The sequence below is a fragment of the Amblyomma maculatum genome, chromosome 8, assembly GCF_055883805.1.
Source record: "Amblyomma maculatum isolate TAMU_Amacu chromosome 8, ASM5588380v1, whole genome shotgun sequence".
NCBI classification, from domain to species: domain Eukaryota; kingdom Metazoa; phylum Arthropoda; class Arachnida; order Ixodida; family Ixodidae; genus Amblyomma; species Amblyomma maculatum.
In genome coordinates this window covers 36,162,138-36,234,076 of record NC_139351.1, presented here as the reverse complement: position 1 = coordinate 36,234,076, position 71,939 = coordinate 36,162,138, and the positions used below count along the sequence as shown (strand labels likewise).

The 71,939-nt window shown below is 48.4% G+C and overlaps 1 protein-coding gene and 1 pseudogene across 1 annotated transcript; both read right to left on the bottom strand.

Annotated features, from left to right (window-relative positions):
• Positions 1 to 11,772: 11,772 nt before the first annotated feature.
• On the bottom strand, positions 11,773 to 50,821 carry LOC146180978 (GTPase KRas-like). Its single transcript, XM_084576209.1, has 9 exons — positions 50,507 to 50,821; positions 39,429 to 39,477; positions 38,789 to 38,817; positions 31,066 to 31,150; positions 24,586 to 24,688; positions 17,844 to 17,883; positions 15,180 to 15,340; positions 14,682 to 14,758; positions 11,773 to 13,116 (listed from the first exon to the last, which is right to left on the bottom strand). Exons 1-8 carry the CDS (start codon positions 50,535 to 50,537, stop codon positions 14,687 to 14,689), a joined length of 570 nt encoding a protein of 189 aa, XP_084432335.1. The 5' UTR covers positions 50,538 to 50,821; the 3' UTR covers positions 11,773 to 13,116; positions 14,682 to 14,686.
• On the bottom strand, positions 32,172 to 38,778 carry LOC146180979 (uncharacterized; annotated as a pseudogene).
• Positions 50,822 to 71,939: the final 21,118 nt, after the last annotated feature.

Genomic DNA, 71,939 nt, shown 5'->3' with positions numbered 1-71,939 from the left:
TACAACCTCTGTCAGCAGCAACTCTTGCTGGGCTAGTTGGTCTGACATTGTGTTAATGGATGGATGGACGGACGGACGGACGGACGGACGGACGGACGGATGGATGGATGGATGGATGGATGGATGGATGGATGGATGGATGGATGGATGGATGGATGGATGGATGGGTGTGTGGGTGGGTGGATGGATGGGGGACGATCATCGTGGTCATTACCTCAAAGCATATCAGATGGACGGACGGACGGATGTATGGATGAAAGGATAGATGGATGGATGGATTATAGGAGCGTCTCCTTTGTAACGGGGTGGTAGCAGTGGCTATGATGCTAGTTTTTCTCCCTATATCTTTATTGTTTTAGTTAACTATATACCATCATTCTATTTGCTGAATTTTGATTCCACGTTATTAACATTTCCAATTTCTGCTTTTAAGCCACCAGTCTTCCAGTCGTTTTTTTTTTCAAGCTTCCACCGCCGGTTTATTCACCCGGCCACTGGTATCTCTAAACCCCAGAACTTCAGGAAGAGTGACTGCGTCTGCATCAACTTCCGGACGGATATCATTACATTCGAGTATAATATGGTCATTTGTTTCACTGGAGTTTCCACATACAGCACGTACGTCATCTTCATTGTTAAATTTCTTTTTGTAGCTGCGTGTTCTAAGGCACCCTGATCTAGCTTCAAAAAGTAGGGGACTGCCTCTTGAGTTATCAAAGAAAGTTTCCTTCCTGATCTGCCTTTTCCACTTTCGGTATAATTGCACACTCTATTTCTTTTTCATCGAATTTATCCAATTTTTACGTTCAGTATTTTTCACCTGTTTTTCATATAACTGTCCACGCCAACGCCAACGGAATTTACCGCATCAGAATAACGGCCTGGAGCGAGTTCGTGCATGATGGAATTTTCCGTTTCCGTGTTGCGCCGCCGTTCAATGGTTCAATTCCATCTTAAAGGGGGCATGAAACGGCTAGAAAAGTCACTGACAAACGTATTCAATGTGTAGAACAAATGCTTCCGAGCATTCGTTCAAAGGAAAACTCATCGGAAAAAATCCAGCGATTTATTATTAATTTTTAAAAACAGCGTTTTTTGAAATTCGCGGGCTGCGCCATTTCCGCGTGGCGGCGAGATTTGGGACTATTCTGCCGTGATTTCCTACCTCACCAGTCACAGAGTGACAGGCCACGACAGGCTGCCATTGGCTGCAGCCGCGACGCCCTCTACGTCACTGACACACTTCCGGAGCTGCGAAAGTCGTCTGCTCTAGTGGCTCTAGTGCTGCAATGCATGCGTGAACCCGAGCTTGGCGCTTCGGTTCGCGATGTTAACCGAAAAGGTGGTGGCGTCCGACTGAAAGTGCGCGTCGGTGCAGGAGTGCGAAAAGAGCACTAGCTGGTCCGATTTAACACCGTACCGATTAAATAGGCAGCATCAACATTTATGTACCGACCGACGGCGCAGCACCGTACTGTAGTCCCGTCTCGTCTTTGCCGCATCGTCCATTTGTGCGGCGTGTTAATAATTAAATGGAACGTGCGTCAAAAAAAGGTGTACTCTCAGCTTCATCGCGAAAGTACACAAATTCGCACCGCTTAAGTGCAGCACCCGATGCTGCCAGGCGCGGGCGCTGCGGCCGACGGCACTCCGGTCGTGCGCTGCTCCCTGCTAGTCGCTAGGCCTTGTTTCTTTTTCATCGCAGCCACGGCGGACGGCATTTTAGACTCGTCCGCTTCGCTGCGTCTCTAGTGTAGTTGCTCGCGTGCTCCTGTGCACGATTCTTGCGTGTAGCTTCGGAAAACAGTGACAACCTGCGCTGCCGAACTGCATGTGGCGAGCTGCTTTGCTCATGTTTTGCGCCGTTGTTTCTGGATCGGCCGATGCGTACACATGAGATAAAACACGCGTGCACGTTAAGCATTGGCACTTCCTAAACTATGTGCGTCCGACTGAAAGTGCGCGTCGGTGCAGCAGTGCGAAAAGAGCACGCAGGTCCGATTCAACACCGTACCGATTAAAAAGGCAGGCAGCATCAACCTTCGTGTAAATGAAACGTGCGTCAAAAAAGGTCTGTCCTCAGCTTCATCGCGAAAGTACACAAATGCGCACCGCCTATGTGCAGCACCGGATGTCGCCAGCAGAGATGCCGTCCGCGGGCGCTGCGACCGACGGCACTCCGATCGTGCGCTGCTCACATGTGGTCGTCGCTAGGCCTTATTTGCGTCGAAGCCACGGCGGACGGCGTTTTGGAATCACCCGCTTCGCTGCGTCTCTAGCGTAGCCGCTCGCATGCTCATGTGCGCGATTCTTGCGTGTCGGTCCGAAAATCAGTGACAACCTGCGCTGCCGAACTGAATGTGCCGAGCTGCTTTGATGATGTTTTGCGCCGTCGATTCTGGCTCGGACGATGCGCACACGAGATAAACACGCGTGCACATTGCGCATTGGCACTTCCTAAACGATGTGCGAAAGGACGTCAGAAAAAAACAAAACACTACACTATCATTTTTGTTAATCTCAATTTTAAGATTCGCGGACGAATAATTCGTGCTCACCTGTCATCCGATATCCAAACTCTGTAGCGATCATCAGTCCGTGCTCCCGTCGGTGATACGTACGCGTATACATTCCATTCGTTATGAACAAGGGATGCCTCTCGTCGACCATAATGAAAGCAGCTCCGGACTAAAAGCGACGACGACATATGTTTGCACGCGGGCAACTCGCACGCTCGATCGTCTGCCAGCATCCATGCAGAGTCGATGCTATCGCGTCAACTCCGCGAGGGGTCACCGGCCGCCGTTGGTCAAACCGCAGAAGACGGTACCAAAGAGACTGACCCAGGCAGCGCGAGAGAAGAAAGCGGTCTTGTAGAAAGCCGTGCTCGGCAGGAGTGCACGCTAATTTGCGCTGAATGGGACAGGGATATGAAGGAAAGTGCTCCCTCCGCGGCGGCCGCCGGTATGTGTGGACTCCCACCTGCAGGTATGCGCTCGCGAACGACCCGAGTCGTTCGGGCTGCTGTCGCACACAATTCCGAGAGGTCAAGAAACTGAAGACACCGGCGGCCGAGGAAGACAGCAGACAAGGTTGAAAGCTATGCAAACGCAGACGGGACGGGAAAGGCAGACCGTGAATGCATGGGCGACGCTCGGGGGAAAACAGGCGCGACGACCGGAAGTCTGAGAACCGAGCGTCACCCGATGACGCTTCGTGGGCGGGGCTAGCGGGCCGGAGTTCCCGAGCTGTTTTCTTCGTTTTTTTTTTTCTGGTGTCTCGGAGTGTTGAGTTGAGGGGAGCGAGGAGGAGCGCCATTTTTAATCGCCGATATCTCTGGTGTTAATGAAGCTAGCTAAAGCATTCTTGCGGTGAATTGACCTGTGAGGGAGTACCTATCTCTCGACCGATTTGCTTTACCCCGTTTTAGGCATTGCATGACCCCTTTAACCACATCACGGACGACCAGACGGCTGTCGCTGTTTGAGATCAACCCCACAGTTCTTCGCACATAACCTGCAGGAATCTTTTAAGCAGAGACGAATGACAAAACTTAACATCCACTGAAAAACCTGAAATCCACAAAAGAAAACGGGACATGCCAAATAAATATTCGTAATCAGCTAAAGAAACGCTAGCCGCTAGATGAAAATTTCTCCCACCAAGAGATAAAAAAAGCCGCTAGGTTTAGTGGGAAATCAGCTAAAATTGCAACACTGCCAGAATGTCGGCAGACGGAGCTGGATAGCTGCGACGTAGCGACGTCTAGGGCGCCTCGATACCAGCGCGGAGCGTTACATCGAGGCGACGTGCCGTAGGTGCAAGGTAGCGTCAGGCGGAGGGTCGCCTGAGGGCTGCAGGTTGCTGGGATCGGTCATCTCATAGGCCGGATTCACCACTGTCGAATTTACGGCGTCGCAGCGGAGCACGCAAACAAAACGACCAGTGGCAGGCTTCTCGAACTGAACAGCCCGTGCCGTACGTGCGCACCGCGAACGCGACGTTCAGCTATGTTCTTCTTTCGCCAGCTGGGAAAGCCGATCTTAGCGCCTCCGCTTTACAACGCCGCTGTGCGCTGCAGGTTAAATTCGCCAAAGAAGCGACCACTGTGTGACTGTGGTCCAAGCGACTACAGGGGGCGTCAGTTGGGCGTGTCATTCTCGCGAGCATCTAAAATAGAGCATTGACGCTGTGCGGGCGGCTTGTCGTGAACGTTGTTCGCGAAAGAACGGTCGTCCGCGCGGGGAATACTTGAACTACCACCCAGACTCTTTCGGACACTCGGGCGGTCTAATTTATGACTTCCTGGCCCCTTCGAGGAGGACGCCGCTCGACCCCCTGGGTCGCGTCAGGCGCTCGCTGTTCCTGGAAGGCCCCGCTCAACGCCGGAGCCTCGAGTGGGGAGAAAAGAGGGGTCTTCGGGGCGAGGACGGGGAAAGCGGGGACAATGAAGGCGGGAGTGGGAAGTCGCTAAACGAACTTGGTGCGAAACGGACGCGTTTGAATGTGCTCCCTTTTCTATTACCAGTAAATTCAGTTGTTTGTTCAATCGTTTGCTTTTCTTCCTAACGACAAAGTATCAACGAACGATTAGACATATCAGGCACTGCTGTTTCTGCACCTAAAGCATTTTTTCATCAAGCTACCATACACACGCGCCGCGACTGTGCTGCAGTGGGAGCGTGGCTCGCATTTTGTGGGAACACGGCACGAAATGGGTCTCGTCGACGTCACACCGTCCATGTCATCAAGTACTGGCACATTTTTCAGAGTGTAAGTAGCAACTAGCACCAGACTAATCTTCCGTGAATACCTGCATCAGTTAAAGAACCAGGGTGTCTATCAAGTTGTTTTCAAATTCCCCGAGTTCTCCAGCTTTTCCCCGAGTGCATTTGTAAAATTCCTTGAGCGACACAGTAATTTGTTTTATGACATAATGCAGTCTGATGCAGTTAAGATGTTGGTGGTTCGTACTTCTGATGGTTTCCGAAGTTTCTCGGTTTCCCAACGAAGTGCAGAATAAGTTGCAGCCAGTTCATCAAAGTTAAAGAGATACGCAATTTATTTACATAATCACTAGTCGGGATCCAGATCGAGGATCAGGAGCGAGATCGAGGCTTCCGAATTGCGAGGGAAAATTTGGCTGTTTTTTAATCAACCAATCACATCCTTTGACGAAAGCCCGCCCACTCTCACCGGTCCTCCCACCACGCGGCTGGTCGATTGATGTAACATCACTCCTTGGACAGTCAAGCTCTTCGGAGCCGACGAAGGTGATACATGCTCCTCCGCTGTCAGCCCGTTGTCCAAGTGAACTTCCAGAGCGTTCAAACGGCCGCGTCTCGGTAGACTCGATTTATGGGCCTCCGGCCCCGCGGTCCTGTCGCCCCACTTCTTTTTATGCAACCGCCATTTTCCAAGGCAGTGGTCCGCGTGGTCTCTTGATCGGGTGGCGGCGGTTGCGCTGCTACAAAAAGGGCGCCGGCCGCTTCCGGACCGCAAGAAGGGGGGGGGGGGGGGGGGGGGGGGGCAGCGTCTGATCGAAAAATTCCCGGTAAATATTTTCTACAGCGTTTCTAACAAAACCATTATGGAATCGAACATTTTAGACATCAATCTTTCCACTGCGGCGAAAAAAAATCGAGACCTAAATTCCAGTGTTCTGTCCCTTTAAGCAAACAGATATTGAACGCGCCCACCGCGTAGGTACCTTTAATAGCAATAAAAACAGGCCAGTCATCGTTAACTTTTCTTTCTTCAAAGTTAAAGAACAGATTCTCGCCAATGCAAGAAAACTGAAAGACTCAGGCTACGCCATTTCTGAAGATTATTCTCTGAACACTCGCCAGGCTCGAAATTCCCTGATTGCGTTTGCTAAGTCCTTAAATAAGAAATTCAGGAAGGGAAAGGCGCAGTATCTGTCATACTTGCTCTGTGGACACCTGAACCGCGCCGTAAGGGAGGAAGGTGGGAGTGAAAGTGGAAAGAGAGAAAGGGGAGCCGTAGTGGAGGGCTACGGAGTAATTTCGACCACCTGGGGATCTTTAACGTGCGCTGACATCGCACAGCACCCGGACGCCACTTCGTTTCGATGGAGGCGAAACGAAGTGGCGTTTCTCAAGCGACGACTCCTGTGCATGAACCAGTAGCGATGATCTATGCTGCTGCATTACGTCGTCCTGCACCCCGACGCGACCTCCCGAGCCCTCGTCGCTACCATCCTGCCCCCGCCCGCCAAGTCTACCAACGATCTCCAAGAAATGCGACGCCTGGAGGACATCTAACAACCGACCGCTCTGCTTCCATTGTAGTGAAGCAGGACACATCCTCCGTCACTGCCCGTACAGGTGGATCGGCCTCCGTGGTTTCTCTGTCGGCGTCCCACGACCCCGTCCTGGCGAGCGACCACAGGAAATCAACTTCCTGCGCGGCGGAGAGCATTCGTCGCCAAGGCGTTTGTCACACTCCCCATCGCCGTACAATGCCAGATTTGCGTCGCCGTGCCGCGAGTACTCGGAAGGACGGTGTCCTAGCCCTCGTAGGGGAAACTAAAGGCAGCAACCTTTGGAGGTGAGGTTGCTCAACGGCGAAAAGACGAAGATCCTCCGCCGACGACGCAGCTATTTTATTGCCGCTCCACACGACGACATCGATGAAAACACGACCAGAGTGCAGGCCGACACCGTCGCCCAGTGAAATAATAACGGTATGCCCAGGCCATGGCCTGAAGAAACGACGGAGCCGAGATCGGACACCAAGGCCCACGTGCAATGCGAGGACGCGAATAAGCGACCTTGAAGTTGATGTCGACGGTCGCAGAGTCACTGCCCTAGTAGACACCTGAGCTGACTATCAGTCATCAGTGGACCGTTAGCCTCTCAGCTCAGGAAAGTTAGGACCGCTTGGGATGACCCGCTGATTCGCACCGCAGGTGGCAACCTGATTACTCCATCGGGACTATGCACTGCAATAACCATAAATGGGCGTACTTACCCCACCAGCTTTGTGGTCTTGCGGCCGTGCTCCCGAGACGTGATTTTAGGCATGGACTTTCTAAATGAACATAGGGCTATCATCGACCTCCGATCCAGCTCATCAAGCTTTCTGCAGACAAAGCCATACCTGCTACGACGACTTCGACGCAACAAATCACTCTAAACGTCCTCGACGAAGAATTGACAGTGCCGCCCCGATCAAGCGTCGCAGTCAGCGTAAGTAGCACAGACATCGAAACCGCTGAAGGCATCGTTGAAGGAAATATCCAATTGCTCTTGGAACGAGGTGTCGGCATCGCAAGAGGCATCGCGAAATTCCGAAGAGGACAAGCTCAGGTGCTGGTTACAAACTTCACCGAAAAATACCGGCATCTCAACAAGGACATGACGATCGCTTTTCTCGACGAATTAGCGGACCTCAAAGACGTACAGTCGAACCCGGATATATCGAACTCGAAGGGGATCGCGAAAAAGTTCGATATATCGATAATTCGATATACAGAAATTGGCTTGTGACGGCACTTACGATGCGAAAAAACGATACCGTATTTGCCGCGTAATCAACCCACTCTCCACTTTTGCACCCGAGAATTTGAAAAAAAGAATGCGTTAAGGCCAGCTCGCTCACATGCAAGCGATTGAGCGATCTCAGCGACGAGCGGCAGCGACAGAGCGAAAAATTTCACTTGTTGGAACTTCGTCCCTCTCGCCGCTCGAGCCACCGCCACCGGGACTGTTCAATACAAGGTTTCTGTGTCGCTGTGGCAGAAAATCGCGAGCGTTTTCGCTTCCATGTCGATGGCGCGCGTCACTCCGTTTCGGTCGTCGCATCCACAGCTCATTTCTTGGCAGCGTGCCAAGATGTTGGGCAGCGATAACGTCAGGGCGCGTTTATCTTTTTATGGCTCCTCCGGTGGCAGGAAGCGAACTTGGCAGAGTGCCCGTGATGGCTTGATTGCACAAGCCTGGTTTGATTTATCACGCCGCGCTTGGGGCGGGCGTCATGATCGCAGCAGCTGACGGCGTGCTTCCGTTGATTCATATATGCAAAGATAAACGGCTCCCGCCAAAAAAAAAAAAAAAAGCCTGCCGCTTCTTAACGTCCGCAGCCGCCATATCTTACGCTACGTCGCGAGTACGGCACAACGATAAGAAAGAAAGATTCTCGCAAAAAAGAAAAAAAAAACAGAGCTGCCGCTTTTTAACGTCCGCACTCGCCATAGCCACGTCAGTCGCCGCACGCAGAGGGTTCGCAACACACGCTGGAGAAAGCGTTCCACGTCTGTCTGAAAACGGGTTGAGCTGGTTCGGCGCATGCGTAGCGCGTGCTGAAGGAGAGAGCTCGGCAAAAGAATGGGCACACCCACGCACATGGCTTGCAAACGTCGTGTGTTGGCGCGCGGGAAACGATAACTGCAGATGCGCGCGCCTTTGGGGAATGGGCGCGGCGCTGTCCAGAACTGTCCCCTCTCATTCCTTCCGCGCGTGGCTTGAAAACGTCACGCGGCAAACGGCCAAGGGTGATGCGATCGTCTTTGGGGAAGGCACACTTTCAGTGCGTGGTGCGGAGTTCGATATATCGAACGACCGGCGAAATTGAGTTCGATATATGACGCGGCTTTCCTATACTTTTACATAGGAGTTTCAAGGGGATATTCCGCGAGTTCGATATATCTGGGTTCGATATAACCGGGTTCGACTTATTCGCCCTCCACAACCAACCACTGGAAGACGCATCGGACCAATTCCGACAGCCCACATTTGACATCAACCCGGCATTCACCCACAGCAGGAAAGACCAGACTCGCAGTCTTCTTCGAAGCTACAGGGAGTGCTTCTCGTAATCATCGAAGGTACGACAAACACCACTGGCCAAGCACCGCATTATAACGGACGAACACGCCCGAACTCTGCGCCAAAGCCCCTATCGTGTATCGCCGCGAGAACGCTAGGCTATACGCGATCAAATTGAGGAAATTCTGCGTGATGACTTAATTGAGCCATCGAACAGCCCCTGGCCGGCACCAGTCGTTTTGGTGAAGAAGAAAGACTGCACACTTTGCTTCTGCGTTGATTACCGCCGCTTGAATAGCATAACTAAGAAGGATGTCTACCCGCTTCCACACATCGACACTCGACCGGCTCTGCAATGCAAGGTATGTCTCATCGATGGACCTGAAGAGCGGATATTGGCAAATTGAGGTCGACGAAATAGATCGCAAGAAGACCGCATTCAACACACCGGGCGGTCTTTTTGAGTTCAAGGCGATGCCATTCGGCCTCTGCTCCGCACCAGCCACATTTCAACGAGTAATGGACACAGTCCTGGCAGGCTTGAAGTGGCAAATTTGTTTGGTATATTTGGACGACGTTGTTGTCTTCTCGTCAAACTTTGAAGACCACCTGAAATGGCTGCACAGTGTTGGAAGCCATCAAATCATCGGGACTAACATTAAAACCAGAGAAGTGCCACTTCGCATACGAGGAACTGCGGTTGCTATGTCACATCATTAGCAAGGATGGTGTTCGGCCAGACCCGGAGAAAACAGCTGCAATTGCACAATTTCCACCGCCTGCTGACAAGAAAGCCTTGCGCAGGTTCCTTGGGCTGTGCGCTTATTATTGAAGACTCGTCAGGGACTTTTCGCGCATCGCCGAACCGTTGACACAGCTCACAAAGGCTGACATATCTGTTAAATGGGAAGCGCCGCAAGGAGCAGCCTTCCACGAACTTAAACGCCGTCTGCAATGCCCTCCTGTCCTTGGCCACTTTGATGAAAACGCCGAGACCGAAATTCACACAGACGCAAGCAGTTTGGGCCTAGGAGCCGTTCTCATCCAGAAGAGTGCCGGACTGGAAAAGGTAATCGCCTACAATTACTCGACGACCGAGGAGTGCCTCGTGATCATCTGGGCCATTTCTAAGTTTCGTCCGTACCTATACAGCTGACCATTCAAGGTGGTAAGCGACCATCACGCACTCTGCTGGCTGGCTTATTTGAAAGATCCCTCCGGCCGCCTTGCCAGATGGAGTCTACGACTTCAAGAATATGTCCCCCAGCCCGGAGACTGCGGCTGAAAACTGGAAGCTGCGATGTCCAGCAGCCTCTTGAAGGCGTGACGTCAGCAGTCACCCTCGCTTAGAGAGGGATTTGAGCACTCGTGTGAATGCCGCCTTAACTACATGTGGACGAAATATAGGGAGCGGCGAAGTTCATTATTTGTAAAACTGGCTTGTAGTGAGAACTACATTGTGCACAGTCTCGCCATGCCTGTCCGAAGAGCGAAGAAAAAGAAGACAGATCCGAACAACAGCGAGTTGCAAGGACAGAGGGTTCGTTCCAATGTTGTGACGGCGATGTGCCCTGGAGTTCAACACCCGAATGAGAATGATCGACGAGAAGCAAGGGGTGCTCATACGTGAAGTGATTCCCCTATGGCATAAGTAAAGCTGAAAACACATGTGCAAAAGCCATGTCTTTACTTTCAAGCCGAACTAAAGCGTAGCCATGCAGATTGCTCCCGCGCAACTCCATGTTTAACCACAAGCTAAACCATAACCAAGTTTTCTTTCCGCAGAAAAACTTTTTTTTTTTGCAAGTTCACGATAAGCCGAGAAACTATATCCCATCTCCTAAATCCGCGCCACCTGCATCCACGGCAGCAGAAATGGACGCTTCCATCTAGGTGAAGTGCAGGAGGAAGTTTTTTTTTGTATTTTGCATTGCTCCCGTTGCAATCGGAAGTGTCGCAAAAATCTAGCCAGGTTTTCTCCTGCCTTGTTGGAGCTGTCTACTTGAAAAGAAAAAAAAAGAAAGGGTAGGCAATAGCCGTCAAACAGCTTATGTGCGATCCGTCGGAAGCGCATGCTTTGCGTCAAAATTTGAAATGCCGCTTGCGCCGCAGCACTTTTGCAGCCTTTCTGGGATGGTATACATTTGACAGCACAATGCGGGAGGCCGGCGGTCGCCGAAGAGAGGAAGCGCAATGCCATATTGTACAGCCCGTGCAATGCCAGTCAGTTTGTATCGCTAGTTCCCTTTAAATATCATCCAGACTATACCCACTGCAGGGCGAAGGCCTCTCCCATATTCCTCAAATTAACCTGGTCCTGTGCAAGCTGCATCCACTTGACCCCTGCGAACTTCTTAACCTCATCCGCCCACCGAATTTTCTGCTGCCCCCTGCTACGCTTTCCTTCCCTTGGAATCTAGTTTGTTGCCCAAGCGACCGTCGGTTATCTTTTCTTCGCGCTACATGTCCTGCCCATGCCCATTTCTTCTTGATTTCCATTAGAATGTCAGTGACTTACTTAGTGAGTGTCACCATTAAATATAAGTGCAACTAATTTGAACTGATATGCACACAAATTCCCGGGGTTTTCCATTAGTTCTTCCAGATTACCAAAAATGCCCGAGAATTTCCGGTTGGTAGACACCCCAAGAAATGCACCTCCTATTTTGCTGCAGTGTGGCCTGAACTTTCCTTCAGAATATTTTTATAACAAACCACTACCGTGGCAAATATCTATCTTCAAAAACAGACCATCAGACTTGTTCACAACCCATCATCTACATGACAAACGCTTGGCTGACACTCCTTTGCTTAGGTCGCAAGAAGCAGCCTCACTACAAAGGTCTGTATTTGTTTAAGAAAAAGCGTGACAGCCAGAAATGAGCAATCGCAAAGGAGAGTCTCAAAGGAGACTCCCAAAGGAGCAGGAGCCGAGCATGCAATAGAACCACAAGACACAGCATGGGAAACATGGGGCAGAGGCTGGTGTTAAAAAACAGTTTTTATACAAGTGAGGCTTGCGTTGTACAACTCTTCTTCAATTCCAAGAGCATGAAACAATGAGGGAGTGTCACACCCACATTCAATGGGTCCTAAGAACTTGGCGACTGCCCACCAACAGACAACAGCAATGAATAAGTTGGGCAGCAGTGAAACCAAAGCGTGAGGTAATAAAACCTAGCAACATGCACAGCATGCCTCCGCTTTCCACACACACACGCACACACACACTGCTGGCTATTTTGGCAACACTGCATCCCTCTCGTGACAGCTGTGACAACGTCTACCGCTCATCCTGTATTTGCAAAAAACAGTTCTGCATTGAGAGGTATTGTGAAAATACAATGAGAAATGAGAAGGTGGTGCGCAGGTGGCCGGGGAAAAGCAGACTGCATGGGATGTGGAAGAAGAAGAAAGCTCCATGCACATCTTTCCCAAACTCTTGCCCAGAGAGGCCATCCACAGATGATTTGCTTTGAACCATGAATCAGTTAGGCTTGGCTCGGCCAGAGTAGTAACACGCAACGCTGTCACACCATGGCAAAAGAAAATTACAAGGAGAACCGTAACATTGGGAACAAACAGTAGGCTACATTACTAGGACATAAAACACTAACGCCATTAATGAAGTTGAGGAATCAAAACCAAAGTTTTCACACAGCAGATGTCTGCAAGAAAACACCTGCCAGAGTTCCCACATCCCCTTGTGCACGCAGGTGCGAGAGTTGGCGTCTTGCATCCAGTGTCGTCTCGTTGGTACGTCTTGGCCACAGGAGCAGGGTTTTGCATCGAGAGGAGAGTGTCAGCAGGCAGCTTGGAACATCACGTCACCTGCTCCCAGCCACAACTGTGCGTAGCATGACGACCAGTGAGGCAGAGAAAGCACTGGCACTCAAGCGAGGAACCCTGACATGCATGCCTGTGACGATCCATGCCAACAAAACTTGGGTAAAAAACCTTGTAGACACAACAGGGCAAGAAGGGGGAGCCAAGAAGGTTGCAGCAACATCTTCCAATTAAAAAAACACTCACCAGCCGCCGCTTTTTGTTATTGGACACCCACAATGTGGACAACACATCTACACAAAACACGGCACAAAGAAAACAAGAACAAGGTTGCCGAGAGAGAAACACGGCAAAACACGTTGCACTCGACTGGGCCAGTCCAGCAAGCAGGCAGCTTGTGTCGCACCTTCGATCCCCGCAAAATCCACCGCCGCACTGTCAAGAGTTGTTGGGCACGGCTTTCTTTCGTTCCCCTCTCTGGGCTACCCTCCTCCCCTTGGCATGGCGTGAACAGTCTGACAAAGTCCTCCTAGGTGCCCTCCTGCAACCCGTGAAACACCAAATTCAACTTTGCTGCAGGCTCAGTCACGCAATGCACAATGAAATACAGTAAACTAGCGATAGATCCCAATTTTTCGTTGATTTATACATTTCTCAATGTTTTGGTTGGCTGGTTTATATCTGCAATGCATTTTAACAGAGTGTTTTTGCCACATGGGCACTGTGGCCGCATTCCGTCCCGCAGGGCTTTTGCTGTACGCGTACAGAGTTGAGCATGCATTTGAAATTTCACCCCCTTTTGAAGAGATGCACTTACTGGGAGGTGCTGCCATTTTGTGGAGGGAAGAAAACTGACTGTAACTTGTGTTGTGTGCTGTTTGCAGCATCGCGCCCTCACAGTGTCGGTTTTTTCATGCGATCGCAACAGACGTGCCAAATTCAACCTCTATCTTTGTTGGGGCGTTAGCGGAGGTCCGTGAGCACCGTCAAGGACTTGCAAGAACGGATGCAGAATTGTTTACGCTACCATCTCGCACCAAAAAAAAGAAAACTGATTGTGACCTTCGGCGACACACATGGTTTGTGGTGACTCAGTCATGGTTTTGTTTCCTCTGCAAGATAGCAACAGAAACACGAAGGTCGATCTCTAACTTTGTTAGGACAATAGTCGAGGCTCGTGAAGGCTGATTTTGATCTTTGATGGCAGCCTCTCAGCTTATTGACACTCACTGTGTGTCATTGCTCTCTCATTTATTTTCGTTGATGCTGCGGCTGTAACAATTTCCTTATACATTTTTCGCCTATTTATCTGGAGTTTCACAATTTTGTTTAAGGTAAGCAATTAAAAAATGTGATACTGTGGGTAAATTTTTTTTTCGATGCTAAAAGGGTTAAAAGCTTTAGTTTCAGTTCAATTCAATTTTCTTTATTTTTCCAGAACAAGAGATACATCCTGGAGAGGTTCAAGGGCTAGAAGCTAATAGAAACAGCTTGACCGGGGCCCACGAACCTCTGAAATTGGCAGTCAGCAACAGAACACACATGAACTGGATTAAACGAAAAGTACAAAATATAGAGCACAATGAAATTATCAACAGATGCGAGGAGCACATTTTAATTTTTTAGAGTTGCCTTTGTTTGTTTTCTTATGTCCACGGTGCACAAAACAGCGGCCATCAATGCTGAACAGGTCAGGTCTGCGGCACAGCATCAGCTCTCCCCTCCATCTGGTCAACTCGGATGAGTTCTTTTTTGTTAAATGCAGTAATTGTACCTCAGGACTATTTGGCATTTCAACATGATAGCGTTAAAGGCCCTGTTCTGCAGGAAATCCGGCATCAATGTTAGTGCTGCGGCCGAAACATAGGGGCATGACTCTGGCTGCTGGTAGCAAGCAGGCAACAAGGTAAACGCGCATTATTTGCTTACCCATATACATAGCTTGATATAACGGTTGGGACCATGGCCTTACAGGCTGCTCCTCATGGCAGCTTGGTGGCAGATTTCATGCAGATAAAAACATTCTGAGTGTGACTTCCTTCAGATAAATTTTGTCCAGTGTTCGCTCGTGGCCTCAACTGTAGCAAACAAAACAGGCACGCTCACCTGCCCTATAAAATGAAGCAGCGTTTCTTGCGGCCTTCCTTGCGATGTCGCTTCTTGTCCTTGCCTTTCCACTCGCGCTGCACAAGAAACAGTGCACGCACATGAAGTGGCACCAAGACACAAGAGGTAGGACACCAACTAGGCGCCCATGAGGCACACAGGGAGCGTCCGAGAAATCCCAAGCATACAAGCTTATTTTGCCTTGCTTTTGTTTGCTTATTAGAATGACAATAGCAGTCTTGGCAATCTGGCAGCCTTGACGAGGGCTACTGCACAGCTCTTACCCTGCTTACTATATAATGTCACATGTTTCACAAGAATACACATGAAAACAACATTCATACCTGCTGCTGCAGAAATATCTACATTGCAGCAAGGGCCACATGAAGCGCTCTCCTTCCATAGTGTTACCAACAACTTTGGCCGCCAGATAGCAGCGGAGGACCTAGGCTACACCGATCCACTTGGCCAGAAAGAAGAAGTAGAGCCAGCACTCACATCCTTGCGGATCTCTCGTACCAGGGTGTAGAAGGCGTCGTCCACGCCCATCCTGGTCTTGGCACTGGTCTCGATGAAAGGGATGGCATAGTTGCGTGCAACCTCCCCGGCCTGCTTCATGTCTACCGCTCGGGTGGGTAGGTCACACTTGTTGCCCACCACTGTGAGAGAGGCACATCACCCGCTCTGAGCCAGTACATGACATCACCCCAGAAACTGCCACCACTGTGTGCACTGGTGAGCTAAGTGCAATACAGTCGAACCCGGATAATTCGAATTTTGGTTATATTGAACTCACGAAATGTCCCCTTGAAAATCTCATCTTAACGTATTGGAAAGCTGCGTCGTATTTCGAACTCCATTTCATCGGTCGTTCGATATATGAAACTCTGCATCATGCATTGGACGGTGCGCCTTCCCCAAAGACGATCGCATCACTCTCGGCCGTTTGCTGCGGGACGTTTTCAAGCCACGTGCGGAAGGAATGAGGGCACACATTCGGCGATGGCTGGTCGAGGGCAGCGCCGCACCCTTTCCCGAAACACGCTCGCATCTGCGGTGATCGCTGTCGCACGCCAGCACATGACGCTTGCAAGCCACGTGCGTGAAGGAACAAGAGGAAACCAATGCAGCCGTGGTGTCAGGGGGAGGGGAACAATGCAATAAAGTGAGACGCTAGGGTGTACAGACTTTTCTGCAGAGCTTTCTCTCTCCCCTTCCTCTCTCTTTCCCGGTCTTCGCAGCCGTGGTGTTAGGGGGAGGGGAGCAATGCAATAAAGTTAAACGCTAGGGTGTACCGACTCTTTTCTGCAGAGCTTTCTCTCTCCCCTTCCTCTCTTTCCCGGTCTTTGCTCGCAGCAGCACGCATTAAATGAATGAATGAATGATATCTTTATTAACTCTCACAAGGTTACATGAGTAACAAAGGAGAGAGGGCGCAAGGCAAAAAGCTGCATTGTTGCAGCTTGAGAGCCACCCTGCGACCTCTGCCGGCGTATATAGTCCAGCAGCTGATCACAACAGCAGTGGAAGAGCGCACTCGCAAGCATAAAAGAAATAGATCTACAGAATATATACATTAACATTTGCACAAAGCTATTATCATGCGTGAGCTCAGTCCGTAGCAGGCACTTTCTCCACTGTGTGTTGTGAACGCTTTGCGTGCTGTGGCTGATGTGTGATGAGCGTCTCGTGTCATCGTGCTGAATGTGCATAACCTATGGCGGCTGTGGACCCTAAGAAGTGGCAGTTCTTTTCTTTATTTTGTGGGAGTCGTTCATCCTTGTCGTGCTGACCGTGCGGCGTAGCATATGGGGATGTTAAGAAGCAGCAATCCTTTTTTTTTTCTTTCGCGAAAGTCCTTACTTGTCATGCTGAACGTGCGGCGCAGCGTAAGCTATGGAGGCTGTGGACATTAAAAGGCGACAGGTGTTTTTTTTTTTTTTTTTTTTGCTTTTTTTGCGAGTCGTCCATTCTTACATCTATGAATCAACGAAAGCATGCGGTCAGCATCATGACATCGACTTTTAGTATTGTTCGCTTCAAACGGCATTTGCAGCTATCACGCTTTTCAATGATTTTGTGGCAGTGGACTATGCCCGCCCCAAGCCGCAGCACGATAAATTGAACCAGGCTTGTGCAATCAAGCCATCACGGGCACTCTGCCAAGTTCGCTCCCTGGCACGGCAGGATTTATCAAAAGTACAGTCAAAAGATAAACATGCCCTGATGCGCTGCGTAGTATCTTGCCGTGCTGCCAAAAAATGAGCAGTGGATTCGACGGTCTAAACGGAGGGATGTGCCACCGAATGTTTTTTTTCTTAATAAAAAGTGGGGGGTGGGTTCATAATGTGAGTGGGTTGATTACGCAACAAATACAGTATCATTTTTCACAATCGCACGTGCCGTCTCAAGCCAATTCCTGTATATCTAATTATGTCTCCTTCGAGTTCGATATATCCGGGTTCGACTGTATAGTGCTACAGGAGTCCCCACGAAATCTTGTTCTTTAGCAACTAACTTCTGTTTATTGCCCAAGCCACCATGAAGTATGCAGTGCTCTCCAAAGCATAGCTCCAGAACCAGAAAATGTTGCTCTTTCCATACTGTCGTAAAATTCCTAGCATGCACTCCACTCACAACTTTCCTGCTAATTTCACATTTCCGCATCGTTCCAGGAAAGCATCCCCCTCGCTACCATAATGCACCTCACAGAGACAGCACTGCCAGCTTCCAGTCCCAGAATCCAATCCAATCTCAAATATTACAAACAAGCAGGGTGTGGATGGACGGATAGATATTAGAAGCGCCCCCTTTGAAACGAGATGGCGATAATCATCATCATGCTCAAACTTGCTCTGCCCAACAGGTGCAGCGTGTTCAATTTTATTTTTTTTTTTCAGGAAATTGTCATCTTACATTCCCAGTTCTAGAAAAGTGCCTCTGCCAATTTTTCTGGTAATTTCAGCATGTGAGAGGAGGCGCTTGCTTGAAATTTTACAGTACTCTGCTTCTGAGACGTACGAGAAGCCCTGGTGGAATATGAATCACAAGCGCTGCTTCAAGTGGCACTGCTCCGAATCAAAGCCCCCTGGCGTAAATCCACTCCCGGGCCACCCCTCTTATCCCTCCCTCCAAGAGAGCCACAGTGAAGGTACTACTCACAGACCATGGGCACGTCGTCAGCATCTTTCACTCGCTTGATCTGGATTGAAAGAGAGGCAGGGAGGTGAATTACACAGTAGCATAAACAAGGCACTCACTATGACTGCAAGCAAAGGGACCCCCTTTCATCCACCCTACACAAAGTGATCCTGCTACAGTCAAACCACGTCAGTTCGGTCTTCGAGGAAACTAAAGCACACAGTGTGAAGAATTTAGCACTACACTCGAAGAAAAAAAGAAGGCATACACAGAGTGTTCGTCTACTTTTTCCCTCTCCAATCCCGCTTCAAGTTGTCGCGCTTCCTGTTTACAGCAAAATGCAACACCAAACTGCCGGGGGCAGCATGACCGCAGTGCTTCCCGGAAGCACTGTGGAGTCGACAAGTGGAGCCAATAATAACGAAAAAAAAAGAAAGCATTTTCTTAACTTGATGTGCGTTTTTTGAGAATATTTTTTCTTTTACTGCTCAGTACAGGCTGCACCTATGGGAGCGTTGACAGTATACAGAAAAGCCACTATTCCAAAAGCGGGGACGTTCGCTTTTTGCACGTCAGCCGTAACTGGTCACGCGACACGGTGGGACTGTCGACCACATGCTTCGGCATGAGCTCACCAGTCAGTCCGAAAAGCATTCGGCACTCGTTCACTGCAGCATTCAAGAAAGCGGCTATCATTTATGCTTAAGAAACCGCTAAGCTATTTTCAACTGTGATGCCAAACGAAGAGGCTTCCAAGGGATACAGTAGGGACGTTTCCCAGAGCTGGAGGTCAAGCTTGTAGCGTATATCCCCGAAATATGTGATCTGAAGTGGAGACGAGTACAGTTAAGGGGGGACGCAGGCTTCGAAAGTCGAAAAATCGCGAAAAAGTCGGCTTTTCAAAAAATACATATCTCGGCTGTATACGTTATAAACTACCTTTTCAATAATTATAAACGCCTAATTCATCGTGGAACTGCTTTAAATTAAATATGCAACTGGGCACGGCAGCACCAGAGTCGAACGGCAAAAATTCCCAAACTTCGCGCGCGCGCCATTTCTATGCCGTTGAACCAAGCGCCGCCATCTTGGTCTTGTTTTGTTTGTGAATGCTTGCCCTTTTCCATGTTGCCTTCGCCAGCGGCATCCGCGGCGTAGCAGAAGCATGGCTCGCTTGTGATTGGGGGCCTCACAAAGATTGTTGAGCTTCCCGAGTCTCGAATTCTGGCTGTGATTGGACAAAGCGCGCGCTCCGTGAGAATGCGGGGAATCGCGCGACTGATATTGGCCTCCCGTATAGAGTCTGTCATCGCAAGCAATAACGCGTCGTCAGTGTCATCCACTGTTCGCATGAAAATGCACTTTCCGAGGGAATCGACGAGGTGTAGGCACAACGTGCTGCAGTGAAAAACAAACTGTAGACTTGAAAATGCTGTTTTAAACTTCAAGGGCCATTTTCTCAGAATGAATTTTTTTCATGGTATGGTTGCTTATTCCCGCAGTATCTCTGGAATCGCTAATCAGATTCCCACCGTTCTTTTTTTTATTATGTGCCTGAATAAACTTCTGAGGGCAAGACATGCTCATTTTTTCAAAATATTGAGTCTGGAATTTATAATAAACAATCAAAATTAGGCTAATGCAAGTCCAATTAGTGGCACAAGCCTCAATGCACTGCTAAAATTTTCAGCAGGGAAATTAAAAAGGGCTCTGTCTTGCCCTGTGGTACCTATTCAGGAACCTTCATAATGAATTTCATAGTGACAACATATTTTGCAAGTTCACCAGGAATGGTACAAGGAACCCATGTGAACCATTCTGATACACTTCTGTAACTTGAGTACCAATGTGCGCAGCTCCATGAAACTTTGCAGTTATTCAAATGGATGTGCCATGAGTCTACCCTGAAAATTTCATTCGATTATCTCAAGAAACAAAAAAGTTGGTATTCAAAAGTAGCCTCCCCACTTAAACCCATGTAACGAACCTCCATGTAGCGAATTCCTCTATAGTACGAAGTTTTTCAATTCCCCGACGTCGCCCCCATTAAAGTGCATGTATTTGAAAACTCCACGACGTCGCCCCCATTAAAGTGCATGTATTTGAAAACTCCACGTAGGGAACAAGTCGCGACGGTTGACCTTGATACAGTAAAACCTTGTTTATCCGGATCTCATTAACTCGGAAATTCGGTTAACTTGGACTCACTGCGCAGTCCCGGCAAGACTGCATATAGTTCAATGGCGGCAGACACTTGGAGGCATTTACTGCACATCGGTTAACTCGGAGAACTTCGAGGATGAGGGCTACAGACTTTCCTGCGTTACCGTGCGATACAGCATGGATGTACATCCACGGCGCGCAACGGGAAACTTATGCGAGGCGAGTCGGTTTACGCGCTGCTCAGCAAAAACGAAACACAGCAGCAAAAAGAAAAAAAGAAGAGCTGGAGGGCACGAAATGTGGTGGCGATGATAGCAGATCATGCGAGCAGTGGCTAGGTGACGCCTGTGACTACGTGCTTCAAAGGGAGAGGCTATATCATCATCATTGTCACGGCGGCGAGACTGCTTGTATTTTGCTGTCAAATGACTGCCACTGCTGTCCCGTGGCTGCGATGGCTGCACTGACTCCACGCATGATTTCTTTGTCCCAATTGTTTGTGATGAGACGGTGACAGCATGCGAATCATTAAAATTAGCGCCTGCTGCCCTGTCGACTGTGTTTGAGGCCTGTTGCCGCTGCCGTTCCGTTCCAGAACGATGGCAACCGCCACTTCAGTGAAGAGTGTGGGGATTCACAATCTCCTCCCCCATTATAACAACTGCACGTAATTAACATGCGTGATTACGCGTGCTGTTAAGAAGGTCGGCTGAGGAGAGCACACTGGCCACCAGTCACAACCTCCCAGGCTCCCGCGGCGACACCGTGCGGGTTTCCTTCTCTCCTCCTAGCCTACTCGGGAAGCCTCCTCTCCTGTTCCGAGTTGAGGAGCGTGTCTGCCGCAGCTCGCTCAGGGCTCTTCAGCAGATGAGCGCGCACGTTCGCTGTTAGTGATTTCCGCCGAGGGGACCACCGCCGTCACCAAGAATCGCCCAGTCACCGTAGGCACTTTCTGCAACGGGCTGTGAGCGCGAAGCCGCGCCATGTGAGCACTCTTCCTCTCACCTCCTTGAGTGTGCTCCCCATTAGGTGGTTTATTCCACCCCCGTACGTGAGCGGGACGTTCGCTCGCTACGGCGGTTGTATTTGAGTGTTGTGCCTTACTGTGTACTCGAGCACAATAAACTCTATTGAGTACATAACTCGATATTTGTCTTCTCTGGTCTGAACCCGCCACAGTGGCGACTTCTCGCACCGCGGGTTAGGGGTCTCAGCTCCGTCTGCTAGGGCTGGCACGCCGGGGCTAGATGAAGACTGTAGTGTCTAGCACCCCCGTGGCGCATTCTTGCGAGAATAACTCCCATATTCTTGGTGTGCTAACGTATGGCCTGAGGTGTGACAAATTGAGTGCTTGCATGTATCCGACTACAGACACAGACTAGCCATGGCAGTGAGCAGGACTGAGTTTCAGTACCTTTCAATACTGCAGTGGTGATTGCACAACAGCAACTAAGTAAAACCACCTTAAGTTAATATTGCGAGAGCTCAAGAGCTGACGCTAGCCACTGTGATTTTGTAATTTTCTGCGAGAATCAGAAGTCGCATGACTCCCCCGTTCTACAGCAGAGTGACGGGCAGAGTGACAGCTGGTGTGATGGACATTCTCTCGTAGTGTTTTGATCTTACCATTCTCTATAGGAGGACGGACAGCGTTGTAGCGTATGCATTTTTGTGTGCGCACGTTGATGGCATCAGAAGTAACATTACTATCCGTTATGCCGCGCCCGTTAGCTGGTTCGTTGCGATAGCTCGCAGCAGGCAGCCTCAGAGAAGAGACGGATTACCTGGCTTCACTGGGTGTAAGTGGTGATCGTTTTAATTGCTGGTTGGTTTGTTGATTTGTGGGGTTTAACGTCCCAAAGCAACTCAGGCTATGAGAGACGCCAGTGGAGGACTGCGGAAATTTCGACCACCTGGGGATCTTTAAGGTGCACTGACATCGCACAGCACACAGGCACCTTGCTTTTCGCCTCCATCGAAAAACTGTCGCCGGGGCCGGGATTCGATCCCGCGTCCTTGGGAACAGTAGTCGAGCGCCGTAACCGCTGCGCCACCCCGGCGGGGTCGTTTTAATTGCATCGATCCAGCAGGGAGCCTAGTCAGCCTTAAGGGAGCTTTAGGAAGAAATGGTAGGATCCTTTTTCTTTTTATTTTTGTCGAATAGTGTTCGACGGGCTCTGGGAGCCGAGCAGTGCATATAAGGGCATGCTGGTATTGCTGCCTGTGTGGGAGCTAGAGAGCTTGTATTGCTGTGAGCGCGTTGAATCCCTGCCGACTGTACTCCGATAGCACCTTGCACAGCCCTTTTTCCCCATGCGAAGGATACACACGAGTCCTTCGAGGTTGGTCATACGCCAAGCTGAGACTAGCTATATCACACAATGTGTGCATAGCTAAGCATGCGAGCGGCCTTAAGACTTGCTTCAAGTTGTGTCATTTCGCTACCTAGTGATGTGTACGGTGACGTTGTCGAACGGGTAGAACTTCAAGTTCGCAACAATGCCACGATTGCTGTGTCTGGCACACGCCGAAGGGAGACAGAGCTGCAAGTGAAGATGGCAGAGCTAGACTTTACACAAAGCGCACCGCAATCCGAGCCCCGCTGCATGGCCTGAGGAGGGTGCTCTCCTCAACCAGCGGGCAGCTGCAGCGAGAGGCCAGACTCGGAATTTCGATCATCGCGCCTCGTTACGACTTGCGCCCACGGCAGACGTAATTCTGACCAACGCGTAGAGAGCGATTTCTTGTGTTAAATATGGACGGGACGTCCTATCGATATTCATCGCATTTTGCTTCCAGAGCAAACAGGTGCTTTCTTGTTGGAAAAGATCAAGTGGGGGTAGTGTAAATGAAAAAAAAAAAAGGGTCAAAGGGCAAAAAAAATCCCAATCCTCTGCCTCCATTACAACGACCGCGTGGAATTAACGTGAGTGATTGCGCGGCGCGCAATCACGCGAAAAAACACAGGACAAACAAAGGAGACATATGCAGGACTGGGAGGATGGCGAAGGAGCGCGCACACTGGCCACTGAATGCGTGCGCTGCGCATTCAGTCTGCCCGTGCAAACAGTACAACCGCTAGCGTATGGAGAGGCCTGCCCTCTGGCGCCCCGCGCCCCTGGCACGGCCGCTCAATGGAACAGCCAGGAAACGAAACGACGAAACTTCGAAGACTATGCCGGCGGCCGGCGCCGTGGAGACAGGCGAAGACGAGGGAATGGCGAGAGGAGAGGGGAGCGGAGTTGCGAGGAGGGGCAGCAGCGTGGCCTTGGAGGCCACACCACGCGCTGACACTTGTAGGCAGCGCGCGTCGGCGAGCAAAGGGTAGCTCGCTTGCGAGGAGGATTGCGAAAACAGACCAAAAGGGATGGGAGCCCATCGTTATACGCCGTCCGTTCGCTGTAACCGATCGCAGCGCTCATGGACGTTCGTTATACGTGCGATCTTGTGCCATTGAAGTAATGTATATTTTGGCGGTCGCTCCGGTTTCGTTCGTTATAAGCGAAAGTTCGTCTTAAGTGGGGCCGTTATAAGTGGGCTCGACTGTACTCCTTTAGGCTTTGAAAAAGAAACCTCACAGAGGTTGGCTGGTTCCCTAACAGTGAAAAATGTGCCCACAATTTATTTCACTGAAGGCACCCTTACGATTCCCCTTTCAACAGCAGCAATGTGGCAAGAGACTTTAAAGCTGATTTGCAGCTTTTTATGAACCCACCATTATGCAGCCTTTATTTTTTTCATTCCTTGGATAGCCTAAGAGATCAATGTGGCCTGCATCAGAATTGAATACATGTTAAGGGTGGCCTCGCATGGCAGCACAAAAGTGCGAGGCTTTCCTCTGGGCTAGCTACAGGCCCATTTAGAGCAAGCATTAACGTGCACAAAGCAGCACGTTACAGTGCCCGAGAAACAATTTAACACTGGCCTTTCTGCAGTTGATGAAAAACTGGCGTTACCTGCCAGTGCAATTTGTGTAAAGGGTGGCCAAAACCTCTTGCTGATCAAAGGAGAAGCGACCAACAGCTTGGCTCAATCTGTACACAAGTTCCTTAAATATGCCATTCAAAAAGTCTTCCAGCTAAAGCACCAAATAAAATAGTTAACTCGCCCACTAAGTTGACTCTTTAGTTTCTTCATCCGGCAGCTGTTTGGCTCGTGCCCGAGACGACAGTACTGACAGCCCAAAGCAGTTTGCCTTTCATCCCAGAAAAAAGAAGTAATTGTGTTGCCTGTGAAAGACATGTGGGCTCCATTTAGCCATCAGTTTATGTACAGAAATTGTATGACACCTACCAAATGTGGATGTCCCTGTATGTGACAAGGATGACATCAAACATGTCAAGGTAGCACTGTTTAGGGGCCACAATTTAGAGCAACAAGTTTAGGGCAGCAACAAACTCTAGATTTTCTGGAAACTTTGAATGCCAAAACCACCGTGCGACAGATCCCCCATGTAAACTGATGGAATTCTCAATACCCACTTTATTATGAGAGCACTGTTCAACCATATTTTGGTATGAGTGTGGTCACACACTCACGCAGACGCAAAGAAACAAAGATAAAATTCCCGGGATGTTTCCAAGCAGCAAAGACCACCCACCTGCTCTCTGTACATGCTGATGTCCTCGAACGACTTGCCGTTGTTCACTGCAAAGACGAGAAGGAAGCCCTCACCCGTCCGCATGTACTGGTCCCTCATGGCACTGCAACACACAAAGGGGCCACGCGCGGCATAAACATTCCGGCCGCTGCTGCTGTGAACTCAACCTCAACTTTTGACACAAATCGTAGTTACATGAAAACAACAGTGTGGTCTTGCAATCACGGGAGCATTCCTCCAGTTCCTTCTCTAATCGCTACCCATCCACAAACCTCAAGGGAATTCCTGATCTGGGAGAAAGGTCTCACTTCCTGCCTAAGGCTATCAATTATTTTAAGGTAATCCTTCCCCGCTGCTCCATTCCAGTGGGTGATAGGAGAAACCATTCCTCCAAGGAGTCTGGTCAGGTGCCATGCACACTGACCCGACTCAGTAGTCTCGTGCATCTGCGGAGAAATTTTTGAATGGTAACAAACAACTTTGCGTCATCAGAAAATGCATATTTCAACTTTTTTCACATGTTACTTGCAGAGAACAATGAACAAGGGTCTTTTTAGCTGCAAATTTCTTGCAAGGTTTTATTCACAGCCTTTCTGGTGAACATGATGACAGATGAATGTCTCTTTTTTTTAAACATGTTTTGCAACTGGCTCCCAAATAAAATCAATTATCAACTTCTTTGCAAATATTCCAGCCAAATAGACTGAACATTTTCAGGCCAAGAAAGTATTTCACATTCCAAATCAGTTGGAAGACTTGGACTGATAATCACAACTGACATGCTCCTGGCCATATTTCTTTCTGCCGGTCAGCTTTAACCAGAGAAACGCTTGAAGCTATGGAAATCAGAAAGCATGGTGAATCCTGCATTAGTTTCATTACCCTTCAGTTTCATTATCAGCAAAGGATTTGACACATCCAGGGCCCAGCACACAAATGACAATGGTGCAGTGCATGTCCTTACAATTTGTGTGTGATGTGACTCTTACTCTTGGCCGCAGATAATTGTTTATTTATTTACAGACGCCGAACGATTTTTCGGACGCTCAAGGGGCCAAGATAGCGTCCGGAAAATCGGGCAGTCTGAAAAAACGAATTCACGCAAAAAACGTCAGTTTATTTAGAGAGTCGCTTGAAAAAGTGGTCAATATGCCTCTGCGGGGTGCTAAGTTGCCGTACAAGTAAGTCGGCTTGCAAGTCAGCAAGAGTGACGTTCTCGCTGTACACAGCCAAAAGCACCATCAGAGCTCGGGTTAGTTCACTGCTAGTTGGCAGCACAGCCTCTGGCTCCGACAGTGAGGAGCCAGAGTCATCACTTGCAAGCACCTGGCAAACAATTTCAGCGTCAGTGAGTTCAGCACAGAGCTCGATCTTGCTGTCAGCGTTAGCAAACTGCTCCAGCGTTACTTCCATGAGAACGGCTCCTGCAGCGTGCAAGTGCTAACTGCCTGTAATTGACGTGGCGATGTAAACAGCACCACGCACCACACATGAATGGCGACCGCGGCGAATGAGGACTGTGCATCACGGCAGCACGGCAGAGCTGTGGCGGGATGGTGTGGCAAGCAGTGCCTGCTATCGAGGCTACACCAGGTATGCGAGGTTCCTATGGCATGTCAGCGGACAATATGACATGTGGGTTCGAGGTTGCTGAAAACCAAAATGGCAGCGGCCAGAAAAGCAAAATTGCACGTTTTTGCAATTTCGATACCTCTTGCGTTGCGAATGAAACAAAAAAGTCCGGAAAATCGAACGAGAAGGATTTCAAATGACTGAAATTTTGGCCGGTGTTTTGTGGCAGTGCCATGGCAAGGTCCGGATTTTCAGGCAGGTCCAAAAAATTTGGGCGTCCGAAATATCGGTTGGTGACTGCATTATACCCTCAAGGTACACAGTACATTATAGAGGGGAGGGGCAAAGAACAAGACAAATAACACAAAAACGAATACAAATATAAAGCATAGAGATACAAAAACAACAAAAAGGCATACAGAAAGATCAAAGCTACAAGAAAATATTATATTATTATTGTCCCGAGTTTCACATGGTCAGTTCAGTTCAGTCGTTCACTCGTGTCAGACTCTTCGTGACCCTATGGACCATATCACGTCACGCTTTCCGGTCTCTCATTATCTTCCTAACATCACATAACTTCATCTGCAGCGCCTCGAGGATGCCCCATGGTAGCACGAGCAAAATAGTATAAAATACAATGTAAGTAACCAAACAATGTTACTGCACATAGTAATTCATTTGTTACATTAGTTTACAAAATAAAACCTTGGATGGCCATTTTAAAATTATCAGTGCTGGTAATGCTTGTAAGTGACGCAGGTAAGTTGTTTCCATCATTGCTAGTTTGGGGAAGAAACGAATAAAAATAGCTTACGATGCTACTATGAGGAATATTCACGTTTTGGTGGTGGTTTAGGAGAGATGAAATATAGGGTGGTGGTAGAACCCAAAGGGCACGCAAGTATGAATTGTAATAATATATTTTCTGAAAGAGACATAGGCAAGATATTTTTCTGCAGATGAATAAAAAATAACGGCGAGTGGTGTAGAAATGATTTCATATTAGTAACACTGAAAGTCCTTTGGCAATTGTTTAGGATGAGGTTGACATGCCCTGAGTCCCAAACTGATGACGTATATTCAAGTTGCGGACGAATTTAAGTTGTGTATAATACAATAGTTTTAGTGTGAAATTTCAACAAATATATCCCAGTGTTCGACTAGCATTAGAGGTTATAAGATCAATATGTGTTTTCCCAGGATAGATTTCTAGCAATATGAACCCCCAGATACTGGTAAGAAGTTACGCTTTTTAATGGCATGTTATTAATCAAGTATGTTGGACATGTTATGTTAGTGCGAGATATCCGCATACACTTCAATTTCTTAATGCTTAATTCTATGTGCCATGTGCGACACCACTCATTAATGTTAAGGTCCTTCTGAATGGTCGTAATATCCCAGTGATTAGATTTTTTTGTGATGTAATACACAGTCGTCAGCAAACAGACAAATTTTTCATGAAACATGAGCAGGCAAGTCGCTAATATAAATTAAGAATAATAAGGGGCCAAGCACTGTGCCTTGCAGAACACCGGAGTCAACTGGGGCTGAAAGTGAGTTAGCATCATTAGTAGTTACAAACTGAGCACGTGGTGCCAGAAAAGCACGGATCCAATCAATTACGGCAGGGTATACTTTTTTGAATGCTCAGTTTATGAAGGAGTGCGTGGCTAACTTTGTCAAATGCTTTTGAAAATCTAGGAATATGCAGTCAGTAAAAAAACCAGAGTCCAAATTGGCATGCAAATCATTAGTGAATGAGATGAGCTGGTGTCACGCGAAAAATGTTTACAGAATCCATGCTGCGCAACTGTGAAAAACTCATTTTCAAGAAAATAAACTAGGTTTGTGAATATTATATGTTCCATAATTTTGCATGGTACTGTTGTGAGGAAAATGGGCCTGTAGTTATGGGGTTCGTGTGTTGGTCCAGTTTTGTGAATGGGTATTACTTTGACAATTTTTCAGTCGTGTGGCATAATAGCGGAGTTATACGATTGTGAAAAATACATTGTAGTATCATAGAAAAATATTCCAGAGTATTCTGTAAGAAATTAATTTTGATTTCGTCTACCCCACATGATGCTTTAGGTTTTAGTTTGTTTATTACAGCTTTGATGCTGATTATACCGAATATGATGGGATCCACGAGATGAATCAGGAATCTTAGGCGATGAGAATGATTAAGTGAATATATTGTTAAGCATAATGGCACACAAATGGAAAGGCACTGCTTCCCCTGAGCTTGTGAGTAATGATATTCTAACTTATTAGAATTCCCTCGTACGGTGTTCCAAAATCTCTTGGGGTTCGTTTTCAATAGATTAGGAAGTGTACATTTGAAAAAAGATGATTTGGCTGACTTCAAGGCATCAAAATATATATCTGTAGCTTTATTATACGCAAGCCAATGTGTTAGTTTTGAAGAATGTTTCGCTGCTCAGAATAAGCATTTCTTCTTGTTTGATAACCTATTAAGATAGGTATTATACCACGGTGATTTATCTTGGTGCAGACAGTTCGTAAAGAGGCATATTTGTTCATTAACTCAGATATTTTATTTTTAAAAATGGACCAGTTTCCATGCAGCATTCCAGATGAAGTAGTAGGAAGGTGTCAAAAAAGGAGCAGAGTTCACTGTTGATAGCGGGGTAGTCAGCCTTTGTGTCATTGTCGGTCCGGTAGCACCTGCTGGAAGCGCACACACCTAACTGGGCCAGCTAGTTTCAGTAGCACATGAAGATGGCACTCGCCACATCTAGTTGACTGCCGCGGCACAACATGTAGGCTCCCTAGTAGTTGACTCTTGCGGCAGTAGTGTTGTTGGTACGATGATTATGAGAGGAAAAAAAAATTCCAATTTTCAATAGGCGATGTGGGGGGTGCGAGCATTATGCGATTAAATATGGTAGTTGTTAGTGAGCCTTACGTGTGTGCTCACTATTTTCTCTGCCTTGGCGCTTGCTACTTGAGTTACGATACGTGCTCAGTGTAGGCATTCACACATTTTAATTTTTGTTGTTACTTTCTAGCATGAAAGTCTGACAACCAAACCAACTCTGGCTGCAAGGGTAGTGAAGCGCTCCAAACTATTTCGACCATATAGGGTTGTTTAATGTGCACTGACATTGCGTAGTACAACACCTTGCATTTTGCTTCCACAATATCCAACCGCCGTGGCCACCACTTCATGCGTATCTCCGTTTGCGCTCGTGTTTCTCGATGCATCGCTTTGTGCAGAGTTTTTCTTTGCGACCGAGATGATGGAAAACAGATTATAACCGTGCACGCAACGGGAAGCCGTAAGAAATGGGCGAGGAACAAAAACCAGAAGACGTCAGCCACAAGCGTGCAGTCGGGTCAGTCGAGTTACAGCCAGTGCCAGACTTTTTTTTTTTATAGATGTGCAGAGAACATCAACCATGCTGCCTAATGATGACACCGCAGGTTCAAATTATAGCGTGAATTGCATCCCGGATCACAGTACACAAGCTTCGAGTTGACGCCGCCGCGTACTACTCTATGGTGGAGCTGGCACACAGTGTGGTTGGCGCAAAGTCCGTTCTGTCGGGAAAGTCCACGAACAAACGCGAGTTTCGCCTCCGCGTTAGCGCATAATGCGATGCCGGTACAGAGTTCGTGACTGGACATGAAAGTGCTAAGCAATTTTATCGCGCACACGAAGCGCAGAACCTGCGGCGAGATCGCGAAGACGTGAGCGGTCAACAATGTTACAGTGAACCTCAGCTGTAGCTAAGCTCGCAGATTGCTTTTGCGCTGGCCGCTGCCGGCGCGATTATTCCTGCTTTTTGTAGTGTAATACTCCCACGCAGTGCTTCCGCATATTTTATTGAGTACCTAACACACGTGTGTATTGGTTCTTCTATTGTGGCAGCTCAACCATGCGCTAGCGTCAAACTGATATATCGTGCGTCGGCTCCACGCGCTCAACCGAAAAAAAGAAAAAAAGAAAGAATCTGCACGAATAAGAAGCTTGCTGTGTGCCAGCTTAAAATGAAAATGCACTGCAGAATATATCGTGCCATTTTTCCTGACTTGGCGAAATTTTTGATGGTTTCCCTGACATTTCCTCGATTTTTCCCGGTGCATGAAATTTCCCTGACAATTCCCGGTTTTCCCGGCTGCTAGACACCCTGGAACAGCCTAAAATTTCTAACGCTAATTTCACTAAATAAATCAAGCAGCTGGTAGAACAAGTGAGCAGATAATCTTACCATCGATTGTGGCCTACAGGGCCGCACAGTGAAAAGTAATGCACATATGATTTCACTAGTCCCAGAATTTATCCTCCAGGTTGAGCCACCAGTGCGGCATTTGTGAATGAAATGGTCCAGCCAGATACCTAACACCCCACACAGCACAGTGGGCAGCATATTCCCTTTCCCGGTTTGCCTGCATTTTGCATGACAAGAAGTGTTTCTTGTTAACACAGAAAGACTGGCTAGTTGGTCATGGTACAACGAATGCATATTTTCAGCGTGAAAAAACACAGGACGAAGAAAGGAGACATACGCAGGACTAAGCGCTTCTGTGGCCCTAGCACATCCCAGTCTAGGCCAGCTCAAAACACTGTCATGGAATGTACACTTCCTGAGGCACAAGTTACATAAAAGAAAGTGGCGCTCAGTATTCAAGGTGGGGGGACCACCATCACCGCTAGCGAGGCACTGTTTTTCATCCCCTCACAGCACAAAAGGCGCTGTGTGCCCAGCTGTATGTTAAACCTTTGCTACACTGTAGCTCCAGGCACAGCTGGGCTCCTTGGCAGAACCGGATGTGAAAGGGAACTTAAAATCTTCGCGACGACCTCCCACGAGTGCGGGTGAGAAGCCACATGCTTTCCCTGAGGTTGTTGCCCTTCAAGCGGAGCAATGCACTGACCTGTATTCTTCTTGGCCTGCAGTGTCCAGGATGTCCAGGAGGCACGTCTCCCCATCGATAACCACCTGCTTCCTGTACGAGTCCTCTGTGAAAAGGGAGCACTCACTCAAGCTTACACAGCTACTAGACCAACCTCCTGTCACGCACAACACTGGCCTCCGCACATGCAGCTGATAACATACATTTGTTCCTTGGACCCTTGTGACTGAACACACAGTCTATGAACCTCTGCCCTGGTCAAGGAACTGACTAAAGAAAGCTCCATCAGAAAAAAAATTGAGTCTAGTAACCGAACAAAGCTAGAGCTCATACTTGGTGTCAATATTTGCTAATTTACACTTGTGTTGTGAAAGTGTCAATGATAAATGACTTTGTAGATCATTAAAAAGTTTAATTTTTCAAAATCAGGCACTTCAGATCACATGCTGTCCCGGATAACACATCTCCCCCCGCCCCTCCCATTTTTTAAAGAAACAATTTCATTACAGAAATGCACTGCACGTTATCCCAAGCTGTTTTCCTGCAGTGCCTAGGTGCAATGGGGCAAAGCCTCAAAGAAAGTGAATGAGCCAACATACAAGGCATCCGTTCCCGTGGAAGCACGACTCCATGAGGAGAAACGTGGTGGCTTCTTTGAGATACCTTACAGGCATAGGGGTGAAGTATATGAGAACTAAAACTATTCACTTGCATATGAGTGGGGTCTGGTCTGGAGACACAGCATGAGCAAAAGCGTGGTGACTGTAAGCCATTGCAATCGCTTCTCCGCAAGTCACTGGTGTAAGGGGGCGAAGCATCTGGAAGCATCTAAGGAAATGATCCTGGCTTGCCATTGCCTTCTACGAATCGGATTTGTTACTAAATCACTTCCGCAATTAGGACGACGCAAATACGAACTGAATTCTGTGAAATCTAAAGAAAAAAAGATGCAGTTCATACTTGGTGTCAATACTTGCTAATTCACACTTGTGTTGTGGAAGTGTTGTGAATGATAAATGACTTTGTACGTCATTAATGAATTCAATTTTTCTAAATCAGGCACTTCAGATCACATGTTGTCCAGGATAACACATCCCCTCCCCCCCCCATTTTATTAAGACCGCATCAATGAGGTTTTACTGTATATTAAGCACAGCAAATACTAAACTTTTTTTAAAAAAAAAAAAAAAAAAAACCACAAAGGGGCTTATTCACATAAGAAAAGGTAATTTGTTTCCAAACATGCTATGCTATAGGGTATTCAAATTGCGCACTGTATCTCCGACTCATTCATGCTGGCAGTTGCTCCCTAAAAAGAAGGGTAGGCAGTACAATCGGAACTTCCAATAAGAATCTCGGGGTCACGTATGCACCATGCTATCTGTAGCTATATGGTCGAGCAGATTTGCCACAAGCCATTTCAGCTGCACTCGAATGTGGAAGGCAGGATGCAGCACACTTTTGACATCTGCTGGGCAGCAAAGCAAGTTTATAATTTAGTGCTGCAAGTTTCGTGCTTGCCATGGTACCAGGTCGCAGGAAAATACAGAACTAAGTGTGGTGGCGAAAGAAAGCAGTGGGTATCTGTAGCAATATCTCGGAATAAAATTTTTGCCTAGGCCCCATTTTTAGTGTGAAACCATGAATTACGTGGTAAACCTGAAAACCAGAAGCTATGCAGGCAGCCTTGACCTTTGACCTTCCCAAAAAGAACAAAACAAACCTAACAAAGTGGATTCGAACCCAAATAATTCTTGTGGTATCCGAGCAAGGAGCTTCACTACTTTTGCTGCATCTGATTGCCCCACATTTTTACCTGTCACTATTGCACTGTGCACTGCATGCAGTCTTGATCGGATTCCTTCAGTGTTTAATGACCATCATTGCATTGCCCCCTCAAGGTGTGTCAAGCGGCCCAAAATATTATATTGCGTTACCACCAAGGTCCCCAGTCACCAATTGCGCCGATCTCTGCCCGACCTTAAAACGTTAGCCGCAAACTGAAAGGAAACTTGATTTGCTTGCACAAGCACTCTGCATTTGGCCAGCTTAGCTAAACTGTCTGTGCTGGCTTATTCAACTACTTCTCGCAGTCCCAATGAGTTGGAATTGATAAGATTTTACCCTATTTGGCACAAGGGTGGAACACCATTATGCTAGTTATTAGAGACATGACATTTTGTCAATGTGGTTACTGCCAGCCCTCCTCTACTGCCAAGCAGCAATGGAGTGCAGTGCGTGCAGACTTACACATGTTAATAGAAACTTTCCTGGAAACTGCATGCACAGTGAGAGTACCACATTTGAGGCTTCATATTTGTATTTTCTTTGGGGATTGTGCACACGCGGAATACCTCTCAGTGCAAATAACAGTTGCTGCTCCAGAGCCAGGTGCGCTCAAGTTGGCAAGACCATGGTTTTTGAAACACGAGAGAAAGAGACGTGTCGTTACTTGACAGGCTAAATCTCACAAGGTCAATCAATGTTCAATGTCCACCACTACGCAAAAACCACAGTTTGGTGATCCCTTAAACAAAGAAGCCTCTCTTCCTCTGAGATAACAAGCCCACCTGTTGACATGCATTCTTTGCGGAACACACATTAAGTGGAACGAAGCCAAGACTGGAGCGGCACTGTGCATAAGTAGATGCATACTGCCACTAAAACAAAGACTGCAGCTTCGCACAAGGTTTCTGAAAATTAAAGTGTCTGCTCACCAGCAACACAGCTTGTCTGGGAGGAGCCGCAAACAAAAACATGCACAGTGCAACAAACGGGCCCCCTCCCCAAGCATTTTTGTTAATAGGGCTGAGACTTCAAGAGAGATGGCCTGGCTACTGAGTACAGCACGCCTAAAACACTAACAGCACTGCGTTCATCTTTCTTCCTGTGCATGCTGTTTCATAGCTATTCATGCATGGGGTTCGTGCAGATTCAAAACGGACAAATTCAAGGATATTCAAGGAATTTCAAGGTCCAGTTGGAGTATTTTCAAGGACTCTCACAATGCTACATGTAGCAAGTTTTCAATATCAGGTACCAATTTTACTGAACAAAATCGAAAAAGAAACATTTCAAGGAATAGCTTGTATTGCACTAAGCCAACATAATAAAGCCAGTATTGCACTAAGCCAACATAATTAAAAAATGTTCCGTCTCCAAACCCCCTGCAATGCATTGCACCAATGTCGAAGAGCAATCCACTCTGCAAAACTGCTAATGGCAACTTCAGGGAAGCTCCTGCCGCTTTTCCTGAATCTCCTCGTTGAGGCTATACAGTTCCTCAGTCTTGCTTCGTGCAGCCTTCCTCAGACTATCGGATCTGACACTGTACTTCAGATAATTAGATGCCTCTGCCTTTTCAGCATACGTATCTGCTGAAGCCTGGAGGTCATCCATTGTTGCTTCGAGCTTTTTTTTTCTTCTTTTTTTTTCATCGCATCAATCTCTTTGTCGATGCAGCGCCTCTGATTCCCTGGCGTCACCACACCGCTTCTTTTTTACTGCCTCCAGGTGGGCAGCATACTGCTGCCGGACAGCTGATACAGCAGTCCTTAGGTTTTTCGTAATAGGGACGTTAAGAACGCCCCCTGCCTTGTCTACAGCATCGCATACAATACGTTGCGAAATATACGAGAGGTCCTTCAGGTTTTCTACGGCAACCTGGCGGTTCACTCTAAACCCTCACTCCACAGTGGCCTGCTGTGGCTGAGCACAAACAAAAGCTTGACAACTTTCCAGAGTTCCCCATATGATGAATTAAACTTCATCAGCTCAGACAAGAACTCGTCCAACCTGTTTACGTTCTTCTCAAACATTCGCAGGTTATGCATCTCTTCCTGCAGGAACTCAGTGTACTTCCCCAGTACAGTGTCTTTTTGGTGCTCAGACATTCTGCTTGCTGTAATGAGGGCATCCAACACTCTTCTGAAGTCGGCCAGGCACTCATCTGGGGCCGTATCCAGCAGAGGTTCCTTTCGGGAACCGTTCTCTTTCAAGATGAGGTCAATTTGACGTCAGCAAGGCAGCGGGTGCCACCTCACGGCGAAGACGGGAAAGACAGCGGCCAATCAGCGATGGCCCCAGATCGCAGGCGTGTCCATCACGAGCATGTGGCTTTTTCTGGTACCAAATACTTGTACCAAAGTGGTGTTAAGCACGAAATAAATCTAATTACATAGTAATGCAAACTAGTGAATAATAGACTGAAATATTCTTAGAAGCATCCTGTTAACAACTGCCAAGCAATTATCTTGGCTCATGAGTACCTTTCTTCGCCACTAGATGATGTTGCGCGCGCGGCGTCGTCGTCTGCTTTTTCGCTCGCTGTGAAGCTTTTGTAAGTTCTGCCTTTCGCACAGAGTGGCAAATATCCTAATAACAATGTCTACAACGCCCGTAGTATGCAGTCCGAATCACGCTAGCTCTTTGACGGAGGAGTTGCTGCCGCCGTTGCGAGTACGAACGAGCTGCTTGATACCGGCACCGCGCCGGCGCGTCCGCGCCTGCCTATGTAGCGGGGCAGCGTCCGTAGCCTTATCGGCCGCTCAAGCGTCGTGAGTATGCGCGACCTTTCCATGAATAGCTGTCAATGTAGGATGCAGCCGATGACACATGGAATCACACTGCACTCGACCCAGTCAGCCACCGTCTGCTCCCCTTCCACTGATGTAGAAGAAGGGAAAACTCAGCCCGCACTTACGGACGCGAATTATTTGTCTCTACGACTGCCGGATTGAAATGGTCGCACTGCTGTTGGCCGAGAGCTTCCGATCGCAAAGTAGCGATCGAAGCGCGCAGAGCACCTTTGCTTCTGACGGCAGCCCGGCATACCCCTTCATCCCCACTTCGCTTCGCGATCGGCACGCAGCCTTAGCCAGTGTTGCTGCAAAACCTCCTGAGACATGTAGAAGGCGTTGTCTCGTTTTTCTTTTTTCTTTTACTGCGTCAGTTTACTAAATCCGCAAAGTGCTGCCCCAAAAAAAACACACACACAAAAAAAAAGGATACCACGGCCGTACTCAAGCAGCTGCGCCCGAATACGGCCATGAGGCGCCACAGCGAGCGCAGAGCAGTTCCATCTCGAAGCAGACCAACTCGTCGCGGTTCCTGCGCCGGCCGGCAAAAAGGTTCCTTTCGGAGCGGTGGCCCCGCCTCGTGCCGCTCCGTGACGTAGGCGAAAAACGTGGAGCCGCCTCCGGAAGTTTTGGGGGTCACGCCGGACGTGACACAGCAACCAATTAGGAGCGGCGAAAGGAACCAGTTCCCGAACGGAACCGTCGCAGGATCTGGCCCCTGGTTTAGTACACATTTGTTGTGGGTTCAGAGAGGACGAACTCCTAATGATTGAGAATCTCAGTGGGCCTCTCTCAAGCACCTTCTTTGTCACACTGATCAAGTGTTTGCATATCATGCGGAACTGGAACAAGTTCTTCTGGCTTGCTTTAGTTTTCTTGACAGTCTGTTCAGCGGCATGGCCTACGTCCATCTTTTCAAGCGGAGTGTGGTTTTGGGTGCTTTCGATGTCCACCGACAGCAGTCGACGAGTGACTCCTTTTGCTTAAGACAAGGCCGAGCACTTCAGAAACTTCGTCAGTAGCTTCCTGACTACTAAGAACACCATGGGCTGATCCGTTTGGCACTCAGTGAGAAATGGCTTGAGGGTCATGGCCATACCTAGTGCAAATTGAAGCTTTGCTAGCAGCAAGACATCACTGGCAAACTCACACAAGTTGTGAAATGATCCACATTTTGGGGGGCTTACTTCCTTCTTCCTTGCAGTTGCAATAAACTTCATAACATCACACCACGATAGTAAGGCTCTCTTTATCACAGGGACATTCTCCAGCCACCGGTGAGTAACAGTTCAGGGGAAAAATTTCCTGACCAGTAACTAAGAAGTCTTCCCTCCTTGCAGGATAACCATGGAAAAGTGTGCTCGGACTGGAGAGCAGACAGTCAACTTGCTGTAACAGCTGCCCTGTAGGCATTGTGCATGGTGTGGAGGCCACAGGTCCCAATGTCCAGACATTGAACTTGGTATGCTTGATGCAGGTGCTTCTGGAAATTCTTGAATAACTTAAGGTCAACATTCGGACCACCCATTGAAATCTGAAGAATTTTCTGAAGGAAAGGCTCGAGCGCACTCAGCAGCTTTCCTTGGATGTCCTCGGATATCTAGTGCCTCAGAAACACCGAGGTATAGTACTTCATTGCCACCTTGTGAGATGAATTCTAAAACCGGATGTGACCATCCATTTGTTTCCGCTGGAGATAGTCGTTCGTGGACTCGTCGAGGAGTATCACGTAGTAATCACAATCTTTTATCCCCCGCTGCAAAGCCGATAAAAAGAAGGGCCTCAGACCATGGCACGTCACGTAGGCAAATTTTTTCTCTCCGCAAGAAAATGCTTTGGTCACGTCACTGTCCGGGAACATACGCTGGAATAGCTGGCCTGCTTCAGATGATGACCGACAGGAGAAATGCAATGTGACAACCTTCAAAGTCCACAGAATCTCTGCATTCGTCACCAGCTCGTGTGCCTTGCAAGCATAGTCTAGCTTTCCAGATTGCGAAGGAGGCGGGACGGCTGATAGCTGGCTCGTGCTTGGAACTAAATACTTTTGCACCGAGCTGTTGACTGCAATCTTCATGACACCAGCATGCTTGGCACTCTTCATATGGCTCTTTAACGCCAACTCGACCATGGTGGTGATATCGAACGTCTCGCTGCAAAGCCTGCATCTTGCACGGTGCTTACTCATCGTATCTGCTGCAATCCAGTCTTTGTAAGCGTCGTTGTGAAGCCGCACGCCTTAAAATTTGCTTTTCCCAGGCATTTGCTTTTCAGTCGGATGCTTCAGCTGCATCAAGTCGGGTACAGAAACGACATAAAGAAATGCCGCCAACAACCGTAACAAAGCACCAAAACCGGATTGGATTGAATCAGCTCAAGCTGGCTTCAGAGCGAGTGGCTCCAATGTGGCTAACCGTTGTGCAACATTGGCTATATTAGCCCAAACTGATCTTTTACGCCTGAAATGCAGATACTGAAACACGATATTGAAAATACAAATATATTAAGTGCATTTTTTTCTGATTAATAACCATTTGCATGCAGTATGCTAGGAATTCAAGGATTTTCAAGGAGCAGCAAAAATTCCACGATTTTCAAGGGCCTTGAAAACGAAATTTTCAAATTCAAGAGTTTTCAAGGTTTTGAAGGACCTGTGCACACCCTGCATGCACTAAACAAAGACTATTCCTAAGGAAGGCACTCTCAAACTAGGAGCCAAGGAATAAAGAGATTTTCATGCCCTTCTGCCCCTCAGCCACCTTTCTGGTGAGGCATCTTTGGAAAACTGATGCACTTCCCCGAGGCATAAAAAAATGCAATGCAAGCTAAGCCAGGCTCAAGTACATCAGTTGGCACCGTTTTTGTGCTTTGACACCGCACATTTTCTCCAATTCCAGCTGAATTTTCAGTTGGAGCTAGCCAAAAATTTCGGTGAGGCAACAAACTTTCCAGCTATACACCATTCAAGGTTGCATTCCATCTGGGTGCCAACCACTTCCATTGAGTGCCTTACCACTGCAGACACTCCTGATGCTTCTGCTGGGCCGCTGTTGCAGAAGGTTCTTACCTGTACAATACACTGCGTGCATAGACCAGACATACCACAGTCATGGAACAGCACTTTCCCCACCACCATGTGCTGCTGCAAGGGAGAGGCCATTCCTCACCTATTGTGGGGTCATACTCGTCCACAAAACTGAAAGGAAAAAGAGGATAGGGATCACTTTACACACACGGCCAAACTACACACTTCCTTATGCAAAAAAAGCCCAAGAAGGAAGCCGCTACCTATTATTTTGAACTGCCATTAGGTGAACAAGGCCAGCACAGATCAGTGAGATTAGCCTCATACTGTACACATGCTCAATACCAAGCATACTTTATTTGCCAGGGAAAAAAGGTTTGCAACCCACCCACTAAACAAAGCATGCAACACAAGGAATCAAACATTTAAACTATATTCGCTTGAGGAGTGCACTCAGAGGAAAAACTAATTTACTCGATGCCACAAACAAGGCTGCTTGGCATCCATGCTATGCAAAAAGTTAAGAACCCAGCATTTGAGTCGAGATGCCTGTCAAAGAAAACACTTCCATTCCACACCAACCTGCAATGAGTGCCAGATCACACTCTCTAAACATTAAGGAATGAGAGACTGCACTACATTCAAAAGAAAGTCCACCCAAAAAGAGGTAGCGATGCATGCTAGCTGCACTCTCATTAGAGCTGCTTTTTTGAGCACGGTGTTAGTTAAAAAAAAAAAAAAAATGTGCAGCAACCGCAAAGGTTGTGAAGATGCATACTCACTGGTTCTGTATGAGTTGGATTGTCAAGGCACTCTTTCCCACGCCACCAGCTGCAAGAAAGGATTTGTGCAAAGGTGAGACAACACCCTCCTCCTTCCAGCTGGGTGCACTCGGGCACCACTTGGGCAATGGGGCTCTGGTTGGCCTAGAGTGCCACACCTCTGCTAAGTATGTGAACCATTGGCATTCGCAGCTGCCATGGCAGGGGAAGTAACTCTGATTGGCATTTCACTGGCCAGTGAGACCGACCTTGTCACTTCCAATACCGCTGTCACACGCACACTTCAGATCACGACTGGTAAAGATCATGATTGAAGTTTCAAGTGCAGTCAAGACTGACTGTGCTGCACGCATCTTCTCGATTTCGATTGACAAGTTAGATCACTACAAGCACGATGAACTGCAAAATTTCCAATTATGAGCAGAAAAAGAAATATATAAACAACTCTGGCTGCACACTGCATTTTGATTGCATAATGTACTGATGGCCTGATCAACCAGGGAGGGTGCCTGATACTCTGCGACAGCCAGCAGTAGCCAGATGTGAGTCCTGTCGTATGACTCGTTCCTGTGTTCGCTTTGTTCCCGTGCTCTACCTGTGCTCTAGCTGCGGTAAGCAGTCTGTGCTAGAAGTGCACGTTTCTCTATCAGGCAGTCCAACTAAGAGCGACAAGTAACCTGTAAAAACGCAAAATCGCCATCATGATGATGGAGTCTGCAAGCTTAGAATCGCAAAGCATGGCACAGAAAAATGGCGACAGGTGAGGAGGACAGGATAAGAGCTTTATTGTTTTGTGGAGAGACATTGAGAGTTCGAAACGACACCTCCTGCTCTCGAGCCCAGTTGCAGCAGCAGGTTGTGCTGTACACCGCGAGCGCTAAACGTCCATCGAGCCTGCGCGTTCATTTACCACTGCCAAAACACGCACATGGGGTCGAGAGTATGAACGCAGCTTTGCAATTCAGATCCTATAATTTTAAATACAAAGCTATTTATTTTAAACTTTTGAGTAATCTTTATCTTGAGTTGGCATAGTTAATTAATGTTTGGGAACGGGGGCGGCTATAGCTCGATCACAGTAGAGGCGGCAGAGCAGAATCGTGGGCGACTGATACTGAATTCGCTGTGTAGCAACACCAGACTCGCATCGAACTCAATTTCAATTGCCTTGATCAAGACTAAATGACCGGGTGACAGGGGTATAGGGGGGGGGGATATATACTTGTTTAGCTAAGGTCACTAGGCCAAATTCCTATGTTATGCAAATCATCAGGTCAAGGAGAAATTGTAGTTTGACAGTAAAGCCAAGAGTGAGAAATGCAGTGGCGAGGATGCTCCTTTTGACCATTAAGAAAATGCGTGTGGTAGGTTCTTCTCACTAAGCACCATATGCCTGTATTTTCAATTTATCTTATGCACAAATATATCAGCAGTTAAACGTTGTAGGAAATTGCAAATAAAATAAAGCAAGAGTTGTTTCTCTGCAAGCTTTTTTTTAAAACAGAATTCAAGATGTTTTCATACAGCAGGTAAATGGCAAAGAAATTGTGGCATTGGATAAAAGGCAGGAATGGTTTGAGGAAGTGCGAAAGCCACGGCGTTGAAACTGCCTTCGACTGATGCAAAAGTTCTGGCTGTCTACCTAATTGTACTACTCAGAAACATAACTATTTACTCATTTATAAAGAGTACAGACACCTAGTTTTTGCTGGTATGTTTTATTCTTTGCAATGATATCCAATTTAATTCAATATATGTCCGTGCTGCTAAAGTTAACAGCTGAGTGAGGGGCATGACGCCAAAGTTTTGTATGTGTTATGTGAGAAATAAAAAGCAGCGATACAACTACTGCTACTTCACCTGTTGCGATTCTGGAGCATTGCAGTGAATCGAAATGACAGAGTGTGCACACAGAAAACTGTGTGCCGCACTTGACCTGTATGGAACTTTGATGACCAGTACTGCTTGGGTGTTTAAACTAAAACCAAAAATGGACACAGAAGAAATTTGACTATACATCACTTAGTGGTCACAGGTGACTACCATGCAGTGACCTATGTTGGTTGGTTGGTTTGTGGGGTTTAACGTCCTAAAGTGACTCCGGCTATGAGAGACGCCGTAGTGGAGGACCCCGGAAATTTCGACCACATGGGGTTCTTGAACGTGCACTGATATCGCACAGCACATGAATGCCACTCCATTTCGCCTCCATCGAAACGCAGCCGCTGGGGCCGGGATTCGATCCCGCTTCCTCGGGCACAGTAGTCGAGCGCCATAACCACTGCGCCACTCCGGCGGGGCGCAGTGATCTATGTATAGTAACTTACTCCGCATAATTACGATGAAGAAAACATGCGAACAAAATTTGGTAACTTGTGTACAGTAACATCACAGGCATCATTACCATGAAGAAACTTGTTTAATTTGTACAGTTGCTGAATGCCTCAGCAGCGAATTCTCTGGCAATGGTGAATAAAATTTCCAACCATCCCAAGAGAGCCACACAGGCTACCCCACAGAAAACAATGATGCTTTTGACCACAGTGTTCCTTACTGGAGTTGTGGGAACTGCTCGGGAGAACCACAGTAGCAGCAGCAACTGAGACAGTGCTCGCAGTTCGGGCAAAATCAGATGAGCTGGCATAAACGCCGAGACTGGATGCTACAAAATGGTATCCTTTACACAGGAATTAACAGCAAAATCCGGAAGGTAAATTCAGGGAGCAAGAAAGGGGCAATGCTTTACATGACTGCCCGACCACGTTTTCCCAATTCTGCATCTGGGGTCTGATGACAGCATTCTCTATCGTTGGAAATTTTTTAACACAATAGCGTTTAAAGCCTCATTCCCCAGAAAATCAGGCATCGACGTTGAGCAAATAGTCACAGGAACACCTATGGCAACAGCAGGTGAAGCACAAAGAAATGTATTGGTGTAAAGCGCTATACATTCCCCGCTGCTACATATTACCACCGGCAAAGTCGAATACAGGATTTTAGAACACCTCCTTAAGTAGCTTGGGTGTGTGTGCGAAATTTCTTGCAGACTTCAGAGTGCAAGTGGCGAGGAATAACAAGGAACCATTTGCACCTGTCAGACATGAAACTGCGGCAATAAAGAAGGCCATCTTGGAGAGTGAATTGGGTGGACTTGACACAGAAGTGAGTGCAAGTGAGCCGGATGGTGCAACAGGGTAGAAGGTCCACCAAAGAAATATAGAGGTCCCCACAGTAAATGTTAGCATAAAATGAATGTTAGGCAGAGTTGCTAAATCTAGGAGTAGTAGAGATCAGGACAGGGCGTCAGCACCAGAGTGTCCAGAGCGGTAGATGATTTGAATGTGGTACTCCTGAAGGCCCTGTGATTCAATGAATCCTTCAAGGATTAGGGAAAGCATGAAGCATGATGGTCAGTGTTTGATTAAAACCCATAAAACGCCCAAGCATTGCTTTTTTTCTGTTGGTGCATTAGGACCAATATGAGTGGTGAAGTAAGGAGCCGATGCAACACGAAAAACAGTGGTGTGCTCATCAAGGAGTAGCTCAGTTGGTCCGATGCATCCAAGGCATTCACCTGAATCCAAGTCGCAGGAAATGATGGGCATGATAGAAGTTGATGAAAAACAGCATGAAAACGGAGATGAGACTAGCCCGTCAATATGCTCTCTTTGGTGCTGGGCATTAGTGATGCAAAGCTTACCATGAGTATAAATGTTTGTGGACCTACTGTCTTCTCTCAAGTGCAATAAATTCTAAGATCGTATGATAAGGAGTGTTTTATGCAATTGTGTGAGAGTGATATCCTAGATTGCAGAAAATTTCATGGTGCTTGTACTCCCTCTTTGGGAAATACCAGGTAACGTGTCCACTAAGCAGAGATTCTGGCAGATCTTTCCGATTCACAAGAGCAGCAGCTTGGCATCCTGAGGTTGGTTGCTGAATATTATTCAAGAAGGGCACTTCATTACAACCAGACAACAGATGTGTTTAGGTAAGAAACGCACTTTAAGAACATAAGGAGAAGTGCCCTTCTTATCTCGAGGGGGTTCACTTATTTTTATGTTAAGACTAGCTATGGGAGATACACACACCAAAGAGGTTTCGTTTGCTTTATGGGGTTTAATGTCCCAAGCAGCTGAGGCTATGAGAGATGACGTAGAGCAGGGGCTCCAGCGACCGCCTGCCTGGGGTTTAACGTGCATCACCACAGCGCAGGAGTGCCTAGCTTTCCACCTCCATTGAAAAGTGGCTGCCACGGCCAAGGTTCGCTCCCGCATCTTGGGCATAGCAGTCCAGAACCCTAACCATTGCAGCTGTAAGAAAAACATGGGCCTGAGTTATGTATTGTGTCTAGTCTTTTTCAGGGGTGGAAGCAGGCTCAAGCATTTTGGAGCAGCTCAGGGAGCAGTAATAAAGGCTATTTGGAGCAATAAAACGAGAATTTGGAGCATTCGAATTATATTTTGCAGCATGTTTCTAAGGTTAAACGTCTTTAATAATTGCAAGTTTTTGCTCCTGACTTACCAAAATATTCAATTTGATTCCCGAATCCTTTCTATTCAACACTCAATGCTTTGCTGACTAAACCCGCATCTCTGACAAGACAAGACAAACAGCCAAAACATTTGAAGGTATTTAAAATAACAAAACTGACCTGAGGAAACATTTGGAAAAGACTAGCAGCAAACTTAATGTTTACTCCTACACTTCATAACTAAACTAAGTCTGACTGTTTTGACATGATATATTCAAACATAGTCCACCACTTTGATGTGCTCAAGCACCCCCACTAGTTTCGAATTGGACAAAAGTGAAAAGCACATTTCCCCTCTCTGTCTTGTGCGTATCCGTTTTGAAGATATGTCCAAATTCCAGGGCACTGGTCAGTAGTGCCTTCAGGAAGGATAGACGGCACTCAAGGGTAGTATTTTCCTCCTCCAGATTCTTTTGCTTCATAGCCTTTTGCTAGTGGCTTATGTTTTCACTCGAGTGAATCTGGCGCTTCCTTAATTCAAACGCATTGGCAATAGGCTCGTATAGCTTTCGAACACCCTTGAGAACATGTCTAGTGAACAACACCTTTGTGACGTCACCGTTTATGCTTCAAGTATGCTTTTGTCTGATGTGTGCTTGACACGCTTGCTACTAACAAAAAGGCGTGATGGCAAATTACCTGCTTGTTTTCACAGCTGAACCCTTAGAACAACTCGAGTTGTACTGAGCTGTCTGACAACTTTCCTAATGGCTCGAGATAAACCCCACCATGACTGCTTTGCTCACTTCTCTCACCACTGACAATTCAAAAAGCTTGGAGAAGGTAACTATGCATCATTGTGCTACCTTTATTTTGACTAAAGCAGCCCCTAGAGTGTGTACACGGAACTCAAAACATGCCACCACCATGGTGTGCTTTCTCACTGTCACTTAATCAAATAGCATCGAATCATTTCTTGGAAGAACTATCATAAATAACCTCCTGTGCAGCCAAAATCCATCTTCAAAAATTGATAACAGAACATTGAGGTTTACAGCAGTTTTGGAGCAATGTTGCATTTTGGAGCAGGATGGAGCAGGAAAAGCAGTTTGGAGCAGCACTTCCACCCCTGCTTTTTAGGCCAGACAGTCTTGCTGATCAATACACTACACACCCATAATCTAAGGAGGAGCAGTAAAAAAATGGGGGGTTCGTCTACCTCTACCGCCGGTGGGTGGCGGGATCCTACATATAGTACGGTGAGGCTGCCCAAAATAATAAAAACGTAGTATGCCTCTGCCCATATACTAAGTGTACCTAAGAGTGATAATGCAAAGAAAGCATGCTTTATCGGAACCGTGTGAAGACTTTCAGTATGGGTGTTTATGTAAAGTGGAAAGGCAAGCTCTTTTTGTCAAATTTTATCATCCAAAACTCATGTCCATGTTTTTCTAGTAGTTACAGTTTCAACACTTATTTTTGTGATAGAATTGTTTTTCTAGTCTTCATATTTACTTTGCAATGCCAGATTAATAATGCAATCGACCCATAGAAGCCATGGTTGTTTTCAATAAATGTTCAGTTGTTAGAAGAGCAGAACGATGGGCCAGTTGGTTGACATTCATGACTGAAGAAAGCACAAGCTGGAAACAAGGACTGAGAAAGAATGACAAGGACAGGTGCTATTTGGCCATGAATGTCCATTGTTAGTATTTCTTTGCATTGCCTACCCCTGTACCATTTCTTTTAGCAGTTTTAGTTCCTCATGACAGCCAAGAATAGAATAGGCCTGTTTTACGCAAGATGGCTGATGATGGAGACGATAAGCTGACTACAACTCAAAGGTGTCCATCCCTGTACAAGTTGGAGAGTAGTATGTGTGTTTCCAGTACTGAGCAAGCAAATGCAATATTTTTCTAAAACACAGTCTTCATTTTCTTCACTTTGCTCAAAAGAAGAGTATATGTCAGAATACCAGATATGGCTCTTGGTAGCTGGTTTAAAAGTGCTCCCAAGCTGTAAATGTGACCGCTAAGTAAAGACTGAGTTATACGGAACACATTTTTATTGTTTCAAAATCATGGATGGTAGGAGCATATTTGGTTTTGAGCTTGATTTTGCAAGCTTTAACACTGCTCTGTGCCAACACCCACAGGGAGAGTATTAGCTAGGTCTCGGTCAAAATGAAAGACAGACTTTAAATTGATTTTGTGTTGTGTTCACAAGTGGGGCCCCCATAAGCAAAGCAACGGGGGAAACCGAGTGTGAAATATCTTTTATGTCGCTGTAGTTTTGAAGAAATCCATAACAGTTCCAATGTATTAGGAACAATGCTTGCAGAGTTAAGGCGATGTGATTAATAAACCCAATTGTTTGGCCCCAGTACTCAGTGTTTCCCTTGCGCTTTTTCGTCCAAGAGTTGCGCTGCCGCTGCAGCAGAGGTGATAAAGAAGCCATGTCCATCACTTGCACAGCTGTGCTGGAGGACGTGGCTTCTCAGCTTGGGGGAGCCTCTGGGCTGAGGCTGTTTCAGAGATGACTTTCGCCGTCTCTGCCCAGGGTTTAAAAGGTGCTACCAGAGACTCTCTGCCAAATTCACAAACACATTGTCACTTGAATTTCTAACCTAAGCGGGCTCTCCACGACTACCACTCCACTTGTAAACATGGCGGACATCCCATCATTTGCACACTGCGTGGACTTCGTTCTACCTGTGCGGCAAGCTTTTCACGAAAGCGAATACAACAAGGAGGCACAAGACCGTGCTCTATAGTCTTGACTAAGCGAGAGTGTCAATCTGTTCGAAAAAGAATTCTGGCACACTATCATTTTACGGGTGCAGCCATGGCTAGCCTCCTGACATCCCTGCCATTCACCCCGAGCATGGACAACTGTGGTCAGGTGCTGACTCTAGTGCTGTAGTTCTTGCACTGAGCTGCTGTCAGTAGTCACCGGATGTCTGAGCAACGTTTCAGAGCCTTCCAAGTGGTTCTCACTTCTGCTTTCAGATTCTTTGTGAAGAAAGCAGTGGTATTGGTGTCCCCTCTTATGGATGGAGGGCGATCAAAAAGAAAAAGTTTAGAAGCTATAAAATATATATATCATATTCAGCCATGAAGCAAGCCACACACCATAGAGCCCAACAAGGGGATGAGCCAGGAACATAACTGAAAGTCCTGCCCAGATATGGTGTAACTCAGGGCAGTCAGCTACACAGGTTAAGTATAGCTGCCTGCAAGAAGGGAACAAACCAAGAAGAGAGGAAGAGACAGAAGATATGAGAAAGCGAAAGACTGAGGGGAGAACAGGAAAAGGTGACTGCCGATTTCCCGGTCGGACCAGCCCGGAGATCTACAGAAAGCGGGGGCCAAAGCTGTGTGTTGCCTCCGCCGAGGGGTGTTAAAGGTACAAATGTCCCACAGTCCAAACAAACACTGCTGCTATGGCAACTAGGCTGAGAAGCAATTTCTTGACAGGGTAGGACAACTGGAAAAATGGTTTACGCTACAGTGCCACAGAAGGCAGTGTTGCAAGGGGCTGGGGCTGAAGCAGGCTCGAGCAGTTTTGGAGCATCAATACTGCCGTTTTGTAGCAAGTTTTAGAGTGAAATGTTTTTAATTGCAATTTTCTATTCCTGACATAGACAAAAAAAAACCCCAACTTCATTATTTTTTATTCAGCGTCAAATACTTTGCTGACTTAACCACCACTTCTACCACTTTTTACCAGCCTCCCACTTTGATGCACTTAAGCACTAGACTGGAGTTCACATCAATCTCGTGCATGTCCCATTTTATCCTATGTCTGTGCTGATAAATTCCTGATAACGGTGAGAGGTGCTTTCAGAATGGATAGACGGCACTGGAGGGTAGCCTCTTCCTCCTCCAGGTTCTTTACTACCTCCTTTCTACCAGTGGCTCCTCATATTTTTGCTTGAGCAACACAGGTGCTTCTTTAATTTCAACACGTTAGTGACAGGTCCTGTAGGGCGTCCCAACACCCTAGTGAACATTTCTAGATTCGCACCTTTGTGGCATCACTGCCAAGTATGCTTTTGCCTGATCTAGACTCACTTGCCATTGACAAAGGAGGTTAATTTTTTTCCACTAAACTCCAATTGCTTGTGGCTAATTTTAAATTTACTCACAAAGATTTACTATACCCTATGCTTTATAAAAATCTTATTTAAAGTAGGAGCAGTGCGAGATGCATTATCCCTCCGGCACCTCTGTGCTGCCATCGTTTCGACTATGGCAGCTTCTGTAGCAAGGGCGCGAAACTCAAAACATATCACCGGCCTGCTGTGCTTCTCACAATCGCTTAATCAACACAACAGCCCACCAAGTGGGAAAAATCGGTGTTCTATATATGGTGCCAAAAAAAAAGTGGCAGCTAATTTGGAGCAGTTTTGATGCACTTGTTAATGTGGAGAGACTGGCTAGTTGGTCTTGGTGCGACGAATGCATATTTTCAGCGCAAAAAAACACAGGATGAAGAAAGGAGACACACAGCGCGAACGTTGATATTCTGTAGCTATTGTTTTCCGGAACAGAATGGGGCAGGGAAAGCAGTTTAGAATGGAGCGGCACTTGCATGCATGAAATGAGGGATCGAAATTTTGCTAACCAGGACAGTATGGCACCTGCTTGCTCGTTCACTTTCATCTTTTCTCTTGTGCTTCCTAACAGTACCACGATAAAGTCTCACAGAGACAATCATCACTTTATTTTGTTACTTTCACGGAAACTCTGAAAGCCTAGGCATAGGCAAAGTTTTGTGGTATAATCCAGCCACACATGCTGCCGCTGCCATGCACAATAGTAATAACAAGTACAAGTCCGAAGCATAGGCATGCTGGCTTCTGTGTGCTGTTAATAAAGAATTAGAGCTTGATGGTGTTTTACTGTTAAAAAAATTCAGTTTGATTCCAGCCTATCCGATTTCAAATGATCTAATTCTGCTACATATGAGACATAGGGTATGATGACTGACAGTAAATTAAATTATGGTCTCTGCTTAAACGTAATTGGCTACTGTTACTAAGCGCTGCACGAATAAAATACTGCTGTGCTACTACTACTGTCTTTTCCGATGGGGCACCAACTGACTAAACCGATGCATTACAAATCCTAGTTTAACGACTGGTGCCCAAATGCGTGTAACACGCTCTAGCAAGATAAAGCATTGGCTTCTTTCACCAGTGCCAATTCCACAACGGGCAATTTTATTTTTATTTCTTGTGGTAGTGTTCTACGCGCCGACAATATGCGCACCCGTCAGTCACGTGTGACCACCCGAGCAGACGACGAAAGAACCAGCGTTCCAAAACGCCAACTCATGCTGAGGTGTTTACTGCGCTGAATGCTCTGCTCGGTAGGCGAAACTAGAACGCGAGGGCAGCACTGAGTTTTCTCAAGCCGCCTCATCGGCACAATTCCGAGGGGAGGGAGAGCGTGGGTTAATACACCTCAACAAAGAGAAGCGCAAAGAATGTTCCACCGCTGCAGAGGTGGCGCCGCTCCCAAAATACGCGAATACGATGACGAAAGCGAATCAGCAGCTAAGGCAGTACTGCGTGCGCTTGACAGCTTCATAAATGAGACTAGCCAGTGCCTCCTGTAGTAATGGACTAGCGCGTAAAATTGCCCCTTGAAAATTTTCTTGGCGCGGACAAAGAAAATCGAAAGGCTGGCGTAGTTCTTCTGTTGTAACAACACTGAAATAAAGCCGAGAAAAATAAATTAGCTGGAACCAGGCATTGAGTTCCGAAAGGGGAGTACTGCCGCACCCGCAAAGCAATATGCAAATGCAGAGACGGCGAGTGATCACACCCCTTACGACCTGAGCACAGACGCTCGTTCGCCTGACTTAGGCCTATTCACTTAAGCCTAACGCCGCTAGACAAATCCGTAAGCACACATACATACACACATACAAAAGCTCGCCGCAAGCGCCAGTCCTGTCTTTTTTTTCTCCCTTTCTCTCTCTCCCCCCTCAGCACGCATTTATCTTCGAGGGTTCGTTCTCACGCGGTCAGTCCCGTTTCCTCCTCGCCTCCTCGTTTTTACTTTTTCTCCTCCTCGGGGCGTTTTTCTGCTGGGTCGTTGTTGCAAGAGCGAAGCGTTTTTCTCCTCCAACTTGGTAGGCGTACAAAGCGACGCGGCCGCGTCTCTCGCGTGCTCGCAAATGGCACGCTGCAGCGGCCTCACTCCACTCTGTCTACCCGCGCCCACATCGGGCTCTGCGCCCCCGCGTCTCGCCACTTCTCGAGGCCGTTCGGTGTCCGCAGACTCGGCACAGAGGCGTTAAACGACACCCGGATTTCCGAAGACCGCTCGGACCGTGCAACTAACAGCCACGCGCTGCAGGCAAATGCTCGGACATCGTCGCTGCGGAGAATGTCGACAAAAAAGTCAATCGGCACGCAAACACAGTCGAGAGATGCCTCAAGTGTAACAAACGAACAACGAGTAGTGAAAGGGAGGGAGGGAGAGTGGTGCAAATTTTGCCCCAAGGGTCGGTAGGGCACGGCACTCGTGTGACCAGTGCCAACTATGTGCAAGGGGGTGCGGAAAAGTCGAAACAAATAACAAGTGATGCTTACCGCCGACGACCACTAGTTTATATTCCGTCATTGTGGTGAAGGACTGTTGTCCGCAGGCGCCGTAGTGGGCACGATCACCTTAGGTTTCGTTGCGGCGTCCTGTGCACAGATTCCCCGCAGCACGCACGCACACAGGGCAATGCAGCGTCCGCACTTTCAGATGCACATGGAAACGACGCGCTCCTCGCGACACGGCTCTGCCGCTGCCGAAAGGCCCTCTGCAAAAGCTGCGGCCGGCCCACACACACAGTGCAGCTAGCCGACACCCTGCAGAAAGCTACGGCCACCGACGACAAGGTAGATCAACCAGATCAACTGGTAGCAAAGGTTCTATAGAGGTACCAGCGGGACAGAAAAGCGAGGCGCAGGTTTTGTGGCGCCGCCCTAGTGGCAGTTCTAAATACTAGTATGAGTAACAAATAAAAACTTTTATTTGGCGCCAATTTTGATTTTTTTTCCTGCATGAAAGACACGACCGATGACGACGGTCAAGTAGGGAAAAAAGACAACGGCTATCGATCAATGTGTTGATTTTGAGGCTATGGCCAAAGGTATGTCGGGCGAACCCGGTGATTTTTTTCTCCAGGTACTAGAATACTATCAGGCACTACAATTTTCGAAGTCCGAGATATTCTACGTGGCTGTCTAGTACGCAGGAGGTTCGGCATCACGAATCGGACAGTGTGTTTCGAAACTACTATTAAATGATAGCGCACACAGCTTGTTCGGTCGAAAACCGGTCGGCGTAGTAGTAGTAGTAGTAGCAGCAGCAGCAGTAGTTATCGCCATCACGTGTCGAAAATAATCGTGGGCAGCGTAGAAAGATTCGTATCATGATAATTTATTTTTATAGTGATTGAGTATAGATTAGTGTGTGATAGGTGATGTCGAATTAATGAAATCATTGCAATTAACGGATTCATTCAAGAAATTAAAATTGAAAAAAAAAGGAATAAAATGGTGTCAATATTCTCAGAATGAAAAGCCAATGCTTGATGATAGAAAATTTAGTTAAATTGATCAAATAATTGAACAATTGAAGAAATAAGATTGAAAAAACGGGGGGTTTAAAGGTGTCAAAATGCCCAGAATAAAATGCAATGCTTGATGATGCTAGGTATCGATGTATACAAAAAATAAAACCAATAAAAGAAAGAAATAAAAGTTAGAAACACACCGTCCGTGTGTGTGAAACGCTCTCGCGTCATAGCTTAAGTGTCGCCCTAGTTTTTGGTCGTAACAGGGGAAATCAAACTTTACACAACTGCAAAATTAAGTGCTAGTCGCGCGAAGGCTAGTACTACCCAGTACTTTTCGCTGGTCTGCCCACATTATACCCACATGCCCGGACTGGAGATTGGTGATCCGTGCGTGGATCGACTTGAAACAAGCTGTTTGTGCTCGAAAAATACGGCGCCTTTCGGTCGTATACTGGTTGGCACAATTGTCGGGGTAGCAGAGTTGAGCTGCAAATTTACTGCCGGCTATTTCCATGCAAACATATATGAGGCACATGCGATAAACTTCTGCCATGCACTAAGGCAGGCGTCGCATATTTCCGCTCGCGTGTGACGACTTCTGAACGGGGGCATTTGATCGGCTTACGCTCCATTAAGCTCCATGTTCGCGAACTTTCGAGAAGGCAAAGCAACAAGCTGAGCATTTTTCTAGTCTACCCCTAACTACTAAAATGGCGTCACTGTTAATGCAAAGCGAGCATCATATTCACTCTTTCGGCTTTCCAGGTTGTTCACTGTTGCATTACGATACCCTCGGCAGGTTTGTCAGTCTGCCGGTCATCGCTGCCCGTACCAGCTAAGCCCATCCAGCAGGCCTTCCGCCAAGGCTGTCAAGTGAGCCTAAAGGGAGATTTAATCATGAGCCCACCTATATGAAAAACCTATATATCCGCTCTGTTTCCACTCCTTTCTCATCATCTTAACGGCCGCCTCGGCAGACGCAACACAATACTTTTTACGGATTACAACATATTATGGACGGATGTTCTGCAGGGTGAGGTGCATATGCTTGTTGTGGCGGCTAGTGCGTAAGAATCGCGGGCACGGCAAATGGTAACGGCAGCTTGTTTTTTTTTTTAATTAGAAGCATATCGAAGTGACTGATTACGGGACTGTTAAGCCAAGACAGTGAGTGAATGTGCGTCTCTTCCATCGCACAAGTTGCTTGCATGCAACCTGTGCGAATGACAGCGGTGCTCGTCGAATACAGCCTTGAGTGAACAGATTCTAGAGGTGACGGAATGAACGGACTCTTCAAGATCTATTGCAGTACTTCCTCAAACGTCGCGAAGCTAGACACAGCAAGTAGAATGCGGGCATAAGAACGGTGGACATGACTTAATATTCATGGCCCTTGTGGGGACCGATATCCCATTTCTCCCTTGAAAGTCGACTTCCCCCGAGGTCGCGCAGTAGTCACTCTACTACTGTCAAGAGATGGCGAGGACGTTGTTGGAATTATTATTGCCAGCATTCGTGACTGCGCCCGCAAACTCAAACTATAGTGCCTAAAATGTACTCAAGCGCGTGCTCTGCCTTGAGACCTTGAGTTTTGATGGACGGATGGAATATAGACCAACACCGATCTGTGACGTAAGCACGATGCGGTGGCGCTTCTGTCGCCAGGCTAGGCTGGTTGGGGGTGAAAACTAGGCTTAGCTCCCATAGGAATACATGGACCTGAAAATTTTCAAAGCAATTTTCCAATTTCACGGCACACCAATGATCTCGTTATTCAGTACAGAGCAACCATGAAGATCCTAGAACAGATCACGAAAGTATGAAATCTCATTAACCAGGCGAAGTATTTTTAAAATACCGCGAAACGTATGCGGATGCGAGTTGGGAGGGCGACCCATAGAGACACATGTAAACACAACTTACCGCTACATTTTACTAGGTTTAGCAGCGTTGAACCCTTGTCATTTTTTTGGTGAACGTCTTGTATCACGCCCCGACATCATGTCACACTACATAACCCTTGCAGGTACTGCAAGTCTGACGACTTGCGGGACCGTTCACAGCACGACTAAGCTCTCCGCGCACAGTTGCAGACGACAATGCACCACCGGCGCTGTCGTTAGCAGACGCTCCGGAGCTGGAGGCGACCGCGGTGGGTATCGACAGCTGCGCTGTCGTCTGCTGCAATGCGCGACTCTCGTTCGGTCCATATTGTCGTACGGCGTTTGACAACTGCTTTTTAAATGTAATTCAATTCTGTCTAGGATATATCACTTGAGGGACTGTATTATCAAGCTAATTTACTCCATGCGGCAGCATATCAGACTGTAAACAAAACTACGTGATTCGCTACATGAGCATTTTGGGGTGTCTGGATTCACAACATAGATTATTCGGGGAGTTTTAAAAGTAGACCGCCTCCGCAATGACGCAGCATACTTCTTCAAAGCGCTGGCCAATGTTTAACGACCGGCCACCACTTCTGGTGCTCTGCGAAACGAGAAAAATGTTGCGGTAAGTTGCGTTTACTTGTGTTTTTATGGGTCACCTTCCCAACGCGCACCCCCACACGTTTCGCGGTGTTTTAAAAATATTTCGCTTCGGTCATGAGATTTCATACTTTCACGATCTGTTCTAGGATGTTCACGGTTACTCTGCACCGAATAAGGACATCATAGGTGTCTCGTGAAATTAAAAAAACTGCTTAGAAATATTTCGGTTCCATGTATTCCTATGGGCGCTAGCCCTATTTTTCACCCCCAGTCGGCTGCGACGCTGCGAGCGCCCCCTTTGTTTGTAAACACGGTGTTGGTCTATTTTCACCTCCAGTGAGTGAGTGAAAAACTTTATTTAGTATATCTAAGGGAGGGGGATGTGTAGGTGGGGCCCCTAGTCCGGGACTCCAGCGGCTGCCGCTGCTACCCGCGTACGTGTCACGAGGGCCCGTTGGGCCTCTAGTCCAGAGCTGGATAGGGCAGCCTCCCACCCCTCAATTGTTGGCACTGCATTCGGATCATCTGGAGGATTGTGTGGGCAGGTCCACACCATGTGGTGCAGGCCTGCCTTTTCCCCGCAATATTTGCATTTGGGGTCGCAGAACCCTGGGTGTATTGTGTTTAAACGGGCTGGTGTGTTTATGTACCTGTCTGTAGGCGTCGCCATCTAACTTCCTCCGCTTTGGAGAGCCCCTTGGCTGGGGGTGGATATTTTCTGCGAGGGAGTCTGCAGTGCTGTAACCTCTCCGCACACGTCGCCAGAGGGCCGGGATAGGGCGGTGTGGAGGATGGAGGGCTCGAGTCCCGGGGGAGGAGAGCTCGGGCAGCGGCATGGGCGCACTCGTTCCCTTCCACGCCTTGATGTCCCGGTGTCCAGACGAGGCATTTGTCTTGTTCGGGGTGTCCATAATTTTTCAATATTCTGGCAGCCTGGGGACATATTCGCCCTTTGATGTAGTTGCGGTAGGCAGCCATAGAGTCTGTTATTATATAGGCGCAGGTGGTATGCGTGGCGGCTAAAGCAATGGCCACCTCCTCCGCCATTTCTATATTGTCATCGCAGATGGTGAGGGCATCAACCAGTTGTTGTTGGTGAATCACAACCGCTACCGTGTACCCCGCTTCTGACTTTGCTGCGTCTACGTAGTAGGATTCAGTGTCCGTCCCGTACTTTTCCTGGATGTATTTGGCCCGCGCCTTCCGGCGCCCTTGGTGGAACAGAGGATGCATATTGCGGGGTAGGGGATTGGCTATGAACGAGTCTGACCACCCGGGCGGTATAGCCTGTTTTTGTAAGAGACCTTGCGGGCTAGTCAGGTTAAGGTCCATAAGAACGGTCTGGCCCGTGCGGGTTGCTGCTAGTCGATTTATCTGGGTGGCGTGTTGGGCGGCAAGGAGTTCTTCGGCTGTATTGTGCACCCCTAATTGCAAAAGACGTTCTGTGGAAGTGCTTTGGGGCAGGCCCAGCGCCTTTTTAACTGCGTTTCGTATAATGAAGTCGATTTGCTTATAGTCTCCCGTTTTGAGGTGCAGATACGGTGTCGAATACACTATTCTATTAATGATGAATGCTTGAAACAGGCGCAGGGTGTCTTGTTCGAGCATACCCCTGTTGTTGGTAGTGACCCTGGCTATCATACGCGCAACCTGCAGACTGGTGTTTTTGAGCCGAGTGAGGGCGTACACATTTCTGCCCTTGTCGTTGATGTAAAGCCCTAGAACCCTGATGGTATCCTTCTGTGGTATTGGGTTTCCATTGAGGTTGACTTCAACAGTGGGTCTGCGTTGGCGGGAGCTGTGTAGTACTACCAGCAACTCCGACTTTTCGGGGGAGCAAGTAAGGCCGCAGTTAGCGGCGTAGGCTTGCACGATGGTTACGGCCTCTTGAAGGCGGTCTTCGATTTTCGCGGTAGAATAGGCCGTGGTCCAAATAGTGGTGTCATCCGCGTAGAAGGCGTACCGTAGATGCGATACCTGATTTAGCTAGGCTGGGAGTTTGATTAAAGCAATATTGAAAAGTAAGGGTGATAGAACAGCACCCTGTGGCGTGCCGCGTGTGCCTAGCTGTATTTGGCTGGGTTCTGCCAGACCGAGGTCGGCGTAGACGGTACGACCGTGAAGGAAATCTTTAACATATGCATAGGTCCTTGCACCACAATTGATGTGGCTCATATTTTCCAAAATAGAGTGGTGCTTTACGTTATCAAACACCCCCTTGAGGTCAAGAGCGAGAATTGTCCTGAAGAAAGGCTTGTTAGGGGGGTTTGTGACTTCTTCCTTAAGCTGGAGGAGTATATCTTGGGTGGATAGGCCAGGCCGGAATCCGAACATGGTGTGTGGGTACAAGTCGTTTTCTTCAAGATATCGGGTGAGCCTGATGTGTACCGCCTTCTCCATAACTTTCCCTACGCAGGAGGTGAGAGAGATGGGCCGTAGATTGTTAATATTTATGGGTTTGCCCGGTTTGGGGATGAAGTGTACCTCCGCAGTCTTCCACTCGTTTGGCAGCCGGCCCATGCGCCAACAGTTGTTAATGTAATTCGCGAGCTGCGTGAGGGCTGCGTCGTGGAGATTGGCGAGGAGTCGCACCGTGATCTTGTCTTTCCCAGGAGCTGTGCCTCTGCGCATGGCTAGGATGGCGGCCTGTATTTCTTTGACGGTGAATTCCGCATCTAGTTTCTCGTTTGGCTGCCCATTATAGGGAGGGAGGGGGTCCGTGTCGACTGTGGTGCAGAAGTACTTTTGTTTGATGGTTTGTACGAGATCTCTATTGGAGCCGCGGTAACCATGTAGAGCCCTAGCAAGGTTCTTGCGTTGGTCGCTTTTGGAGTTGTTGGGATCAATGAGGCATCTGAGTAAGCTCCAAGTTTGTTTCGAGCTAAGGTTACCACTCAGGGAATCACATCTTGTCAGCCAATTTGATTGAGCAAGGTTCCATGCATAGTCCTCTGCAGCTTGCGTTAGGGTTGCGATGCGGCGTTTGAGCATTCTGTTGTGGCGCTGGTGGCGCCAACGTTTCACCAGGCCTCTGCGGGAGTCCCACAGGTGCAGGAGATGGGAGTCAATAGCAGGGTGGTCTAAAGATGTTTTCAGGGTTCGGGTGTACTTAGAGGACAGGTGCCTAAGGTCCGATGCCCAGGAAGCGTAATCAGTGATATCTGGGTGATCAAGGTCAGCTTGCTCTTTTCGAAACGCGGTCCAATTAGTGATTTTGGCAGTACCGCGCATATGTCGATGCGTTTTGCTTGCAAGATGGATGATCAGAATGAAATGGTCACTGCCTGAAGTTTCCAGTGTGTTTTCCCATAGGCAAGCTTTACCGCCGTGGGTTAGTGTGAGATCGGGGCTGGCGTCACGCGTGACACTGTTGCCAAGTCGAGTAGGTTGGGTCGGGTCGTTCAGCATGGTAAGCATGAGGTTTGATATGGTGTCTGCTAGGATGCGGCCTTTCTTGTTTGCTTTCGGGTAGCCCCAGGATGGGTGTTGCGCATTGAAATCGCCCAAAATAAAGAGCGGAGCTCCTTGGGCGACAGTGAGTGCCTTTGTGAACACCCTGGCGCAAGGGAAGGCAATTTGGGTGGGTTTGCTGTAAATGTTGAGAATGTAGGTGCCCGTACCGTTGCGGTGTCTAGGTAGGATTTGTACAAAGTCGTACACTACATCATCTTCTTCTTCTAGATCTAAAGCAAGTGCAGTATAATCCTTGTGAACCATAATGCAAGTTGCTTGAGTGCGTTGGTGTGTGGAGTAATTAATGAGTTTTGCGGAGTTGTTAACCTCCTGTAAAGCGATGACATCTGGTTGGTTTGGGAGAGAATCAATGTATTGTTGGAGTGAGGCTCTCTTACGGCGGAAGCTGCGGCAGTTCCACTGTAGGACGCTTAAGTTGTGGGTGGTTGCTGTCCGGGCGGTAGGCATGGTACAGGTGGAGAAGATTCTTCGGAAATGGAACGCATAGGTTCGAGGGTGGGTTCGAGGCAGGATTCCAAGTCTTCGTCCGCGACAGCGTGTCGGCGACGGAAGCCTTTCAATCGTGGGGAGGCAGACCGCATGAGTTCCGCCACCTGTTGTTGTAGGCGCGCTATCTTTGCGTCGTGAACTCGTTGGTTTTGAAACATAGGTTCTAGTAAGAGCTTAATTTCTTCCCTCATCTGTGGCACGACTGGTTGCATAGCCTCCTGAATCATCTGCCGCATACTTTGAAAAAGTTCTGTCCTTAGGTTATCTATAGCCTGGGTTACCCACGTTTTAATTTCGGTATACTGCTCGAGTTCCCCTGTGGCTTCAGATCGGATGGTAGGGGGGTTGGGTGCGAGTGGAGAGGCGCTAGTGTCAGTGGAGGGTAGGGGGTTGGTTTGCGTGGGTGATGTGTTGTTTTGTGGTTGAGATAGGAGCTGTTTGCTCCTATCTCAACCCCATTATCTTGCATTTTGGTTTGTGCCAACAACTGAGGGGAAGTAATGGCTACCTTAGCCCAGCTCACCTTTTGTGCGGAGCCGTCTCGCTTGTCTTCTCTTTGACTGCCGCCTCGCCACCCGGGTGAAGTGCTGGAACGCCGGGAGTTTGCAGAGCCTCCGCTGGACGACTGCAGGCGCTGATGTTTATGTGGCTCATGGAGCTGCAAGCGTTGTCTGTCCCTGGATGAGCGGGTGCTGGTTTGATGGGTGCCAGATCGCTGACCTCGGGGGGTTGGTGTCCGATATTTAAGTTTGCATCTGTTTGAGTTGGTGAGGTGATCGCCTCCGCAGGTGAAGCAGGTAACTGGGCACTCATGGCCAGAAGATGGGTTCTGAACACCACAGGAGGGGCAGCATGACGCGTCCGGATGAGGACAGACGTCTTGGCGATGGCCTACCTGGCCGCATTTCAGGCACGTCGGTGTGGTTTTCTTGTATAGCCGGACCGCGGGGTCGCTTGCTGGTAGAAGATGTGTCGGGGTAATTTGTGCCCGTCAAATGTGAGGGCTACCATGACTGTTTTCCCAAGGCGGCGAACGCCGATGACCGCAGCTTGTGGAGAGTAAATGGCTTGCATGATTTCGTCTTCCGTGGTTTCCAAGTCGACAGGAATGACTCCTCGGCATGTCGCATCTTGAGGCTTGAGGTATGCAGTTACTGCGTACAGATTACCTCCGACCCTAATGTGCTTGATGTTCAAGAGCTTGCGGACAGCTTCCTCGTTGCGTGCTCCTATGACGATGAGATTCTGGTTCCATTCGGGCCAGATGCTCAGTAAGCGCGCCTGCGGCTGAATTCCAGTAGCTTCAAGCGCGTGGCTGATTTTTCCGCTGTGCTTGAATTGGCTTAGATCGAGGGTATCCTTGCGTTTTATAATTACGACTGCTTCGTCCAGTCGGCTGCGACGCCGCGAGCGCCCCCTTTGTTTGTAAACACCATGTTTACAAACAAAGGGGGCGCTCGCGGCGTCGCAGCCGACTGGGGGTGAAAAATAGGGTTAGCGCCCATAGGAAAACATGGAACCGAAATATTTCTAAGCAGTTTTCTCATTTCACAGGGTACCTGTGATGTCGTTATTCAGTACAAAGCAACTATGAACATCCTAGAAAAGATGACGAAAGTATGAAATCTCATTAACGAGGCGAAGTATTTTAAAAATACCGCGAAACATATGGTAGTGCAAGTTGGGAGGGCGACCCGTAGAAATACATGTAAACACAACTTACCGGAACATTTTTCTCATTTCACAGAGCAACAGAAGTGGTGGCCGGTCGTTAAACGTTGACCAGCGCTTTGAAGAAGTGTGTGATAAAGTATGGTGCGTCATTACGGAGGCAGTCTACTTTTAAAACTCCCCGAATGACCTGTGTTATGAATCCAGACACCGCTAAAAAGCCAAGCTGTGTGCAGCGAATCGCGCAGTTTTGCTTACAGTCTAATATGCTGCCGCATAGGGTAAATAAGCTTGATAATACTGTCGCTCCAGTGATACGTGCTAGACAGAATTACATTTAAAAAGTAGTTGTCAAACGCCATACGACAATATGAACCGAACGAGATTCGCGCATTGCAGCAGACGACAGCGTAGCTGGCGATACCCAACGCTGCCGCCTCCAGCTCTGGAGCGTCTGCTAGCGACAGCGCCGGTGGCGCATTGCCGTCTGCAACTGTGCGCGGTCAGTTTATCGTGCTCTGAACTGTCCCGCAAGTCGTCAAACTTGCAGTATTGCAAGGGAATGTAGTGTGCCATGCAACATGATGTCAGGGCGTGATACAAGACATTCACCAAAAAATGAGAAGGGTTCAACGCTGCTGAACCGAGTAAATTGTTGCGGTAAGTTGTGTTTGCATGTGTTTTTATGGGTCGCCTTCCCAACTCGCACCCGCATACGTTTCGCGGTGTTTTAAAAATACTTCGCTTCGTTAATGAGATTTCATACTTTCTTGATCTGTTCTAGGATGTTCATGGTTGCTCTGTACCAAATAACGACATCAGAGATGACCCGTGAATTTAGAAAACTGCTTTGGAATATTTCGCTTCCTTGTACTCCTATGGGCACTAAGCCTATTTTTCACCCCCAGTCTGACCACGCTGGCGATAGAAGCGCCACCGCATCGTGCTTACGTCACAGATCGGTGTTGGTCTATAAGAGCGTCTCCTTTAAAGCGGGGCGGTGACAGTTGCTACCATGCTCGAGTTGTTTTTTCTGTTGACATCTTGAATGTTGTAAATATTCGTCAACTACATTGCCATTTCGCGGTTACTGTTTTTTTTATTCAACCACCAATCTACCAATAGCTTTCGAAGCGCAAGGTTCACTACGCCAGGTAGTTCGAGCCATCGGGTATGCACGGTTTCCACATTGAGGTGGATTGAGAGGTCAAACATCTGTGTTAAGCCTGGTGGACGCCATGTGCCTTTGGGGCACAATCACGTAGGCTACCAAGTGGCCCGTGACCTCTGTCAAGGGGAAGGTCACGTGACCTGGTGGTCGCCATGTGACTTTAAGGCATAGCGACGTAGGTCACCAAGCAGCCTGTGACCACAGTAAAGGTCACGGGAGGTGTCGTCAATGTGAGATGTATAGAGGGCGCTAGAGGGGCGACACGTGTATAAATAGGAACTCCCGCGCTCCTGCCTGGGTTACAACAGTGCGCGAAATGGAGGGGGACGTACATTCTGCTACAGTAGCGCGTCGGAAAGCGAAGAAAGCACCAGAATGAGGCCCTGTAAAGGCGGCGCGGAGAGAATACCGATGAAGAACGGGCTTTACGTTTGGAGAAACGCACAGTGTGTCTAATCTAAGCTTGGCAATGAGCGTGGCCATGTACATGAAGCTTTCACTTCCCTCCAGGGTTCACCAAAGTTGAACTATCAAATAACTTTTTGCTAACTTGCATCGCAGATTCATTCATCCGACCACTGGTGACTATGAAGATGATGAAAAATTCTTTATTGAAATAAAGCCTACTTGTCGGCCGCCCTATTTCGAGAGTCCGTTGAGTTTTGCAGCCGCGGTTGCCCTTAAAGCTGGACAGCATTTCTTCCCACCGCTCAATCGTCGAGTCCGTTTATCCTTTCTACTACGGTGTTGCACTGAGAGGTGATATAATTTGAAAGGATGCGCTGCTCACGCTGACAGGGATGCGTTAAAGGGACGGAGAGACGTTAAACGCAATCTACCAACTGAGGGTTTATTCCAAAAGATTGGAAAGAAGGCGAGTACCTGCGACAATGGTATGGCGATAAACGAGAGCAAAAAAAATTACAGCCGATTTGATAGTTAATCAAATGCAAAGTAGGTGCGTAGCACTGCTAAACCCTCATATACTTTTCATGCATTTTACATTTTGCTATGCGGCATGTTTCCTCCTTTATGCTTCTAGGTTCTTGCTCCATTTAGCTGCAATATCAGAATCAGTAGACTCGCTTTTTTGCTGTCTTTGTAAACATTGTACTTCAGCACGTCAAGCACGGCGAACCTGTGTTGCAGTGCCAGACGGCCCGGCTTCATTCATTGGGTCGCGAAGCACATGCGCGGCGCAGCCGCATCCTCAGCTTTCCTTACACCATCATCAGTGGTTCTTATTACAAATGAACGAAAATAGGCACAATATATTGCTCGTTGAATGCACTGCTCTGCGCCCGAAAAGTCTGGGGTGGGTTCATAGGGGGGAGGGAGAGATTTGAGGAAAATGTAGGGCACATGAGCAAAGCAGATGCTCCAGAGCTTCGACATCAACACATTCCGAGCATTGAAAGAAGATCTCCAGGCCGAAGAAAGGTAATCCAAGAGCAGGGAAATGCGCTTGAACGTGAGCGCCATTTAAGGCGCTGAGGTAAGCACAAGCTGCTCCACGACGAGGCGAGCGACTCGGAGCCGAGTTCCAGGGAGCACCGCGCTTGCTTGGGAAACGTTTATTTCCTTCATAAGAGGACGCGAGCCGGCGAAAATGGTGAACGCCGGCCTCAGTTGGTCAGCAGCCCCAGTCCGGGCTGCCCATGTGCCAGCCGCCTATCGAGCACGGCGGACCAGGGCCTTTTGGGCGCCGACCGATGAGCACCCGAGGAGGAAGGCCTCTCAAGCTTCTTCAGTGGGCGTGGGATGGGGAGAAAAGTCTGGACTAGAATGACATGCCCACACCATGTGGTATAAATAGCAATGACCTCTTCACAGTGTGGGCATTCGGGTTCAATATTTGGCTCGTAGCGTGCAGCCTGGGCCGTACACCAAAAAGTGTTGGTCTGCAGCTGTCGCAGAACGCTTTCGTCGGCCTTCGACAGCCCCTTCGCCGGAGGTGAGTGCCGTTGGTGCCGAGCTTTGCAGTCGTCAATACTTTCTCAAAACCGCAGCAGGGATCGCCCTAGCTCGTCATCGGGGGATCGGAGGGTGGGTGCCTGGAGGATAAGCGCGCAGGCAGCGGCGTTTACCGCTTCGTTCCGTGGTAGTCCCTGATGGGCCGGCGCCCACACGATGTGCTTAGGCTGGGGTTCCACGTCGCGGACCGCACTTTAAAACAAGTGGTGAACCAGTGCGCCCACCTCACCGCGCATATAAAATTTCACAGGCGAACCTCGAGTCGGGGATGACCGTTCGGTATTGGGGGTCAGAAACCACGAGGGCAATTGCAACTTACTTGGTTCGATAAGCGCTCTCGACTCGAAAGGAGAGCCCATTGACTTGTGTGTTGCGGTGCACTACCACCGCCGTGTAGTGGACCGAACGGGTCGGACCAGCCATATCGACGTAGTAGACCGCGCGTACACGTCTACTGTTCGTGAAGGCTGAGGAGTGACTGATGCGAAGGAAGAGATGCCGAAGTTGAGGACGTGCGAGTGACGCACGACTGCTCAGTCCGAAGAACACAAGCTTGTACAACGCGGTCAACGCTGCCCGGTGACGGCCGCGATGCCCGCAACTGTGATACGCCCCACTCTGTCACTGGGCGTATTCTCCTCAACATCGCCGGAGAGTAATAACAAAAATTCACAGAGCAAATCAGTCATACACTTACAACATAGGCGGATAAGGTTGGCAAAGTCGCGACGTTCGAAGTCGTAGGAGCACGATATCGCAACGAGGAATCTGTCACCACTTAGGTATCTACAAAACGGGAGATAACGAACCTGGAAGGTGAGTACAGAAGTGAACATCCTGTGTTTGGCGGTGTCATACCTTGAGCAGCTAGTGGGTTGCTGGTGATTAAGTGCTGGTGATGCGGTCCCGTGACTGATGACATCGCCGAAGGCCAGATTTGCCAGGTCGACAGTCACACGCTAGCAGTGGCATGTGACAGGCGGTGCTCCGCTGGGGTAGGAAAAATGCCGCTGATGGCGAGTTTACTTCCTGTAAGCAGAGATTCCGGTGGGTGGCTGGCTGTAGATCAAAGGGTACGAACTTGCCAGGATCCAGTACGTCATTATGCAAAATGCGTTGCGGGGCTAGTTGGTTCATGCTCGTAAACTTATGTAAAGCGCAACAGAGACACCACGATCAGACAAGAGAGACAGGACAGGGCGCTTAGCTGTCTTTCTTGTCTGATTGTGGTGTCTTTGTTGCGCTTTAAATAAGTTTACGTCATTATGTGTCTGGCGGTGTCATGCCCCCGGTTCATGAAGCATTGGTTCTCACTGTCATCGCTGCGGGTTTGTGTGATTTATTGTTTTAGTGCGTCCGCAATATTCGAAATCACGGATTTCGCCGATGTCTGTCTGAAGCCGCTCACTGTCTCTCTCTTCGTGAATTTGAAGTGGAGGAAGAAAAGTTGGCGACGTGCGCGTTGCGCGGCTCAGCATAGACCTTATGCAAAAGTGCCGCCATCTAACGACCGGCGCACTTGTTTCCGCTATGTTTGAGGGTAGTTGAACCGAGGAGCGGCAAGCGAGAGGTTGCGTGGCCGCTGGGTTAATGCTCGTTTTCGCCGATGATGCTTACATACATGTTGTGCCCCTTGCTGCACGCAAGACTAAAATAAGGTTGTGAACGAAAATAAACAGCAAGTTATATACATTCACTTTTTTTTTTCGTGTGACCTTGGTGTTAATCGGCTGTCCCATGATTCTCTCGCTGTAGTTCAGCGGCGCACCTAAACAGTAAAACAGTATCTTATTCTCCTTGCTTTGAAAAAAATTCAAATTCGTACTCAGTGCCAAGGCAGACGAAATATATCGCCCATAGTGAGTTCCATTTTCTGTAGATTTTCGCATAGCCTTTTAGCGTAAAATATCTGCAAGAGTGTTTCTCTTCATTTGTTTATTGTGCCAACGTATCTCAAGATTTACTTCTTCATGCATACAAGCTGTCCAGAAATTTTCTACATACGCCCAGGTACCCAGGTAGAAAACGTTGCTCCATGCACTTTGAAGGCGCCAGACTGTTCTCCATAATTCGAATGCGAGATTTTAACTCCACATTATATTGCTCAAATACGCGTTCACGCTTGACATTGCGTCTGGGTATAAGGCAGACCTCTGTGATGTGACTACCCAGGTTAAGGTATCGATTTATATTGATAATGTATCTGCTAATGTATCGATCGATTTTACGAAATGGAACAACGACGTGACGCTGACAGTAGCTATCTGAGGAGGATCAGCGCGCGCAGAATCACGTCGTTAACCTTTTGCGTTTCGCCTGCAAATTCACGTTGTTGGGAGTCGTTTGGTTGTACCGTTGTTTACAAGCTAACGAGATACACTTGTCTCTAAAGGTCTAAAGAGGGTATGGGAACAGCTAGTGCGCACGCGCAGTATTGTCAATGCTTTCAGGTCCATCGCAGCGCAGTGTTTATTAGACACTTGCATTTTAGGAAACGTAGCGCAAAAAAAAAAAAGGAACAAAATGAGGGATACGCACACGAGCGCTTACTCACAACAGATGCTTTATTAGAAATGCTAACAGGATATATAGGGTACAAAAATTATCAAAAACATGAAATAAAGGAGGTGAATTGACGAAAATTGACAAAAAATGGGGAAAAAAGGAAGTCTGCAAAGATACACAAAACACGTGAAAAATCTACTTGGCCACTGATTCAAGGTATGTAATCTCTACTTTTGTTAAGTTAATGGATGCTTCGCTAACACACTTATCCCCTCCTTTCGTGATACGATATGCCTCTATAATTTCTCTTGTACGTTGATTGCGCGATGTGCCAAGCACGATAGTTTTATCGAAAATGGGGCGGCATTTACATTTCTAGCAATGTTTAGGCAAATTGTCTTGCGCTGTTGGGGTTAAAGAATTTCTATGTTCAAAGAACCGGACATTCAAACAACGGCCAGTCGGCCCTATGTAGTATTTTTCACAAGAAAGAGAAATTTTGTAAATTACCTGCGTTCTGCACTGTACATACCTAGATTTATGGTTAACATAGCAGCGGTGCTCACTTTTTAACATTTCTGCCTTTCTTCTTACCAAAGCACACACACCTGACAATTTCGTGGGGGCTGACATTACTGTGCCTACATCATACCGATTGGCGACATTCCGCAACCCATGTGAAAAACGGTGCACGTACGGCAGAACCACTGGTTTCCTTTTATTGCTGCACAACTTTTTCGTGTCCTTTCCCTCCACCCAAAGCAGGAGTTTATCACACCTGCTACTGATTAACGGAAGCGGGTAACCAGAATTACTCAATCTGCTGACTTGATCTAGAAAATTTTTACTAATTCTATGCTCGCAAGATTTAATTAAAGCAAAGCGCAAACAAGACGAGGCAATTGCATTTTTCACCACTTTGGAATGTCCGGAGCGAAAATGAAGTAAAGGCTTAGATGATCTAGGGTGATAACCCTAGCACACATGGTTATTCCCAAAATGAAGAGATAAGTCAATAAGTAGAATATCATCATTGGATAATTCAAAAGTAAAGTTCAAACCATGACCACTTTCTTTGAAAACCTTTAAAATATTAACAACAGAATGATTGAACCGATTGGAAGGGAGAACTAAATAATGATCAACGTAACGGAAAATATTCAATGAAAGGCCATCTAGATTCTTTTGAATAACTTTGTCTATTTGGCCAAGAAAAATGTCTGAAAGAACTGGCGCTACACGCGAACCGATGCAAACGCTAGATTTTTGTAAGTATAAAGAACCCTTCCACCAACAAAAGTTGACTTAAGTTAAAAAGAAACTAATTCTAAAAAAGATTCTACAGGAATGCCGCAATGATTGATGAACCGTGCTTCATCATTCAAGTCAGAAATGCACGCCCTAACACTTTGCAGAAGGGCGTTGTGGAGGATATCATAATAAAGATTTTCTACATCTATGCTGAAAGCCCGCAGCCCCTCCGTGTTGGATATCTATAGATGCTGGACGATTTTTCTGAATTGGGAATTAGGAAAGGGTCATCGATTGCTAAAGCTGAAAGGCACCTGAGCAGGAAACCTGAAATGACATGTTTCCACGAACCAGCTTCGGACACAATCGCGCGGAACGGTGAGTCAGGCTTATGTGTTTTTAAAGAGAAAAAGATGTCTAGGTGTAATGCCTTAGTCGCCTTAACTGCAGTTGAAAGACGATCTAGTTCCATTTCTTCGAGCAGGGATATCGCTCTTTGCTTGACCTTAGCTGTTTTTACAGAAACCTATATCTTCTCAGACTCCAAAACAGCAATTAGTAATTATGCCCATCGCAAAATCCACTCCCCGGCCGCAAACATTCTAGCATCATCCCCTCCACCGAATCACCTCATCACCCTCCTCTGGGTCCCTGCGCACAGCGAACACCCAGGCAACACAGCCGCTCACTCCCAAGCCCGAGCACTCGTCAACCGGGCTGAGAGCGACCTGGCGCCTTCGTCTCGCAGTGCCAGAGATCGGCTTCTTAACTACCACGACCTCACCGTATTTTAGAAATTCCCGCCTGCTGTACCCTCCTCCGCATAAATCTCTTCCCAAAAGCGACCAGGCTTTCTGGCGCAGACTTCAGACGGCCACAGTCATGACCCCTTTCCTTCTCTCTATTGTAAACCGTGGCCAAACCTCTCCTCACTGCCACTTGTGTCCTAGCACCAGAGCCGACTTTACTCACGTCTTCCTGAACTGCCCGAACAAACCCAAGCCCCCGTGACAAGGGCCAAGACATCAGGAGCGATGGGAGGCTGCTCTGCGCAGCTCGCTGCCGGAGGTACAGCTTCTGACAGTGGGCTGGGCCCGAGGGGTCGCCGAAGCTCAACAGTGCCCGGCCATCTAGAGCGGCCTGAGGGCCCATCGTCGTCCTGCTCCCTCATTTCCCTTTACCCCCCCCCCCCCCCCCCCCTTCACTTGGTTCTTTTTTGAATCATTAAAGTTGCTACCTACCTACCTGGTGGAAATTGTTATGTACGGCAACGCGGGCCTTTGTCAAAAACATGTGATCAGGGAGTACGACAAAGAAGCCCTCCTTATCCGAAATAAGTACTCTCATTTTCGAAGAAGCCATGAAAAGCACCAAATCCCGTATTGGGGACTTACAGCTGTCAAGGTCGCATGTCTTAGCTACGACATCAACACACTCCTCGACACGACGAGCACGCATCATCCCGGGTCCGAGATCCTACATTTAAAAAACAATATCACTCTCCTACCTGTAGGCGTATCCGCAAAATGAACCCCGAAACACGATCGATCGAAGCCGAGTGCCAGGCCGCAGTAACATGTTGAACCTGGCCCGCGCTGGACTCGAAAGCCTTCTACGGCGGTCGACATAGTGCAATCACATCGCACACGTGTGTTACACTCGGACGCAATATCAAGCTCATTCATGGATGCGTGTTTGAGCAGTGTATTAAGGAATTCGCGGGAGCATAGAGGGAAATTAGAAGCGGCAACGCGTTTTGTGCTCTGTAGTTACGATGACGTTGCCGTTCGCAAGAAGTTTTGGCAGCGCGCAGAACCGCTTTACGAAGTAAGACTGGAATGTTAGGCAGCGTGGACAAATCCATCGCCCATTCTTCCGTAACATTTTTTTTTGCTCTAAATGAGAGCAAATAGCATGAAAACCACAGCACTAAAGCCGCAATTAGTGCGACGAGTTAGTGCGACCTTTTAACATGGCGTCGCGAAGCGTGGTTCGCTGAACCTTCGATAGATGGTAGCAAGTTTGCATAAGGTCGGAGCGCGACCGCACAGCTGCAGTAGAAGCCGCTCTCTCTCTCTCTCTCTCTCTCTCTTTGTCCTCTCCGTGAACTTGAACAGGAGAAAGTGAAGGTGGCGAATGAACTCATAGAAGCCTTCACGCGGTTAGAAGCTAGCCTCATCGTCATTCGTGAAGAGATCGAACAAATAAAATCTGCCCAAAATGCGCAAGAAAAGCTAATATCCGATTTGTTAAATCGCAAAAAAATTCTAACACAGTTGAACAAAGCTCGGGTAATGTCATCAAAGCAGATGTGACACAGGAATTTGAACAGGAAATAGCAGCACTGAAGGCAGCAAATATCGAAACCAACATCCGCAAGGGTAGGGCGAATTTTTGTTCTTTGGAATCGACGATTCTTCGAATGAGCAACGGAAAGATTCTGAGGAGAAAGTTCTATCGCTCTGTGAAACCAATCTAGACCTTTAAAAGCTCAACCCTTCGTGCATAAAGCTTGTGCTCCGCCTTGGAAACTTTTCATTCGAAAAAAGAAAAGGCCAAATAATCGTCACACTCGTTCATTTCAAAAAGCATTCTGAGCTGTGGGCGTAAGTTCAGAGACACAGACTTTACCAACTACAAATGATAGACCCAGCCGAAATTTTATTGAATTTGTCATTAGACTGCCATTAGAGAAGCCTTCGCTTCTTCCATGCGGTTTGCACGCTATAAACTATAAGCATTCATCTGGCCATTGAAATATGATTTTAAGTATTCCGATAAATTACACATTGCAAGGAAATGCTACTTTTGCGATTCCGCACCCAAGAGCGCAGAAAGCACATCATGCCTCGTCCCACGTTTCAGCACCCGCTAATGTTTTTGCAAATGCAAAGTGACGCACTGGCACGCAGTTCACCCCGATCCTTTTAAGCACCGCCCGCGCTGTTTTCTAGATTTCAACATCATTTATACTAACATACGAAGCGTAATCCCTGAAGCGGGAAGACCTTCAATCTTTTATCAAAGACAGTAATGCAGACTTCGTTCTGCTCACCGATACGTGGCTACACCAAGATGCATACCACCACGAAATTTTCCCTTCCATTACTGTATCGTAGCGAACGACATGGTAGAAGACAATGAGTTGTACTTTTAGCCATCAAAAGCATCCTGATGGTAATCACTCATCTTCCATGACCGCAGGGCTGAGCTGTCATGGATCTGCGCTCACTGCACAGATATATAAAAGCCGTCTTCGATATATGCTACCGTCCTGCAGGAAATAATTCGTTGTTCAGCAATACCCTCAACATCTCATTGACTTTAGTTCGCAGCAAGTTGGCAAACGCCATTAACTTTCTTTTCTCTTTCTTCCTTGTCTTTTTTTCTTCTCCCCTTCCCCAGTGCAGAGTAGCAGGCCAGATTTTAATCATTCCGGCCAACTTCTCTGCCTTTCCTTTCAATAAATCCCCACCCCTTTCCCCCTCCCCCCTCCTTTCAATACCTGCCTGCCTGCCTGCCTGCCTGCCTGCCTGCCTGCCTGCCTGCCTGCCTGCCTGCCTGCCTGCCTGCCTGCCTGCCTGCCTGCCTGCCTGCCTGCCTGCCTGCCTCTGCCTGCCTGCCTCTGCCTGCCTGCCTCTGCCTGCCTGCCTCTGCCTGCCTGCCTCTGCCTGCCTGCCTCTGCCTGCCTGCCTCTGCCTGCCTGCCTCTGCCTGCCTGCCTCTGCCTGCCTGCCTGCCTCTGCCTGCCTGCCTCTGCCTGCCTGCCTCTGCCTGCCTGCCTCTGCCTGCCTGCCTCTGCCTGCCTGCCTGCCTCTGCCTGCCTGCCTGCCTCTGCCTGCCTGCCTGCCTCTGCCTGCCTGCCTGCCTCTGCCTGCCTGCCTGCCTCTGCCTGCCTGCCTGCCTCTGCCTGCCTGCCTGCCTCTGCCTGCCTGCCTGCCTCTGCCTGCCTGCCTGCCTCTGCCTGCCTGCCTGCCTCTGCCTGCCTGCCTGCCTCTGCCTGCCTGCCTGCCTCTGCCTGCCTGCCTGCCTCTGCCTGCCTGCCTGCCTCTGCCTGCCTGCCTGCCTCTGCCTGCCTGCCTGCCTCTGCCTGCCTGCCTGCCTCTGCCTGCCTGCCTGCCTCTGCCTGCCTGCCTGCCTCTGCCTGCCTGCCTGCCTCTGCCTGCCTGCCTGCCTCTGCCTGCCTGCCTGCCTCTGCCTGCCTGCCTGCCTCTGCCTGCCTGCCTGCCTCTGCCTGCCTGCCTGCCTCTGCCTGCCTGCCTGCCTCTGCCTGCCTGCCTGCCTCTGCCTGCCTGCCTGCCTCTGCCTGCCTGCCTGCCTCTGCCTGCCTGCCTGCCTCTGCCTGCCTGCCTGCCTCTGCCTGCCTGCCTGCCTCTGCCTGCCTGCCTGCCTCTGCCTGCCTGCCTGCCTCTGCCTGCCTGCCTGCCTCTGCCTCTGCCTGCCTGCCTCTGCCTCTGCCTGCCTGCCTCTGCCTCTGCCTGCCTGCCTCTGCCTCTGCCTGCCTGCCTCTGCCTCTGCCTGCCTGCCTCTGCCTCTGCCTGCCTGCCTCTGCCTCTGCCTGCCTGCCTCTGCCTCTGCCTGCCTGCCTCTGCCTCTGCCTGCCTGCCTCTGCCTCTGCCTGCCTGCCTCTGCCTCTGCCTGCCTGCCTCTGCCTCTGCCTGCCTGCCTCTGCCTCTGCCTGCCTGCCTCTGCCTCTGCCTGCCTGCCTCTGCCTCTGCCTGCCTGCCTCTGCCTCTGCCTGCCTGCCTCTGCCTCTGCCTGCCTGCCTCTGCCTCTGCCTGCCTGCCTCTGCCTCTGCCTGCCTGCCTCTGCCTCTGCCTGCCTGCCTCTGCCTCTGCCTGCCTGCCTCTGCCTCTGCCTGCCTGCCTCTGCCTCTGCCTGCCTGCCTCTGCCTCTGCCTGCCTGCCTCTGCCTCTGCCTGCCTGCCTCTGCCTCTGCCTGCCTGCCTCTGCCTCTGCCTGCCTGCCTCTGCCTCTGCCTGCCTGCCTCTGCCTCTGCCTGCCTGCCTCTGCCTCTGCCTGCCTGCCTCTGCCTCTGCCTGCCTGCCTCTGCCTCTGCCTGCCTGCCTCTGCCTCTGCCTGCCTGCCTCTGCCTCTGCCTGCCTGCCTCTGCCTCTGCCTGCCTGCCTCTGCCTCTGCCTGCCTGCCTCTGCCTCTGCCTGCCTGCCTCTGCCTCTGCCTGCCTGCCTCTGCCTCTGCCTGCCTGCCTCTGCCTCTGCCTGCCTGCCTCTGCCTCTGCCTGCCTGCCTCTGCCTCTGCCTGCCTGCCTCTGCCTCTGCCTGCCTGCCTCTGCCTCTGCCTGCCTGCCTCTGCCTCTGCCTGCCTGCCTCTGCCTCTGCCTGCCTGCCTCTGCCTCTGCCTGCCTGCCTCTGCCTCTGCCTGCCTGCCTCTGCCTCTGCCTGCCTGCCTCTGCCTCTGCCTGCCTGCC

Coding starts and splice junctions, on each gene's coding strand:
- LOC146180978 (XM_084576209.1), bottom strand. CDS start 50,537: ATGACGGAATATAAACTAGTGGTCGTCGGCG. Junction 39,478..50,506: donor TAAACTAGTGGTCGTCGGCG/GTAAGCATCACT, acceptor CCTTTCTTGCAG/CTGGTGGCGTGGGAAAGAGT. Junction 31,151..38,788: donor CGAGTATGACCCCACAATAG/GTGAGGAATGGC, acceptor CCCTTTTCACAG/AGGACTCGTACAGGAAGCAG.